The sequence below is a fragment of the Trichoplax adhaerens genome, genomic scaffold (genome assembly GCF_000150275.1).
Source record: "Trichoplax adhaerens TRIADscaffold_32 genomic scaffold, whole genome shotgun sequence".
NCBI classification, from domain to species: Eukaryota; Metazoa; Placozoa; class Uniplacotomia; order Trichoplacea; family Trichoplacidae; genus Trichoplax; species Trichoplax adhaerens.
The window spans coordinates 115,065-183,186 of NW_002060972.1; the positions used below are offsets into that span (position 1 = coordinate 115,065).

The following is a 68,122-nucleotide window of genomic DNA, read 5'->3' on the forward strand; positions in this document are numbered from 1 at the left end:
TAAGATCTGTGATATTGCAGACTATAAATCAAGAGTAATCACTTAGGATTACTTTCTATTAGAACAAAGAAGCAAAGAGAGGAGTGTCACATATTACAAGTCTAAATAACATTCAAATAGGAATAGAGATAATATATCGTAGGTTAAACCGGCTTCAGATTCAAGTCATGAAATGAGATTATGTAACTTTTAGAGTCTCTAGGGTAAGTTATTGTAATAAGTACTACTTCCAACCCAACAGGATCTAGTCACACAAGGAAATCTAGTCCTCCACGTAGCGGTTAAAAATAATTTATTATTTAAAATATTATTGTTGAATATTACAGTAGTAGAAATTAAGTTAAAGCAATTACACACACAACTAGCTCAAGGCTGTCGACTCCTCTCCCACTCCAAGGAGTGGGCCTTTTATACATTTCTAGGAAGGATTATTGATAAAAATGTTTACCCAAACCCTATTTAAGTCAATTCAAGTAATATCTTATTTTAACTTCCCTATATTACGCCTTATTCTAATTAATATTTAATATGGCTCTTGCAAATGCAAGATCCCAAGCTACGTACGATTGTCATCCCTTGCTTTGGGCCAATCATACCTTATTTACTGAGACATGCCAGTGCCGCTTATCTAGGCGCCATGCAGTCCCTCTTAACCATGCAACTAACATCCTTAGTACTATCCACTAATAATCCGCTAGGCCTATAACACCTAATAGGGTGCCTCAAATACCGCTAACCTACTATCTTGACTATCTTATTTACCCGGGGCTCAACGTAATCTAGTTTTCCTACGTTTGTATACGGATTGTGATATTGCACAAGCGTCGATTAAAGGATAAGATTGATGCACCCTAGAAATTGCTGTTATGGTGATGCTTATATTATGATTCTGAGATTATCGAAATTTAGTCCATATGTACAATGCATAATTATACAATGTCTATATGCATAAATTAGAATATTGAAGAATTTGTTATGGCAATTTAATTAAACACACAAGCTATTAATATATTCCACGACAGAAAATTTGGCTGTAGTATTGCGAATTCATTGGCAAGAGCAATACCACTAACTCGAAATTCTAGTTATTAAAATGAGCAAATTTCTAATGTGGCACATATAGGACAATACCGCTTTTAACCTTAAAATATATCATTTATCAATAGGCCGTTTATCAAAGTAGGATCCGCTTTTCTTTTCTTCACGACAGCAATTGAAAACGGATAAAAAGAGATTAACTAGATCGTCCACTTAAGACTCTAAAAAAATTCATGTAACTTATATTCAAAACACAATCAAACACTCCTTTCAGTACCTTGGACAGGAGTTGACAATAAGAATCATATTAGTACACATACAACTAAACTTTATGGTACATGGCTATCAGCTAGGCCCTTCTGTCTGCTGTATGTTTACAGTAGGTTGTCAAAAACCATCATATTAGTATATGAAACTTAAGTTTACATGGTTATCAATAACGGCCTTTTATTAATTTATTATTAGTTTTTAATAATAGAGGTTATTAATTAATTATCTTATATGAAATCTTCAATGGCGATATTCATATTAATTCCTATAACTTTAGAAGGATAATTTTACTTTATGTGCACTAGGAGTTTCTGACGAGACTATAAAAGGCTGGCGCCTGAAGACCGCTTTTTAGTTAGTTAGTCGGTTAGTTAGTACACTAGTTTGTCAATTGCTATTAAATTGTGGAGACTATAATCTTGGTTGTCAAGATTTCTTCAGTAATAAATAGTAGTAAATCTCTGACTACCTCGTCTACATTATACTATAGACTATATTATTCGGTTGTTGGAACTGAATTATTTGGTAATATAGCTAATCTGGTCTCTTTAAGTATGTAAGAGGCGTTCTTTATAAGCATTGGCGTATGTATACTACTTTGTCACTAGTGGTGTGTGACAAGCTTTTAGACTGAAAGATTGCAATTTTACTTAGTAATTTACTGACTAAAAAATTTTATGTACGCTTTCGAAACATAATGTTTATCATGTATTATTCTTACGCCTTATATCTATCACAGATCTAATCTTCAGTACATGTCCACCATGGATCTTCGGTCAATACGAGATCTGTATCCATGCATCAGCGATGTTATAGAAAACAATCTCCAAACCCTCTACTTAAAGATTTGCTTATCAGATATTATTAAACAATTATAATCTAACTATGCTATATGAAGAGATGAAGCGGAATGGATCACAAAGAATTATCATCGTAATAGTGAGGAGATATTCGAGTTTATTCGAATACTGCGAACGATAAACGATGTTGAGTTTCTCCAAGTTATGTTTCGTACTTAAAGATTGCAAAGTTGAAGGTATCAGCAATATTGGCCAAATGTTAGAAAATCAAGCGAACACTACCTTAGACCTCTAGAATATATGTAACTAATTTTAAAGATCATTGACATCGAATGACCCTTTTAACTTAAAAGTAATGATATAAGCTGATTATTTTAAAATTTTTTATCAAAATTAAGTACATAAAATAGTCCAGCTATGTGTTACAGCTACGAAACTCTTCTTACAAATAAAAACGATAAAAAAATGATTTCTTAGTTTGTTATGTTACCGTAAGTATAGCCGTGGACTAGTAAAAGAAGCCTTTGAAGCAGCAAACGAATATATTGTGTTAGTGTTCTTGTTATTGCTATGATTAATTAATCTATCGATTCATAGATAAAAACTAAGGTAATAATATTATAAAATTAATCTACGTTAAAAGCATTGATATTTCTTATTATACAAAATTTGAAGGAAAGTGAAAAAGATTTTACCTCCATAAAAATTAGGTCTATGGGAAAAGTTATCAATTAGCGATACTTATATACTTCTAGCGCAATTTTACTAGGAATTAATCCTTTAATTATGGCCATTACAAATTTTAGAAATATTACAAGTATAATTAAATCTTCTCGAGACGAGAGTAGAATTGTCTTTACAGGAGTAATCGTTAAAATATGGTGCTGAAGGTAGCAACCACTCGGCAAAGTTAAGAAGCCGGCCGTTTGGCTAGAATTAATGATGAATTAGAAAGGGGTTAACACATGCGCTATGAAGATGAGGTTCCAGTAGCTTATTGGCTGGATTGAGTCATTGTATTAAGTCCAGTTCTAAGTCAATTATTTCAATGCACGGATCGTATTGGTAAATATAGCGGCGGATTTCCTTAAAACCGCATGATTTATAAATGGACATTGCTGCTTTTAACATTTCTAGAGTGCCCAGTCTCATCCGTGAGTAACCAATGCTCTGTGCTTCTTGAATAATTGTTTCAACTAGTTTTCTTCCCAGTTTTTTCCCTTGAAATTTCGGTCTTACATATAGATGCTTCATTTCACACACGCCAGGTTTCAATTCTGCCAGTCCAACACATCCTGCAGCGTTCCCATCATGTAAAACCAACAGCAGTCGTCCTTTAGGAAGTGCATATCCCTGGTAGAGTTTCAATTTCCTCTGCCAATTCCGAGCGGCATTCCTTAAAATTAGCTAAGTCCCTAAATTCTTGGAATAAACAAACGATCTCACTAAAGTCTTTGGGTGTTGTAGCGTGAATAATTTCCATTCTTATCCAAATTTGATAAAAAAAAAACTTAAGAAGCTTAAAAAGATGCACTTGCAAATATCTCAGCCATGATAATTCTGAGCGTTTTCTATAGTACTGTACTGCAGTGTTTACATATTTTTTCATTGTACTGTACAGTGTGTACCGTACTGTATCAAGGAATACTGTACTAGAAACGAAGCAGTATGGAAATCTACAGTATATACGCAAAAGTGGGTGATTTTGATGTTCAAGTACTGTAGAAAACAGACGGATAGACATTTTTGGACACCTTCAAGCTGAATACTGTACGTTTCCTTTCAATCATGATTTCCCAAATGAATGAAGTAAATAATTTTGAATCAACATTATAATTGCATCGTACTGTATAAGTTATAGTTGCATGGGGGTAATGCTAATGATGGGAGACATGATAGATATATTCAGCGATATGATGTTTCGTAATCATTTCACTACGTTTTATCTTCAAGCTAACAAATGGAAACCAGAACTCAACAACCATGCTAAATGGATGATAGCACGAAAACTTCATTTTCACAACGATAAATGCTGGATAGAAGTCAATGATATCATGATAGACTAGTGAATAGAAAGTAATTAACTCTAAACTTACTATTTCTGCTTGCCACTTTATCAAGAAATATTCGTAAGTTAGTCATCTTGTCATCAGTCTCCAAAGTTAATCGAAGATCGATAATATAGAAAATTGGTTTAGAGATCATCGCAAATGCTGCTATGTCCTATTTAGAGATTACAATTCTTTATTACTTCTTTCTATTTACATACTGTTGGATAAGTACTGTAAGAAAACTATGGACTAACAAAAACTAGTACAATAAAGAATGGATAATTAAGCTGAAGAAATAGCCATCGATATTAAACTGATTGGAAACTAATGACTAAAAACCACTTTTTAGTTAGTTAGTTAGTCAACTAGTTCCCGTCAATTGCTATTGAATTGTCAAGGCTATAATCTTGATTGTCAAGATTTCTTCAGTAATAAATAGTAGCAATTCTCTGACTACCTCGTCCATACTGTACTATCAGTGACGCTATAACTATAACTATAGTGTAGTATTCGTTTGTTGGAACTGATCTATTTGGTGATATAGCTAATCTCGTCACTTCAAGTCAGTAAAAGGCGTTTTTCATTAGCGTTGGCGTGTGTAGACTTACTTTGTCACTAGTGGTGCGTGACATATCTATAGTAGAATTTCAATCTCCTTGTATTTCATATTAAGTTGTAGACAATATTTAATGTAACGTTTAATGCAAATTCATTTCACCTCTCAAATATCACTAAAGAAGCGTTCACCAATTCTGTAGCATATCTTTGCATTACTAGGTAAACCTCTCATTTGAAGATCAGCAATAGTAACACATTGGCAATTGGTCTACCCCAGATGTTACAGCAACGTTTGCCAATTCAGCTGCATATCTTTAGCAGAAATAATAGCATAATGACAATTGGTCTAATGGAAGTTACAACAGCGTTCGCCAATTCTAGTAAATATTCTTGTATTACTAGGTAAATCTACTATTTGAAGACCAGGAATAGTAGCATATCGGCAATTGGCTTACCTTGGAATTTAAAGCAGCGTTTGCCAATTCTGTTACATACCCTTGTATCTCTAGGTAAATTTACTATTTGAGCCAGCAACAGTAGCATATCGGCAATTGGTCTACCGTAAGAGATATAGCCGGCGGTTTTCGATAGGCAATTGTCATAGAATTCATGACGAATTAGAAAGGCGTTAACACATGCGCTATAATGATGAGATTTCGGTAACGAATCAGCTCTTTCTAACTCTGCAATAATTCTAATCGCAGATAATTCGGTTTAAAACATTTTATTACGGAATTCTCGTTACAACAGTCTTCAACTGCAGGCTATAATCTCAAGTACGAAAGACAATCTCTATAACATTACCTTAACTACTTACTAGACTCAGTAGAAGAACGAAATTCTACTATTACTGTGGCTCCCTACGAAACTTAACCAGGAACATCCTTTGTTCTACCAACATGACCATATTTGTACATGTTCTTATTAGCTCGTTAAATGACCATATTTGTACATGTTATTATTAGCTCGATAATATGGACAACAGTATTACAACCTACACAATAACACAACATCATTACAATTCTAGTATCTGATTGGCTGGATTGAATCATTGCGTTAAGTCCAGTTCTAAGTCAACGAATTCAATAACAGGATCGTGCTGGTAAATATAGCGGCGGGTTTGCTTAAAACCTAGCGATTTGTAAAGGGATATGGCTGCTTTCAACATTTCTCGAGTACTCAGTCTCATCTGTGTGTAACCAATACTTCGTGCTTCCTGAATAGCTGTTTCAACTAATTTTCTTCCTAGTTTTTTCCCTTGAAATTTCGATCGTACATATAGATGCTTCAATTCACAAATACCAGGTTCCAATTCTGCCAGTCCAACACATCCCGCAGCGTTCCCATCATCGGAAACCAAGAACAGTCTTCCTTTAGGAGGTGCATATATCCCTGGTAGAGATTCAACTTTAATTTCCTCTGCCATTTCCAAGCGGCATCCATCAATATTGGCGAAATCCCTGAATTCTTGGAATAAACAGACGATCTCACTGAAGTCATTGAGTGTTGTAGCGTGAATAATATTCATCCTAATCCAAATTTAATAGAGGAGCTATATCGCACAGTTGCCACTATCTCAGTGTTTTCTTCTACTGATTCACAGAGTATTTGATTGTATAGTATTGAACGAAAGAGTTCACTCATCTATCTGAAATATTCAATACTAACAATGCCTTAAGTCAGAGACATGCAACAGAATAGTTCTTCTCTCTTTCTTTTCAGAGTCTTTACTATATCAAGCAATACTAGAAAGTAAGCACTAAGTACCATACTAAGCTTACTTGACCTCTAAGCATACACCTTTACTGAGCAGTGTACACAGACTATACTGTACAAAACTATTGTATAGCATTTTATAGTACAATACATTGTAAACATGGCTATTATTTTTTCTTCATACATGCGTTATAATGATGAAATTCCTGCAATTTATAACCTCAATGTTGTAGCTAGAGCATGAAGTAAACAAATATTAACTCAACATGTGGTTCCTAACCATAGGCTATTCGGTATGTAAGCTCTCTGATAGGTAGAGACAGTCTAGACAATAACACAGAGACAAAACACGATCAACATGTTGCCGTAGTAATGCCTTCAAGCAACGCCTCGTTGAGGACTTAGCTAGGAGTTTTTGATAAAAGTAAGAGAGAAGCACTTTTCTGTTACATGCAACTGACTTGAGGCGTTGTTAGCATGGAATACGTCAGATAGATGAGTCAGCTGGTGCTATTTTGTTCAAGGACAGTCGGTCAGAGTATGAGTGTTAGCCATATACCCATTTGAGCAAGTCAATATGGCCATTAGAACTAATTCCTGTGCTGTATAAAGGACATAGCATTAAATAGAAAAGAGTGAGCTAATAGGCGATTGTATTAGGGCGAAAAGAAATGGCAATTCTGTACTTATCTTTGAACCTGAATTTAAAAATTTACTCGCAAGTCAATAATCGAGCCTTGATAAGGTCTAGAACAAGGGGAGATAGTAGCTAGGGTATACAGTAGGATGAAATTATCTTGGTATTTTCTGCTAATATTGGTATACATCAGTCTGAACGTACATACGAAGCAGAAACAAAAGTGATCTAGAATTCTTATCCAATACAGGATGCTTTTTGAGGTCTTATTATAATAGTGATTTCTCAGAGATGAATCTCCTATGCTATTCTAAAATTAATATTAAAGCAAGTAGCTGCTACTGAATAAAAACCGGTAATTTCGTACGCCTATAATACAAACAATAAGTGAAGGCCTATTTGTTTAACATCGCAAACGGCGTTTGGCTTCTTTAGATTAAATAGGAACTCCATAAAGCGTAGAATTCCAAGTTTCTTAATATACAAATAGATAGGTAATTACGTATAAGCTATAGTTAGTTAATGTCACTCCTAATTTGTTAAGAAATGAAGTAATGTACGTTATTTGCTACGAAATATTACTACTGACCAACAAAATTCGAGGTGAAGTCCATAATTTCGATAGGATTGGTCTTCATTAATAAGTTGATCTGTGTATCTCATTTATATCACATAATTATACTACTAAGGTTTCTCGGTATTGACTAATTCAACTAGTAGCTTAAATAGCTGTATTCAGTAGAGTTCACTCTATAAAGTTGTTCAATAGATTATGGCACAGTGTGACTAAAGCAATTGTTAGCCGTTTAATTGGTGGAAACCAATGAAAGTATTGCGCTTTACATTTGCATAGTAAACTCGAGAGAAATAATCCAAGGCTGAGCTGTAAGAAAAAATTGAATAATCCAAGCATATTCCTATCAATGCTCTCGTATCATTAAAACACAGGATGCAGGAAATGATTTATTCTATTTTTTTTTGTAGCATAGTATAAACAGCGTATGAAACCAATTACTCAAAATTCGAGTACTAAATTCCATGGCTCAGTATTAAGGTAATTTAAATTTATTCAGTTTGATATTCAGCTCCTGCTTTCTACATGACGCGATGATCGACTATCGTCAACAATCAATTTACTCGCACTCATCGAATCATGATCATCTTAAAGTGCTAAATTACCGTTTGACTTTATACTTCCATGCTGGCTCTAGTGGCCTAACTGGTCTAGCAGAACCAATTCTGCACTAATATAGTTGCCATAACACCGGCATGAATTAATTCTGATTGCAGTGAAGTAATTGTCTTTCATTTTTATCCCATCGCGACGCGATAGCAATATGCCATAAGTCGACATTTAGTACCATAGCGGATTAAGGATGACCACAAGTTATGAAAACAAGACATTTTTTTGAGTTAATGTTTTAGGTCGTCGAAGCATGTTCTCAACAGATATGAATTCAGTTTAGTCTGAATCGAGAACCTCTTTTGATTCTCAACATTTAAAGGAAATTTTATCACTATTACATCATAATAAAGTTTCCAATCAAGCTCTTTTACCTTACATTTAAACCTTTGTCGTTAATAGTTGGATACTACTAGATAGAAGCGGAAAACTTCATTATAGTATTATGTGCTGGAACAAAGCCTTTGCGACAATCCAAATTTATTTCAAAAATTATTTTATTTCAAATTGACTTCAAAATCTTTTACTAAGTCTAAGTAGTCATTATATTGTAAGAAAGAAAAAATGATGCCAAACTACTAGTAATCTATTATAGACCATCAACGGATCATACAGTGCACTCGTATATATTAGCAGTAAACATGCGATAAAGCAGTTAGGGTTTGCAGATCTGTAATGTAGACTGCAAAGCGAGCCTGTATAATATTTCATGACTGTTTCTAATTAATTGAAGGCTGATACCGTATATTTCACGAATTATGTTGAATTACGTAATGTTCCAGATCAATGACTTTAGCAATTAAAAATTATACAGTATGCACCTTAATAATTGTCGGATATTTTATGAAATACCGACTTTGAGTATAATTAAAATATGTAAAGAATAAAATAGTCTGCAAGAATATGCAATACTTTCAACAAAGACCAGCGAGCAACCTCCATTCAAATAGTTGTGTTTATATGGAAACTTTACACATTTACAAATTTTAAATAATTAATTTGGAGACATATTCCATTTATATCAGTAGTACCTTACTTTCGTCTAGTTGGCCAATTTCCTGCTGTAGTACAATAAAAATGTAACTTGGCTTGATAGCTATACAAAAATGCCAGTTTTACTAATAGATATTGGGAATAAATATAGAATACGAGTATTCGTAGAGACCGACTAAGCATTTTAAAGTAGTGTATTGCCTGAAGTATGCCTTGCAAAATAACTTTTTTGCCTCAACATTTTCCTTTCCTGGCTAACATGCGATTATAGAACACAAGTCCGTTGTCAATCTAAGCCTGTAATAAAGAATAGCTCTACAGTCGTTATTTTGACAGGAGGTCGAAATAGTTTTATTTTCGATCAATCTCTCTCTCCTAGCCATTAACTTTAGAATGATGGAACTGCATTTTTATACTTAACAAGGATATATGGGAAATAGAATAGGCTATGACACGGAGCCCGATCATAAACACGACAAATAATATCCTATACTGTACAATAACGCGAACAAAGTTATTCAAATACTGAGTCTACCGTATAGTAGTAATGAACTAAACATGTATCCAAAATGTTCAGCGACAAAGATTACCTTAAAAAGACGATTGGACATACAGTCCATAGGTTGCATTTTAAAGGCTGTTGTATGCTTCTAAAGCAATCTTATTTGAACATGTTGTAGTCTGTTCATCGCAGTATTTTTAGCTATGTAATATTGCTAATAAAAAGTGACCTTGTAATCAGTTTAGGTGTTCCACTTTTCAAAAGAATTTGTTTATGCTATCTCCATTTAGCCAAGTTCAATTCGAAATATACAGTACAATAAGCGACTAGATAGCAATAAAACTGTATATCACACCATATGTTAAGCGATGATAACAATCAACGTTATTAATGTACTTGATCGTGGTTTACAACGTGCAGAATTTAAAATCCACAGCCTTCTGGACTATAGCTGTAGTTGCAAATTCACTCAATTGGCAGTGATAAGGTTCCAGTCTCTTATTCGTTTGAGATATGTTATTATGCTAAGTCAAGCTCTAAGCAAACCGCTTTGGAAAGCGAGTTGTCCTCGTTGATGTCAGGGTGGACTTGCTTAAAATCTAATGATTTATAAAGAGATAGGGCTGCTTTCAACTCTTTCAGAGTGTCTAATCTCATCCGTGTGTAACCAATATTCCGAGCTTCTTGAATAACTGTTTCAGCTAAAGCTCTACCAAATTTTTTCCCCTGAAATTTTGGTCTGACATAGAGATGTTTCATTTCACAAATGCCAGGTTCCACTTCTCTGAGTCCCACACATCCAGCAACGTTTCCTTGGTCCAATGCCAGCAGAAGCCTTCCTTGAGGAGGTGCGTATTTCCCTGGTAGATTTCTAAGTACCTGTTGAAATCCCTTGCAGCATGTATCAACATCAACAAACTTTCGATATTCTCGGAATAAACAACGAATTTCATCTAAATCATCAGGTATAGTGGCATTGACAATTTCCATCCTTATCCAATTTCATATAGGCAATCAACATAAGAAAGCTTTCGTACTCGCAGTTGCCAACGATTTGATAAGTGTGATAGTCTGGACTACAGTGGCGGCAAATTAGCCTTTACACTACTAAATTCAGTATAGTACTATACTCTGTGTAGAGTACTTTTGGGGTCCCAGATACCGCTCTATATGCAGACAGACAGACGCCCTAGTGTGCTTTCTGCAGTGGGCAACTACCAGGGAGGTAAGGACTAACTTCTGTTTTCATAGTTTTCACGCTAAATTGAATTTTAAGTTTATGGTACTATATATTTCTGCCTAAAACAGACAGATGCCCTACTGTACACTAACTACCAGGGAGGTAAGGACTAACTTCTTTTTTCATAGTTTTCACGCTAAATCATTGAATTGTAATTTATAGTCACCTCCTCTGATTTCTTTCTTAAAATTTATTTTTACTTATGGTATACATACTGTACAGTATAACACATATAGTATATTACAGCTTATTATAATTATATAAGAATATAGTGTGCTTTCAAACAGCCAACCAATTAGATGCGAGAGATAGCCGATACACAAGTACACAAACAAATAACGGACATAATAATTTTCATATATAGTACTGTATATAGATATAGATATACAGTTGATATATATAATATATATGTAATCTCTCTCTCTATATAAATAGATAGATAATTAAAAAACGAATTTTGATGAAAAATCAGAAGAGACGGAAGGAAAGACAGGATTGCTAATTATAAAGCGTAACTAATGTTTCTATAGAGTAAGGGACTAGTTTTGGGCAGAAATATACTATGAAATTTATAGTATAGTATGAATTACAATTAAAGTATTTAGTGTGAAAACTAGGAAAAAGAAGTAAAGTAGTCTCTGTAATATTATTGCTCACTTATCTACTAATCAGTATAGCGGTACGTATATCTCTCTCTCTAGTACCTGACGGACTTAGACTAATAAAATTCTCTTCTCTGAAGCAGCTCTCTCGTCTCAGTCTATAAGTAGAAAGACATATTGCAGTCTCTGTGACTACACTGTACCCTGAGAGTATATAACAAAATATATATACTTAAGTCTTGCTGTCACACACCACTAGTGACAAAGTAGTCTACACACACCAATGATTATGAAGAGCGCCTTTTTAAGATTTAAAGAGACAAGATTAGCTATATCACCATATAACTCAATTCCAACGACTGAATACTATAGTATGATGTAGACGAGATAGTCAGAGATTTACTACTATTTATTACTGAAGAAATCTTAATAAACAAGATTATAGTCTTGGCAATTTAATAGCAATTGACAAACTAGTTGACTAACTAACCGACTAATTAACTAAAAGGTGGTCTTCAGGTACCAGTCTTTTTATAGTCTCGTCAGGATTCCTGGTGCACATAAAATAAAATTATCCTTCTGAAGTTATAAACAGTCATTTTGGACCACCGTGCACTGAAGAGGGAGACGTTTCAGTATACAGCACATTACTGCATATTAGAAGTAAATGTACACTCACTATACTGTACAGTATATGTAGATAGAACGTACACTAGATATACTGCACTATACAGTATTGCATGTAATGATGAGACTCGGCTTCTTGTTGCTGTTGGAACTCTATCGCATCACACGCCAAGTTGACAACTTGGCCAGAGACTTTTGATACTTTAATAAAAGAGAAAAGGACTTTCTTTCTTACATGCCCTAGACTTGAAGTGGTGGTAATAATCAGCATTTCAGAAAGATCAGTAAACTGATGCGATTTTGTTGAAGTGCTGCCAGTCAGTGCTCTTTAGTATGCATAGACAGCCTCATATCCATTTTTTTTAAGAATTGAATTAATAGATTGCGCTCAACTTCATTTATATCGCGGAACTGACTAATGATCATAATATCAATGTATCCATTTATTGCGATGAATAGATCATCTAATTCTACTCAGATTCGATTTAGTATAGGCAAAACTAATATTTAGAAGTGATTTAAGACTTTACTAGAATAAAAATTTCTCGTATGGTTAAGCATTGTAAAATAATACTAACGGACGTTATGTTAGAAGTCTTTTTTGCAACCTTCGATATTGTTTTCTCAGGAATAGATATATTAATTTACCTATCAAGATCGAATTGAAGCATTTCATCTAAGTTATTATTACAGTGCTTCTTCTTAAAAGCAAAGTAAGATTTCAATGAAATTTCTTATTCTTTCAATAACGATGAGCCCAGAAAGATACCATAAAGTATTTGCGTTAAAAATTATTATTTAAGCTGTGATAAGTATTGATAATATCCATCTATTAGAAAACTTTGCTATTGTAATCGAATAATAAAATTATCTCATAAATTCATTAATAAAAGCCAGTCCTATTTATTCACATAATATAATTAAAGCAAGACAATGATATTAAAAATTAGGCAAATGGTGAGGAAATAGATTAAGGCTTCTATCTTAACGATTACTATTTACAGGCTACTTCGCTAGCTCAGATCGTTTACTACTTAGAGTCTGACTAATTTTAGCATTAAATCATTTTAACTAGAGATTTCAAGACTGTCATCACATGTTCATATTGGATGATTTCAATCATAGATAATTTTTCAGATGATAACTGCTAAAGATATTTCATCTTGCCGTTAAATAATGATACTGGCTACTTGCAGCATGTGAAAAATTAAATAATGGCCAAGTTTATAGTACTTTCAAGGGAAATTTTCTCGGCTGTTTTGTCATCTGAAATTACCTTCATTATCGACCCCCAACTGATCTTATACTACGTTGAGTCGATCATAATTAATTGTAGCTCTAGCATTCACGCAGCGTTATTGCTTGACATGCTTATAGTAGCTTCCATTGATCCCTTAGTAAATTGACCTCTTCAGTTTCATTGAACTTATGATTGCTTTGTGTTATTACTGCATATAAGTGGACGTGATGTTACGAGTGCACCAACGCTAATCATATAGGAACCGAAAATTATTTTTCCTTTTTTGGGGGGATTTTTATTCCACCTATGCGAGATATTTTACAAGGTAAGTAAAGAAATTGCATTCTTTGATAGGTACACCACAAGTGTCTGATGCCAGGATCGGCCAAGTACACTGGATATATTCTTATAGCCAATCAATTAATTAGCTAGAATCCATAGGTACTAATTACGCAGAATTTTCTTAGAAACAAACCTTTTAGAGCGCTTTATTAGCCAAAACATTTGTTGTAATACTTTTAGAGTTTATATTCATACCCAACAAGATTGTGCTAGATTTTAAGATATTTCTTTCAATGATTCATCCACATTTTTAAAATGAAGTTATAGTTTCATTTGTTCCTTTGTCTATTGAGTCACGGTTATAAAAGAAGAAAATATTGAACATTTTACTGCTGCATGTAAAATTTTTGGCATTTAAAACTTGAATTTCGATTAGAAGACGAAATTTTCTTATGCACGTAGAGATTATACTGCACTCCTACAAGGCGTATTCAATGAGATATATCTTTAATGTACTAAATACGAGTACATTATATAATGGGAGTATTATGCTAAAAATTCTCATTTTAATCCTATTTACATTAACATACTATTTAGATTTAACGTAATATTATTGCTGCTCAATGATTGCATCAGCTATTTGATACTAGGTTATTCCATATTAAAATAAGTTAATTGTTACTAATTTATTTGATGATGTAGTAAAGATATAATAGAAGAAATAAGTATAATAATTGCAGGATTTTAACTGTATCTAATTACAATATCTAGACTGCGTTAAAAAGTAACTATGGCCTACTAATATCAAAAGTGAGAGATTTAAATGTTTATACTAGATTGCTTCCATCTTTATACCAAGGCTGGATACCATATTGATTTGATATTCGAAAGAAAGCAAGATCTATTTTCCAGATTAAGAGGCACTGAGTCAGAAATAGTTTTATGACTTAGTTTCTATATTTCATGTGTAATAGCTAAACTTAATCAGTAACGGCAATCAAATCCATTTATAATTACCAAGCTTATACTTGTCTGTTTCATCATTGATAGAATTACGCCTGATATAATTATTAATTTGGATGACATCTGAAATCAGATCAGTAGAAAAAGATATTTCTGTGAGTGTATTTTCCGAATTGAACAATAATAGCTAAGTCCTATTGCAATCTCCGAGTACAATAGAATAAATTCGTGCAACCTAACACCCGGCTCTTGCTTACACTTACGAATTTTATAGACTTGCTCTGAAGCAGAGCTGATGGAACTTAAGCAACTAGCTAAAGATTACACAAAGCAATATAATACTTTGGAAAATAAAATTTGTCAGCTGCAGGAAGAAAGGTATCGGGAACCGGTAATAGACATAGAAAGACCCAATCTTTATCGTTATGAATAATCAGATTTTAACAAACGTATTCTAATATTCACTTTTAGGGATTTCTTATCATCTTATTTGGAAAAAGTACTAGCCAAAGTAGATTCCCTGCAATCAGTGTCATCCTCAATTAGAAAACAGCATGCAAGCGCAGAGAAAGAAAAATCTTTGCTAGAATTAGAAATTGAAGAAATTAAATCAAAGCATATTGAAGAATTATCAATAAAAGTAACTGTAATAGAAGCGGTGGGAAATATTATGTTTGCAATGATCATTGATGGTATTGTAAGTTAAACTACTTGTAACAACAAATTTCATTATTGTACTTTGCATAGGTGGAAGAAAAGTTAAACAAGGCTCACTTGACTATCAATCAATTAAAGAACGATAAGTATGAAATGGCGTTACGAATAACACAGCTGAAAGCAGGTAAAAATACAAGCTACATGCCATATAGCAATTCCCAACTCTTGCGAATTCGAGTAATGATGTTTTATTAATACAGAGGTAAGATTCGTAGAGGATAGCGAAGAGAATGCTATTTTGTCGAAACAGATAGAAAAATTACGCGAATCACTTTCAGCAGAACAATTATTAAAAACCCAAGTGAGTCTTGGATAAATCATATTCTCCTCTGTTGTAATTTTTTCAACAACCAGTATTAAATTTTAGGCTGTTAACAAGTTAGTTGAAACATTAAATTGTAAGTTACCAAATGGATCAAAGGATAAAGAGAAGCAGCATTCTAAACAAGGAGATAAAGTACGTAGAAAACTGAAAATGAGTCAAGAAAGGGTTAAATTTTTTGTAGACTTTTGCGCTATTCTATCGCACTTAAATCGAATGAAAAGTAATGACCGCAAATATAATATATATCAGGAAATCAAAAATTATAGTAAGATGGTAGCAAAGCTTCAAGCAGAGGTATCCAAATTGAAGAAAGTAAGTCATCAATATCTAATTTAGCAAATAGTTTCTCATAATGTATCGGCAATTTCTAGGTAATAAAACTAACTTTTTTGGTCCACAGCAACTAAATAAAGAAATGGAGGAGAAAGCACAATTAAAGGTTTTACAGGCGATTAGACGTACTTACTAGTTTACGAACCAAATAAATCCAAAGCAATGTTAGTTTTTGCGATACTGTTAATAGATGGATGTCAGCATTAAAGGCGGTGAAATTGAAAGATTGCAAGCTCAGTTAAAATCGCTTTCAGAAGTTTATACAGATAGATCTGCGGGTAATTTGACTTTTCCGTCGCAAGATAAGAATTTGCTTGAATCTTTGAAATTATCATCGATAAAGATGTATATAAATTTCTTCTGTTCAGTGGAAAGAGTTGAAGATTGGCTGTCAGTATCCAATGAAAAGGATACTAAGAAATATGACTGGAAAAAGCAGGTTAATTACTTACGTTTCCAGGTTCTTAATTAATTTTGTTCATCCTGCAAGTAGAAATTGTTCTAAATCGTGCTTCTCATCTTCGTGAGTAGTAAGTTGCAATTAGTAGTGAGCAAATCTTCTTTTACGCTAGCTTCATGCCAACGATAATTTTTGGTATTAAGGAAATGCCTTTAAATTGAATAGTTTCTTTACTCACTATAGGAGTTGAATGAAATAAAATTAATTTTAGATATGAATTTTCAGTAAACTTTTACAAGTTCGACCTGTAAGCCTAAGCGATATTAGTAATAAGGACAGCGTAGGCAAATCTTGTATTTTTTAAATATTATATATTGGCAAAAGGCGATCACTATAGAGCTGATGCAGTAAATAATTCACCCACGGTTAATGTAAGATCTGATTCCTTATAAGATGCTACTGAGCCTATTTTCTACAACGGTAGCATTGGAATGACGAAGTAAAATTATTTTAATATTTTCAATTATCAGCCAAAAATTTATTTCCTTCGCTCGATTAGCATAGCAGATTTTGCACTTTCCTAATCTATTGTACCGTACAGTATAAAAATAAACTAAGGCTATGTGACATTAGCCTGCGTGAGATGCATGATTAAGATTATTTAGCGTTTTCGATAAAGTCTTGCAATGAAATTTAATATCAACAATTACTTAATCGTTAGATTTGATCAAAGTGTAATACTCTGTGGAATACTGTATGACAGCCCATTAATTTTGAAGTGATAGTTTGTCTTCTAATATGTAGACGTTATTGATTAATATGTTTGAAAGTTGGAGCTTACCATACTGCTTTCAAAAACAGAATGCCATGCTAAAAGACATAAGAAACACGTAGATAAGCAAAAGCAAGTTATAGAAATGTGTCGTGGTGAGTTGAAAGAGTTGATCAAATTTTCTTCTTGAATATGTTAGGAATTTATGATCTAATTATTTTGAATAGTAACAAATGATACAGAGGTTGTAAGAAAACTATTAATTTTGGCTGAGTCTGCAGAAGAACAAAACAACAGGTTTTTCTCTATTTCTAAAAGAATGATTCAATGGCTCAGAAGCCTCTTTGATTGAAAATTCTTGCATACTTAATATTTTCTTGCACAGCCTCAGATTAAAGCTAATAAAAGCGTCCAGTATATATAATATGGCTCGTAATGTAGCCGATCATGATTACTTTTAATGAATACTTTACATGTACGCAAGATATTCTGGTTTAATATTCCTAACTGCCTGGAAGAGAATATCTTATATTATAATTTATCATAGATTAAGCATCAAATGACAAGTTTATTGAAGCAAATGAAATTGCTAAATACATATTTTAAAAAGCCTTTCTTACTTTTATTATTGCCAGGCCTTTAAATATTCTAGTAAAAAATCGATATACACTACTAAGGAAATCTTTAAAATGTGTATTTCGATGTCTCTAATAGTTCAGTTATAAATCACGATATCCTAAAGTAAGCAGAATTATTAATGCTACAACCATTGTAACTAACGAGGCATGAGATAGAAAAATCTGTCTTACTTCTAACTTTAAAGATCGAACACACAAGAATTTACTTAGTATTTATAGGTGACTTAGAATGCCAATACTTACGGTAAGAATTAGCTAGAAAAATAAATTCAATGTCTATTCTCAATATGCTAAAATTTGGGTTATAAAGCTTTCGTTGTTTTACAGCTTATACGCGCATCTAGCCTACTGATGTTATAGTTTCCTGATTATAGTTTGTTAACGTTGACATAGCTCAAAATTTTAAAGGATTCAAGTGAGTAACGTCTTAAAGTATATGGCACATCACACTTCGAAAACGGCATAAATAAATAAAGAATCCTCATAACTTTTAGTTCTATTTCGGTACGGAAGTATCCTAGAGGAAGTATGTTACATGTGATCATAATAACTAATGTAGTCTTCAACAGCACTGTTAATACGAGAATCTAAAATCGATATCATGCAAAACTCAAACAACGAAATGGACAAGATGTAGCTCAAGTTCTTCCAATATTAATTAGTAAAATACATTAAATGCTTATACGCCTAGCGTAACAAGTATAACCAGCTTCCGTAATCATTGGTCGCAGTATATACTCTTGCTTTTCTCATGCTAACCAGTAATGTATATTAAACATTCGTGTACCTACTGTACGAAGCTTGACCAGCTTCCGTTATCACTGCTGACGGTAGATACTGTATAGTTTACAGCTTGCATGATAGCAGCTTCAACTACTTTCCGTCCGTCTCCTTTTGATGAAAGAATATGCAGTATTTGGAGTTTTCAGAAGCGAATAAAGTTTGTTTCATCGATACTGGTTATATTTGTGCTTGAACATTACCTGCATCCATTAGCATGCCTTATCAAGAACATTATTACAACATTATACTGTTATGTCTGCAATGGTATTGTTGTAAATCATATATTATAGCTTCTATATTCGGATAGTGTTTCAATTTGGTTAAAAAAATGAAGATAAGAAGATCGAAGAAAACAATATAGCATGGATTTTGATTTCTGTTAAACCCCTACTTAATAGCATAAATAACTCATTTACTAAAATTACTAGGTGCTATCTAGTTATCTTCAGTCTAGTAAACTGTCTTGCATAATTATTATTACAATAGCACCTGTTGTACTATTGCTTTTTGGATAAGTAAATTTATATTATAATTAATTATTGGTGTGGCAGACTACTTCCTAACAATTTTGTAGATCAATTTGAAGCATCTATAATTTTATTGCCTTCACAGATTATTAACAAATCAGCTCTAAGATCTAGATAGAATATTAACTATCATAGCTAAATTCCTTAAGAACTACCCTTCTAAAAGGTACACAGTTAGTTATTGTACGGTAGTGAAACCTCGTTTGCTACTGCACCTTAAAACTGACCATAAACGAAGAATTTACACTATTAATATTTGCTCCGTAATACTAAATTATCATGATTGATCTCGTACACTAAATTATGATACTGTAAATTTTACAAGTAGTCATTTTGTAATAAAATAGTGCTCTATTTCGCTATTTGTAAAATAAAGATTTTAAAATTGTAAGTTATTACACTCATATAAACTAGTCAGGTAAGAATTGGAGGTGCTAATAATAGTGCAAATATCATGCTTATACCTACAATGTCGAAGTAGAATTATTAACATTGGTATTATTAGTACATCATTACTAGGCTTTGATTAAACATTCACCATTTCAAAAGTACATAAGCCAGTAAATTAAAATGCGGGAAGAGAATGATGCCAATACAGCTATCGATGTCAATGCAAGTGGCGATAACATTTGTTGCTCGACATCTATAAAATAAAACTACGGCTTTAGTGGTAAGGAGGATGATTATCATAATGATTGACAATGTTAAGAGCTCCATTTTCGCCATTAATTTTTTCCGTATTGAATTAAATTTACTTTAGAAAATGCTAGACAGATGGCATAAAGCGATATTCCTACTCTAAATATATCATTTGGCTACAAATAATGATAAATTAACATAAACATCTTTAATAGGACTAATCGTACCTATTTCTGATTCATTCTTATAAATTGAAGAACAACTGTTATGTATTTAAATTGTTACTATTCCATTGTAAGCTTAACTATTAATAAATCGTAACTGTAAAAGTGCAGTAATTACATTGCTTCGATCTAAAGTTTAGTAATGGCCTCGACAAGAATAAACAAAACCGTATTGCTTAATCTCAAGCAAAAAAAGTTTTAGTACTACATTTGCTGGCTATACCATGGCTAAGCCATCACATGCTTGCTACAATGACATGATAATTAAAAAATAGTTTTAATCTTTTGATACTATCTACATCATCCCCTCCCAAGCTTGAATATCAAAGATTATAAGGTATCCAGTCAAAAATCGAAATTAATAACTCTGAGAGGGAAGACTGAAAGTATAAAATACAACGGAAATCTCTCGCAATCATTTATAAAACGATTTCCTAATATCTCCAGTGCCGTATTGTAATCACGGTTTTCTTTTCCAATTAGAAAAAACATAAATACAGAGTTTCTTTTAGGATAAGCTACGATTTATCACGTTGAAAAAAATGATAAACCTTGCGACTCTCTTTCTAAGTAGTCTCTAATTTTCCTTATTCAATAACATACTTGCGAATTGTTGCCATAAAATAAAAAGAACGTGACCCGCTGCTAATCCTATATTAATAACAAATGAATGTTCGCTTAAACAGCTACGTAGTAAGCATATATACTGTAATAAGAAATAATCTAGCTGTGAATTTCCTTTTAACGACTTTCTTTGAGTAGAATAAATACGTGTTTATTTGAAACGGGAACTTTACTAGTACAAAGAATGAAGGATCTGCCAGGAAACATAATAAGTACTACAAAGAAAGAGAAGTCTCTTTTACTATTAAGTTCAAGAGCCCCTAGGGAATGATCCTCAAGGGGAATGGTAAAGAAAAAGAGAGGGAACCCCTATTGTATAATGTACAATTCCTAACGCGCTGTATAAAATTAAAATGACCAGAAAAATAATTGGCCGTCATATTTTTGTAGCGGAAAAGTCGTTTCCTGTCCTTGCGGAATTGTAGCGAGTAATTTCTGACAATTACCTGACTTATTACTTCAACTGATACCATCGTACTTTATAGGTTGTCATCAGAGACGTTGGCTCAAATTTCATGAATACAGAATCGTGAAGAGCTCTAATCCTAAGAAACTGCTGGTAAACATATTCTGCGACTATGGCGTTGAAAAGAATCACTAAAGTAAGTAAATTATCGCACTATTGGGCTAATTTCATTAATAACTTACATGGTACATCGATGCCAACATTAATCTATATAATATTATATTAAGAGTTTGTGTATAGTGCTGTATAGTGGTTGCATTATACGATACCTGAGTTCCCGTATTTCTAGGCTATGGGTATGCCACTGACTTGGCTAGCCAAAATCCAAGACTAAACAGTATAACGATATTATTGTGAGTTAAAAGTTGCATTAATATAGGTTATCAGCCTTAATTAACTCCCTTTACAGAAGATAGGCTTAAAATAGGGATCATCCCAGATATTGCGATGGCCTATTGAAATATATTTTGGTTCGCGTATGTCATACTGTAATAACTCTACCCTCCTCCCTTTAATTTTAGTTTGGCCAGAATTGAACGAAAATGGGTTATAAAATATCAACTTCTAGTTCAATTGTGGGCGATAGCATTATGCTGTAATCTAAAAATTAAATAATGTAATGGTATCGCGTAAGAATAGATATAATTCTATTATTTTCCAATGATACTTTGATATTGAGAAATGCGTAAAAGAGATCAGGATGTTTTTTGGCAATTTTATGATATTATACCCGATTCACTTCCTTCAGTATACAATATTGACTAGATATTTTCTATTTGAAAATTTCTGTATATTTGTTACGAAATATAAAGTAACAGCAATCCTAATAGCATGGTTGTGATTTACTTCGCTAGGAACTGCAAGATTTGGGTCGTGAACCACCAGCTCAGTGCTCTGCCGGGCCAGTTGATACTAAAGATAGTAAGTTACTACTAGGATTCATAAAATGCAAAATTGAACTAATCATAGTATAAAGTTTATTTTAAAGGCTTTATTCAATTTTGATATAAATAGTGTTTAAGTGGCAAAGCACTATAATGGGACCTGTAAGTTAAAAAATCTGTTTTATTCTTCTTAAAATTATTTCTTAACTCAATGTATTCTAAAACTCTAAACCCCTTAGACAGACACCCCGTACCAAGGGGGCGTTTTCTTTTTAACTATCCAGTTTCCACCGGATTATCCGTTTAAGCCTCTCAAAGTATGCCTTTTATGTTGACAATGTAAATTACTCGGTTGTGAAATGCATCGTAGCTAACTGATTCCATATATACCGTAGGTTACCTTCGTCACGAGAATATATCACCCAAATATAAACAGCAATGGAAGTATATGCTTAGATATCCTTCGTTCACAGTGGAATCCAGAATTAAATGTATCTATTGGTAAGAGTACTTATATTCAAAGATCTACTCGTTGATAAGGCCCGTTTAGGACTAACCTTTATTATACGTGGTCTAGTACTTTCGAGCATCTGTTCTTTGCTTTCTACGCCAAATCCTGACGATCCGTTAGTACCAGAGATCGCTCGTATCTTCAAAACTGATCGTCCAAAGTTCAATGAGTTAGCCAAAGAATGGACTAAAAAATATGCTATGTAAGACCAATTAGGCTATACACGTAGTATGCGATAATTTAATCTACGAGACAAGTTGGATTAATGTGTTTAGATTCCTGTTGTCCGTGTTGTAATGCAGATTAATGTTAGAATTCTCCTTCAAGTTTTGCATCATAATATTGTAGCTTAAAAAGATAACTCAGTTGGTTTAATTGCAGTAAGTCTTGCCTTTACTGAAGTTATAGTTTAAATGCCATGTTAAATCAATGGATATTTTATTTAGATCTAAAAGGAAAGATATCTATTATATCAGTATAGATAAAAGCTTCTAAAAGGTATCGCATTATTCGTATGAAGGAGTATTACGGAGTAACTTTTAAGTAGCTGTCGTAGTAACATAGATTCCGTAAGATAATCATTATAGGAGTGTATTTATGTACCGCTATCCATGACGTTTTACAAATTCTTAATAGATAACTGCATAATTTTATGACATTATCTATAAACTAATAAATAACATTGATATCGATTCACTATAAATTGACTGACTTTTCAATAAAGCTTGGGTTTAGTTATGTCTAAGAGAGAGTAGCGCTGTTACTGGTCCTCCTGATGATAGGAGATCGTCAGTATTTAGAGTCGTACTGTAGGTTAATGTCAGGGAGGACAAACCTGACAGTAGACTTGCGTTGCAATTTCTATAATAGTTTTAACGTTTCCTCATGACAAATTCCGATATTCAACAAGTATGTACTAATTTTACTTGCTTAGGAAAAGAGGGTGATTGTCTAATTTCGTTCTATAACGAGCTAAAGATACTAGTACTTAAGTTAATACAGTAAAGGTTGTCTATCTTCTTGGAGTAATAATGTACGGCCGTAAAAATTTTATTAACACGATCCGTAATAAGCCCTGCTTCATTCCGAATAATTGGAAAGAAATAGTTGTAGAGAATCTAAGAAAAAAATTGATCGTACCGTCTGTCTATTAAATTAATTTAATCAATGGAGGTCATAATGGATGGGTTAATATCACTTATTTCCAATCTTGAAAGCCTTGACTTCACATCGAGTTGGAGCGGGTCGATTTAATTAATATAATGCTCGTAATTATCACTAGATTATTTGTTCAGTATCATGTACAAATTGTCAGTAGTACAGTACAAAAATAACAGCATGATTGCAAGTTAATTGAAATGATAGTACTCTATATCGCAGTAGCAATATTTCATTAGTTGAATGCCTATCGCAATGCAAAGTTAAGATAAGGCGATGAAAGACGAAAGCTGTCTTATTTTTTTTAAGTTAAATCAGGTAGATAAAGAATGAAAAGTGATCTTACTTTCCTTATGTTTCTTTGAATTTTCCAACCGATAGATCTTGGCTTATTACCAGCATTTTCTCGATGTCAGTGAAAGACGCACAAGATAAAATTCTTTAAATTCTCATTCTAGTTTCTGCCTCCTTTAATTTCAAATGTTGTCGTAGTTATTAACCAAATATTGATCCTGAAATAATTTTACTTAATTGTCATATATTCACATCTATGTAATAGCGTAGACATCTTCATTATTCTTGGAAATGATTGAAGCTATCTACAATAATTCTAGCAAATAGTAACATGCCAACAATATATCAGCAGTATGTCTACTACCCGTACAACATAAAGCAAATTCAATTTGAAGGGAGCCAAGTTATCTAGCATTCCCTACGATATTTCTTGAATATTTCATATTAGCAGAGATATGCATTCGAAATGAATAGTCACTATACTCAGCCGGTTTACTTATATATTGTTGATGTTTTACTAACACTGACCGACAGCGATTAACCTCTCACATTCTTTATAATTAATATGCGAATAGCAGGTTACTTCTTTTTTCCAAGACGCCCGTGTATAGTTTTAAATTTTTATAATACTTGCGATTAAAATTAACTTGTACGAATATTGCGAATAAAGCAAGATTAGCTAAAGCTTCGTTTCATAATAAATTTTAGGATATGTATATGATGTGCATCACATCTTTAAGAGATCTGATTATATATTCTATATTCCGTTTCTTTTTTCACTCCATATTTATTTCAAATTTTAATATGACTAGACTGCCGGTAGTTATTACAATAATTATCAAGATAGAGTTAAAACTTGATGATCTTAGTCAGTAAATGATGATTTACTTTTAAACAAAATATGAGCCCTGTATGTTCCATTCAGAGTAGTAATACTGTCATCTGGCAATACAAAATGCCCGATGGTAATCTGGTTATATGAAGGCGACTATGTATTAATCCCCTAGTTATGTTACCTGCTATAGATTGGAAGGGAAGTTCAAAACAGAACGTAACCTAATTTGCGGATAGCTGGCTTAGGCCTTGAGTATTCATCGATTTTTCACGCTGCATTACCAATAGAGATTTTATCAACGCAGATTTCAGTAAGGAAAATTGAAAAACGAATTCAGCATATTTAAGCAACAGTTTTTATAAGAAAGGAAGGTAAGGGAAAGGATAGAATTGACGATGAACACAGCGACTATTTCAAGGTGTTTACTAGCACTACTTGGTAGTAGATCATTTACGTTCTTTCCGTCATTTTCGCTTTCCATCCTGGCAAATTTTTGATCACTTTTTATTGCATTGCTATAGAACTGGATTAGAGCTCAAAGATGAATGACAATTTATTCGTTAATTAGCTTTCTAGATCTCAAATCTAGACTCTAAATAAATGATCTTCATGCTACTCTATGCAAAAACTGAAACAGATCATCGTCTTGCAACTTTACAATATCCAAAAACTGATTGAATGATTTGCTATTGGTTAGATATCATTGATTTAGTAATTAATTATTATAATTATCGAATACAGCAAATATTTTAGGCCCTTTATTTAGGCTTCTTGGTAGCGAATTGTTTTCTTGCTTCATAACTTATTATATTTCTGGGCTGGCAAGTTCAAGATCGATCTTCTAAAATTTCTTTAGAATTGAATTGAAGCTCAGTCACAAACTAGCTTCGTAACAAAGATAACGTAAAACAAATCTCTAAATTACTATAGTCTCCGGGATTCAGTATCCCTTAACTATCTCACAAGAATTTAGACGCCTTTGATTCTACGTTAAACTCAACTAGACAATTGAGAACTACTTTATTCGACTATCTGACGGGCTTATATACCCTTCTACAGCAGCTAACATTCATGAGTCATCTTATAAAAATACTTAGGTGAGAACATCTACTAACTAATTTTTCACCGTCGGATTTCAATACGCCCATTCACAGAATCATTTCAGTGCACATTACAGCACAGCATTAAATTTACTGTAATACATTTATGATTAGAGTAATTCCTATTGTATGTAACTAGTTGTAATATATTATCACTATATTATATTCACCAAATTTAGATAGCTATTTCTTCACGGTAGTTCGTACCGTGACAAGCTCAAATATGATGATAAATATTTGTTGATGAGCATTCTAGATCTTTAATCTTAACAATCAATAAATCATCGTTATGCTACTGTATGCAGATAATAATTGCATGATCTGTTTTAATTATATATTAATATCATCAAAAGTTATCATAGACTAGTTTAATCATGATAAAAGCATTAGCAGAATTTTCAAAACTGAACAGATCCATCATAATATCTGCAATTGAATTGAAGATGATATGTTGGAATATCCTAGCATATGCGATTATATATACTAGTAATATGGTAAAAGTATGGACCGTCGGTTTAGTATTTTAATTGAAGATATTGAGATATTTTCTCGTATTTATTTCAGCTAATTTGTCATCTTTTACCAAAATTTTGATTTGTACAACACATTACTCGTACAGTAGGGCAGATTCCTTCATGGCTTACAGCTATGCAGACTTAAGTTCAATTCAGTTCTCATTAAGGACCGGCTTCCAAGTACTTCTTCATCTATAATGGTTGCGATTACATTTTCTAAACTAAGATCTGATAGATAAGTACTAAATTGCCTCCAATTTTATTACAATTTACTGGAAAGACTTCAAGAATACCCGCTAATTTTTATAGGTTAGAATACGATTTAAGCTGCAGTCAGGTTATAATAGTACATTAGCGTACATGCTAGTATTCGATAATTTATAGTGGATATGAGAAATATCGGTATAGAATGCATCATAGACGGTCTAGAGGAAATGAAGGATAAATTTCGAATAATTAATGGAAGATTAACTTAAGATGGTTCAGCAGTAGCCGCTACGAAATCATGACTTTTTCGTATCGCTACAACTAATGTGATCTTTACTGCAAAAGTTCTCCTAATAATCACTAGAAATGATTCTAACTGCGTTAAGTTGAGTTACAACTAAAATATAACTTTTACCTCTGTTATGAGTGTGTTTACTACTATGCCTGACTCAAGGAATATGTTAGGTATCTCAATTACTAGCTTGATTCGTGACGACTATAAGGTTTCAGACTTTAAATAGAATATTACTTTGAATTAAAACAAAATCATATCAAACTTCCGGTTCTGCAAATGGACCAATTAATATGTTAAATTTTTTTCTTTACTGTATTAAATTGGCATTAAATCAAAAGTCCATTTTCTTTGTAAATAAATTAGCATTAAATGAGTGCCGTACATAGCTAAAAATTGTATTGACTGATAAAAAGCAGTGCCAAGTAATGACTCTTTCCTTATATCCTACTTTATATCTATAGAGATAACTATCCGAATTAATCTTTCATTATTCATCAAGAAAGTTCCATCGCAAAATGAAGTACTAATGATAAAAATAGAAGTTTACCATTACATTAATTCGTCTGTCTATTGGTTAGAAACAGGAAGAGCCAACAAACTGGGAGTTATCGTACCGTAAATACGATAAAGTTTCACACAAATAAAGCTTTGGCAGACTTGGTTGCAGAAATTCAGAAAGCTCTTGAAGAAAGCTAATTTCCTTTAGTTAAAATAATTTTGGTCCACTTACCGTAGCATAAGATGCTGTAAGGATAGATATACGGGTAATTACTTATGTTATATGATCATAGATAAGACAAATAAGTAAAAGCAAGGATATCTATGGTAAACAAATAGAAAATAGACGAATGCTCTATCAGTAGAATAAATTAGCTTCCCTTCTCTACTCTGCTATAACTATTAACTAAATTACGAGTATAATACAAGATTAAAATCCATTCCGCGAATTATAGCAGGTGCTGCAAAAAGAGGGCGTACGAAATCAATGATGTATTATACGATGTCAAAATTAGTTGTTGCATGGCATAGATTACTAGTATCTTCATTTTTAAGATAGATGAGGTTACGCAAAGAGAATGTTGTGATGAGATTTACTGTCAGCAGTTAGCTACTAGCAGAGCTGATACACTAAGAATAGCGATTTCTGATATAGGAAATATCTCATCAATTATATTTAAGTTTATATGAATTAAAATTTATCATTTAAAGGCGAAATATTATAAGCAATCATTGTAGCCTAAAATCATTATTCATCGGATACTAGTAATAGATAATTATAAAATTTATTTGATATTTACTTTCCTTAGCTTTTTAATACCCGGTGTATTGTATATATATTTACTCGTATATACTTTTTGAAAGTCTTGCATTAAATTTTTCTTAGACATTATTTCCTGAATCGAAATTGAATAGCATTCCATAAAATGGTTTTAAGCAACCATATTATAAAGGTCATCGAGGCAGAATATTCGCTAATAATTAGTGATATTCAATTGGTAAACTTCATTTACGATCTCAGAAGTATAAGATTATTGTGTGATGAAGAAGTCGAAACACTCAAAGATCACTGCCTCAATAACAAAGAAAGAGTTTTCCAATTCATCAAAATATTAAAGACAAGAAGCGATGATGACTTTTTTCGATTTTGCAGCGTACTAAAAGACAATCAAGTTAGAAATGTTCAAAATCTTGGTAGAAAATTGGAGAAAGAAGCAAGTACTTCGAAACCACATGGTAAGACCATCTATTTACAAAATAGTTTGCGAATCAACGCATCATCTACTTATTTAGAATATTTAGCAAATATAAATAAATTTGACAATGTAGCTAATCCAATCTTGTTGACAACGAGCAATCAGGAACAATTAATTATTATCAATATCACTATGTTATCCTAATACATAGCTACTGTAATTAGCTGAAATCATTACACTATACTGTAGATGAATTAGATCTCGTATATTACTTTTATCGTTGAAATTTAGAATAATTTTATGCTGGATTGGAAAATTCTTCAGGAGATTTATTTAATAACAATAAATCTTCAATTTTGCTATTTTACTTATCTAATTCTGAAAATATCAGTATAGCGTATCAATGTTCAGTAATAAATATTTGGGTTAATGTGCAATAAGGCAGTAGTTTAATTTAAGCATGATTAAAGTAACTTAGAGCCGTGTTTTAAATTCTATTCTCCGTAACACAATTTAGGACATGCTACAAGCACAAATCAAGCAACTGAAGCTAATAGCGAAAACCTATCTGAACTAGGTAGTAAGATTTACTCGAAATATATAGAGCTGATAAAAGTTTGCTACTCTACTTGTAACTTATATCATGAATAAAGAAATTTTCTTTTTGTATTACAACAAGAAAATGTGATATTTCATCCCTTCAGTATAATAAGGTCTATATTATTTGGCGAAACCGAGACTTCCGGTAAGCTCTTTTCAGAAACTTTGTATAATATCGTATTATCAGTAAGACTTACTTCCATACTAAATGTTACTTTACATATTAGACTTAATTTATAATAATTCATTTGACTGTGCAAAATATATATTCCAAGATGACATAGCCTCTTTAGTTATTAACAAAAAATATGTAGTATTTGCTATAAACGATATCGTTCACCATTATTTAATGCAAAAGAGTTAAAGTTAGTCAATGCAGTCCTATGACTTTTAAAATACAGTAAGGACATTGATATTTATATTTCTGATAGCGGTCAGAAAACTTAAATGATTTACTATGTTTAAAACGGTACAAACATGCCAAATTTCAATATTTTGCCTGTTATGCAACAAAATTACTCTGCTAACGTTGTATTTCTTTGCTCATCAGAAATTCCACTCCGCAATCTCCCTTCAACCCCAAGCTGTCACTTTATTATAAGAAAGAACTTAGTAAATAGTATTTGCGATCAATTAAAGATCATCCACGAATCATCTGGTCATATTTTAATATATGGCATGGCAGGCAGTGGCAAAACTGTTACTGTTTGCCAGTCCGTAACACGAGCAGCTGATATGGGGTATTTTAATACAAACGGTTGTTATTGGATGAAGATCGGTAGGTTGCAAAAAATTGAAACTTAATGATCTTATTTGCACTTTAATTTGGTATAAAAGTATTCATATTCTATCCCGCTCGCTTATACGTGTATTAATTTCATCATATTCATGTTATCTTCTCTGGAAAAATAAATTTTTCTGATAAAATTGAAATTAAATGTGCAGCTTTTGCTATACATATAAATATCGAAAGATTGCATTGCAGCAAGAATATCTTATAATTAATGATAAATTTTAATTTTATGCCTGACCTTCACCAAGTTTTGCATTAATTGTATTCATTTCTGCCTAGGAAATGTATCAAATGTTGCATTATTCGATCAACTTAAGATATTAAGTCATGATCTTGGTATAGAGTGGAATAAGTCTGTTCAGTCAGTTGCAGATTTATGTGCCTATCTCAGAAACTACCTACAAGGTCGTTGTTTTACCGGTTTTAACTGGCAAATATATTTATATAGAGTTAGACTGCAACATTAATCATTTTATGATTGGCTTTTAGGAAATAGCAAATTGTCGGATACACTCTTTATTTTCGATGATATTTGGAAGAAGGATCATTATAAATATTTATCCTTCGCTAAAAAGTCTATTGCTACTTCAAGATTTTTATTTTATGAAAATGAACTTAGCCATCGCTGCATCCGTTTGCTGGTATGTCTTTGACTTTAATGCTTCCATTTGATTTTTGCTACAGAATGTTTAGTATGCGAATATAAGAACAAATGGCTGACTAGTACTGGGTATTAATACTTGGAATAGAAGCAGTTGTATCCATATTTATGTACTCGAATTGTAAAATTGCCAAATCGTTTCCAGGACTCGTAATTGCATTATTTACATTATTTACTTCAATGATGCTCTAGCCTTCTAACTTGATAAACATAATTTAATTTTAAATGCGTTACTTAAAATGATCCTATGTGTAATAAAAATAATTTAGGTTACAAGAAAACCCCATTGTTACTTCACTGCAGGATTTCACTATCTAATACGTGTTTGCAGATATTTTCGAGAAAGTAATATTAAATGTAATTTCTCTTTTGTATAAAAAGGAACGGCTAACATACGATGAAGCAATAAACTTAATAGCATTACTTCGCCACGATCAGGATGATCAAATATTGCGCCGTAATCCACTTGTCAAGAAAGTTATAGATAGTTGTGCAGGTCTACCATTAGCGATCAGCTTAATTGGCGGCTGTCGTTTGCAAACTGACAAGGAATGGAGCGAGGCAAAGGCTATCATTTCCAGGAAATCAGGAAAGATTAAATTAGCTAATTACGATTTCAATTTATATGGTACATTCAAATTAAGTTTTGATGTTTTGGATGAAAAAGAAAGAAAACTCCTCGAATCTCTATCTGTTTTTAAGCGAGTGCGTATTCCTATTCAATCGATTGCGTCATTGTGGAATTGCGATGAACAAGACGCTGACGATATCTTAATGGAACTGAATAACAAATCTTTATTGAAATACGTGAAAGAAAGCAAGTAAGTTCGAAATAGCAGACTGTTGATGAATAGACTTTGTTCGGGAATAGGAATAGTATTAATTGTTGTACGGTTATCAGGGATTGTGATATTCACACATAATTTATTTTCTTAATGAGTGTAATAAGTTAAATAAGTTATAATAGGTCTTGAAGTATTTAGTATTTCGATAAGTAAATGTATATCTATTACATAGCTCGTCGTCATCTAGAAGTTGTATAAATGTTAAGGTATTTACCAATACTTAGATCCGTTTTTATATCATTAAAATCGTTGTCTTCACTTGATCTTGCACATTACTATTATACAGTATAGCCAAATACCCTTATCCAAATTTCTCCATTACATAAATTATTAAATATCTACTTCAATAATAGTAATATTTAAATCAATAAATATTTTGCGGCGGATTACATCGAATATCGAATATTCTCACTAGCGTCATTCAACTTACTTTATTTTGGAATACTGTGTATTGAAAGCGTTTCTACGGATTGTAAGCAGAGCAACAATCCGTATACTGTACTTACATTTTAAATATTAATCGAATTGAATTTTTAATTCATCTAGAGGTTACTGTGTCGTACATGACTTAATAGTCGACTTTCTTCAGCAACAAATCTACTTACAGACATTGAAACAAGACTATCACAAAATACTCAATAACAAACTGATGGATGGCTACAGTAACCGATGTGAAGGAAGGTGGAATACCTTGGCTGATGACGGCTATTTCTATCAAAATCTAATTTATCATGCTATCCTAGCCGAAAATAATGAACATCTTCAAAATATCTTGACTGATTTCAATTGGATGACATGCAAAATAAAATCAGACCAGACAATCTATAACCTAATTTGCGATTTAACAGATTATGTCAACTATCTAAAAGCGAGAAAAGAGGTACAGAGTGTCACGTTATGGTATCTATTACTGATTAATTCCATTACATTACTAATAATATGCCCACATTATTCTTGCTGATTCGACAGCTTGTAAAAGTATCAGTAATCAAATTATGAAACTATAGATATTCAAATTTCGTTATTGTAGAGCATGAGTGTTAGTCCCTACTTAATTAGGATACACAGTTCTCACTACGTACTATCACTGTATTCCCCAACATATAACTGGTGTAATTAGCTGAAATCAATGTACTAATATACTATTAACTATTGCCTTCATTTAGCATAAGAAATACACGCATTATTTACTCCAGATTACTGTATATAAGGCGTATGTAGAAAATGATAAATGGCCTAAAGGTTTTAGGAAATGTATGCCAGTTAACGAAATACGTAGCCAAATAGTATTATGTTTATTTTTGCAATTTTTAAGCTACTTTCCGTACAGTCACAAATTACCATAGTATTTAAGCTTAGCGCACATTTGTTTAAAATAATTAAACCAAATGGTATGTTTGCGGATCCCGTGAAAAACTTTAGGAAGTATTTTTAAAATGATCTTTTTGCCATCAGATTGCAGTAGAAGATTTGTTTGCATATGTCTTAGCTGTCATCTTTAACACCAGTTGAGCTTCCTATTGACTACTACTGTATGTACCTTAATTTATGGCGAATTCTTCAGTACTGCTGCTCATTAATTAATTATTTATTGACGATAAAATGTATAAAACGGTACTTTCTGATATTTAGTCAATATTAAAAATAATATGAAACGCTATTTTAGTCAAGTGATTAATACTTTCAATTGGACAGGCTAGTAATATTTAATTGACAGTCGTACGGAGATTTTCTTAAACACTCCATTCATTATAATGTAGTTTTACGAACAATTAATTGTATCTTTAACTCACAATTTTGATTGATTCAGAGCTGGAAAGAATTCAATCAACTACTGTTGCTACTCAAAAAGCATCAAGCTTGGCTGGATATAAGCAAAATAGACGTAACGCAATGGATCTTGTGCACTGATTTAACAGATAGTTGGATGAGAGAGCGAGCTTTGCAATTAGCTAAAGATAACACGGAAAATGAATTTAGTAATTTACCGTATTGGAACTTATCAACGTGAGTTTATAGCCCAAATTCTAACATGAATTGTATTACTATCTCATTCATTTGTATAATTATGTACTGGATTATGACATAGATTTCGACGAATAGAACAATCCAATCTACTTATTATGAAGCATGTAAAGGATTCGGCAAGAATAATAATGATGAATACATATCAGTTTCCAATCACAACGTTGGACATTTACGAATAATTGGCACTGAAAACAACATAAGAGAGGACTGCAAAATTATGGTATACTATTCTTCCCACTGTAGTAATGTTCTCTTAACTAACAACTTTTTACTTTTAATGCCAGTACAGCGAATAATATGTTTAAATCATTTAGATTGCTTATATTGAATTATCAGATCCGATGTGTTTTTTACTGTAATGGGGGGGGGGGTTCGAAGAGTCTGCAGAACTCCTTAGGCATTTCTCAATAATAATACGAGGGGTAATCAAAATAATGAGATATTTATTGTAGATAATAACTACGTACAGTGTGGTAGTTATTGATACATCTGCGTATAAGCTGCCGTGAAGTAACGTGTGCAGATACTAACACTAACAAGTGCAACTGAACAAATCTGAGGCAGAAATCATCAATATTTATAGTTTTAGAGAGACAACACCTTCAGAGAACAGGATTGTAGAATTAGATACATCATATACCATAAACAGACTATATGATAGTAAATGATTATAGAAAATAGAGAAGACTGTAGATACTATAAATAACTAAACATGACAAGCTATATTTGAGCATAGTTGAAATAGACTGTAAAGGTATCTATATTTGGAACATAACAAAATGTCCATATTTAAAAACATGTCTAAAGACTATCGTGAAAACTAAATACACTACATTTATGTAATGATTGAATTAAATCAATTCATCCCATGATTAAATAACCTATAGCTTGATAACTAGATGCTCCTAAACTGTATTATTTTATGAGTAATACATTAACGAATCATGTAAAATTTAATTAACAGATGAGAAAAGATATCTTGTAATGACAGCATTCTATTTTGTAAATTAGTTAAATTGCTTATCATACCACTGATAAATTAAAGCCTTTCTAATATTTACTCCAGAAGTGCTACATTGATGAATATAGAACTGTTCAATGACTTTGCTATTTGGCTTGGATGTAGATGTTATAAAATAAAAGCAATGAAATGCCTTAATAACAGTACATATTGCTTAAAAAGATTAAGGACTATGAAACATCGCAAGTTCTACTTCAAATATCGACACCAAATAAGTGGATTCGAAATGTCGAAATCTCAGCGGATGGTCATACTGCAGCCTACTATTATAGACATCAGGTGGCCTATTGATATTTTAGTATAATTTGGTAAAATTATAAAAAAAGCCGTTGTTAATAACGGATAAAAGATAAATATTCGTCCGCTAAGGTATAAATGAATTCAGTTCATTATTTCTATCATCTTGTAATACCTAACTTAAAATTGATTAGTCATTAACTGCGATCATTTACTTAATGCCAGTAATAATCCACTTTAAAGATTGGAAGGATAGATCTGCTGTTGCATTAACTAATTAAGTTGCTCTAATGAAATCAAAGTATTGCAATGTATTACTTGTATAAATACAGAAAATAATGCAAATTCAATCATCATCTATCTCATTCCATTCATGGATTTTATTTTAGCGCAAATGGATCGTTTATGATGTTGATAAAAATGAACAAATGGTATTTACCACTCACAATCAAGAAATCCATGTTAAAACTGACTTCAATTCCTTACAATTTTGCCCTTCCATACACTTAACTTCATTCATTATGACACTCTCTCGCAATCGTCATGAATTTAGGGTACGTAGTTAAAGTGCATTAGGTTCCAAATTGATACAGATGACAATGTATATGAAATTGAATGCCATTGATTATTCCACTGATCTATGGCGATAGATTTGGGAGATTAAAGGCCACCAAATACTGCCGACCAACAAACGGATATCGTGTGAATACAAGATAGAATATTGCCGATGGATACTGGTGCAAGGTAGTTTTCAAATCTTGTTGTGGTGGAGAAAATATCATTATGAAGACAAGAACCATAAACCTAAAGTTGAGAACAACTGGACAAATGAATGTCAAATTGAAGTAAACAACCATTAATTCATAGCAATATACTACGATATATGGCCAGACGGAATAATAAAATTTATGTCCAATGCTTGCTTTGATTGAATGTATAACATCTAGATGTGGAATTTGCAAACATGGTCTCGAATGCTTTCTTATCAAGTTCCTGCTTTTATCTGTAGCAGTACTGATCATTATATTGCTACCACTGATGTTGAACATGGCTTGCCATTGAAAAATATCAACTATATCAACAATACTAGTGCGTACATAATTTTGGCTTATTGTAGTAGACAATATCCAGGCCCAATTGGTTTGTTGAAAATAGGAAAAGATGATAGCCATTCTAACCATTCCTTAATTGAATTTCCACATCAATTCAAGCCAATACTTCCTAATATTCAATTTGTTCGGGATATTTTGGTATCAGATCATCAATTTATCTGTATTGACTATTATCGAGAGGTTAGTTCAATATCCCTTTACGTATATATAACTTATTTTATCCTTCATAATGTTCATCAACATCTTTTGACTCCGTTATCACCTATTTGGTAACATTAGTTCTTCATAATTCCATTTTGACATAGGTACACGTACTTAAGATAATAGGTGATCAAGTTCAATCTTATGAAAAAGTAAACCCATCATTCTTTAACAAGGCAACATTAATTCCTGGTAGTTCTCGATTGCTCGTCTACGATTATGAAGAGAAACACTGCATCTATGAATATAATTTACAAGGTAAGTATCATAATATTATCTTGATTCTCAATGAAAGATAGCCTCAGTCATTGATACTCTATCTTTTTTATGTACGATATTACCAATGCAATCTATCGCCATAACCTTGATGGATAACAAAACCTCGATTCAAAAGCACTTCAACATGGTGCACTTACTTATCATCCCAAAGCAAGCGTAGAAATTTTAGATGTAGGCTTGGCTTACATTAACAATATTCCAATCATAGCTCTGCTGACTAACGATGCTGATAATGTGTGCAAACTACAGGTAAATTATAAGCATCTACTGCAAAACAGTTCATTTATTTTTACGAAAAGGAAAGTTAATTGCATTATTTTATTTCTTACTTAAGAATATCTGATGCGATCTCTTTCTTCATACGCGTACGAGTAGGTATCTGATTATAAATCAGAGACTTCTCCAAGATTGTTTTATCATTCGCTACAAAATCATAATGAGCGCTGTTTCTTATATAACGATTTAAAATCGGCCATCGTTGTATGTATTAAGAAAGAGGAACACAGAATCACGGTGACAAAGGTAAATAAGAAGGGTAATACACAGTAGCAAAAAAATTATTAATAGAAGATACGCTGATTTGCGACATTAAGTATAATCCTATCGCTTATAAAAGTTACATAGTAGACAGCATATGTGATTAATCTACTATGTTATATTAATACCTAGCTAAATGATTCATTGTCATTGATATTTTCTGTATTGATCGATTACAGATAGATCGTATTTTAGGAAGAGACGATGGTAGCCTACATAAGGAATTGCTCGATTATGCTCTTCCAGAAGAATATCCTAACTATTATTTTGTACAAACAAGATTCAGAAAGGTGGATAAGACACTCATTTGCATTATAAAATCTTGGGTACGTAATACAGTTCAAGAATATGATATTACTTTGCTTGTATATTGGCTAGAATACAAAGTTATTGAGATAAATTAAAGTACAGCTAAGGTGACTAAAGAAATTTTTGAATCATCATTAGGATGAAAACTATGGTTGGGGCATGTTGATAATAACTATAAGCGTTGAGACTAGAGAGAAGATGGCTTATCAACAGGATCACCGATATCAGGATCTAAATCAGATTTATGCTGATGATTTTTATTTGTATACTTGGCAAAAAGAAAAGGACGGTTATGAAAGTAATCATGCATACTCCGTTCAGGTAATTGATATTATCTTATATGCTTATTCTATTAAAATACAATTTTATTTCCATTAAAATCAATTTCTTGCTTGAATTGTGTTTTAAATCTTGATGGAAAACATCAATAACTAATTTACTTTTAAATATTTAAATTAAAACTGAAATTGACAGATGTAAATTGATACAATTAATAACTAAATGTCTTCAACTTCGAATTGTTATAGTGTTACAAATTTGGGGATAGTAAACATCAAACACAGCTAGTGCAAGTCATACCATGCGATCACTGGGAAGGAATAGTCTGTAAAATAAATTTGAGTTCTAGTGGAATGACTTACGATTCTCAGATTAAACACTCAACGCTAAATATGCCGAGAGAGCAGCTAAATGAATGTTGGAGAGAGGAGGATGCTAATGTGATTGTAAGTGCAGTTTAAGTATACGTTTATTACCTGAGATAAACAAAATAAAATGATGAATTAGATTAGAAGGAGTACTTGTATTATTAAAAACAAAAATTGAGGGCTATGTTCTTGTCAATAAGTTATCTTTACTTTACATTCAATTAATTTCAGAAAATGTTTGAGCGGCAAGAGAAAGAAATCTTTCTTTTAGAAAATGGAAATCATAGGGCTGTAAGAGAATTATAAATTTGCAATCATCTTAAATGCAATTCCTCTATCTATGCTGTACTAAAATAAAATCTTAAAATTGTACACTCATAGGTACTAAATAGGGATGGTGAGATATTAGCAAAGCTGTATAAAGAAAATAGCGTAACGTTTAATTTATGTGTCTCATTTTTCAACAATGAAAATTTATGGTCCAACAAGTATTTCCTTGTATATAATTGGAGGCTTTCCATCCTGTTCATTTACGATGCTGAAACGCTGCAGCAACAAATCAATCTACCATTCCCTCACTTTCAAATAGTAAATATACAATGGAATGTACAACAATCTTCATTTATTGCTAGGGGTAAAAAGGATTGCTGTTTAATAGAAAGAATTTGAAAATGCATCATGGAAAAGAACAATGTTCTAACAATTCATTTTTCAAGCATATACATTAGCAAAGAAACATTGGGAGAAATTTTACTTGAATGAAAATGGCAAAATTCATCTATTGATCAAGCTGAATTCTTGTCTGTGAGGAAAGGGCAAAGAGTTATTTGCTCCATTTTATCTTTTTGTTACGCGTTTCATTTTTATAACGTCATTATAATCGTTTACCTGTTCTTATAATATTACCTCATCAAATACAAATATTATCAATCGTGAAAATCACTTGTTTGAACGGTATTTCATTTATTAGTTGTTAAGCTAGAAATCTAACAAGTACTGCTTGAAATGGTAATTCATCATAACCAACTTAAGAAGGGGCTGCTAGCACTAATAAAGCCTCTTTACTCAGAGGTCTACTAAATGCTTTCCGCCATTTTAATTTTCTGTGCCAATAAGTTTGTCACCGGATTCTTCAACAACTGTATCTGCAAATATTGCTAAAAAGAGAATACAATTTCATGTTTGTTCTGCCATGAATTTGTATTATTTCGCGAGCTTTACCATATTAAATCATGCTGTGATTAAAAATGATAACTTAAATTAAACCTGATTTATAAAAAATGTTAAGAGAAAAAATGAAATTGAAAGTTAATTTTATAACTGAGTAACTTGCATGCTAAGTATCTGCTAGATAGATAGCATCGTTCGATTACATAAACTTATCTTACATACTTTCGTATTATAGTTTCTCTGTATTCCAGTAAACCACTAGTCCTACGCATCAGCTGTTAACAAGGAGCACTAATTAAGGATTGATTTGGATATTGCATTTTCTTTCTAGCTAAATAAATACTAAATATCTCAATATCAATGTACCAAACTAATAGAACATACGGGTACTATCAACATTATCATTTCTACATTATAATACATCGATGCAAACCCCACTTGGAACTCACTTAGAATAGAAACCTCCGTAATAAAGTTAAAATAGCCTAACAATATTCTCAACTTGCCAAGAGTTATTAGGTTCTTAAATAAATTGAAATATTTTAAATTTACTAGGACGATTGAATAAACTATCGATTAATTATTCGTTTATATTTTTCGATAGTATTGCAGCTTTACCTTATATTACCGATTAAATGAATTCTTCTTGTAAAATACTGAGTAAAATTAGTTATGCTTAATGAAGTCTTTCTGCAGCTATGATACTAACATAAGTTTGTAAATTCTCATAGATTGAAATGAAATAGCCAGCGATTGATGAAATACAAGTAGTTATCACAACGGGCTTCTATTAGAAGTGTACTGTATAATTGATCGACAGATTTAAGTTGAAGGTCAAGGAATGATTGATAGTCATTGATTACGATAGATTAGCGAGCCTATTGTACAGCTATAGCTGAAAGTGTTCACGGACTTTTGGTAAGTGTTATGAGTAGACATAGCTACCTTCGATCTTAATAAAAGTATTAGCGAAAATTCCAAAACAGCTCATCAATTGAATAGTGTAATGTACAGTGTCCGAAAGGAAGACGATGCATTCGTGCTGAAGACATTGAATACTTTATGAGAATAGTTGATCAGTTTTGGCGATTAAGAACCATGATTGAGGATACTCCGACATATTCATTTGTGTTACTTGGCCGTCATTTGTCCATACTTTACTTTATTCAACACATTACTCGTATCAATGGGCTGATTCTTCTGTTGATTGCATCTACAAAGAATTGAAGTCTACCTTATTTTCTCCTCGATTGCATGTGAAATTAACATTGCAAATAATAACCTATAAATTGCTACGAGTAAAAATGAGTGCATAGATCGATCGATTGAGGCAATGCCTATTTGAAATTATTTCCGAATATGCTTGCATATGCATTAAATGGCGGTATGAAATGGTATACTATGCTACAAGTGGTGCCGATGGGGTTATTGTAAAAAATTTTCGCCATGCGTTCAAACTTGGTAATGTGACTGAGAATGATAGTAATCAGCATCCAAGATTCCATCCCAGTTTTCACATTCACATTACTATTTTGCACTCGTACAATCGGATAAAAGTATGCGTTTCCTAAGAATGAAGCAACTAAAAAGATAGAATCATTTTCTGTGAATTCAATTTACTAATTGTAAATGGTGATAATTGCAGACATCGATCATTATTTATCAATGTTTTCAAAGTGTCCGAGCAGATCGACGATACACCAACAGAACAACGTTTTGGCAAATGGACGGAAGTGATAATTGATAGCTCATCGGTACAATTTGTACTACAGTAGGTGCTTAGTCGTATTTACAGTATTTGGTCATGCCATAACCAAAGCCTATTCACAGATTAATAAATTACATGGACAGGAAACTTACCTTGGTTAGTCGGATATTTCGGCATCATGCGGTAAAATATAGTTCCAAACACTTGTGTTTGTTATAATGTCCTTAGGCGTTTCCTCGATTCTGCAATTCGCTTATTATTTTAATGAAGTAACATCAGATTGAAATCTGATCTATTTTACTAAGTTCTGCTTCAAAACAGTTCTATATAGTCATGAATGTTCTCAAATTAGTACAAGTGATTAAGAAAAATAGGTACAGAAGATTATACAAAGTAAGTAATTTTTCGTTATTTGGCTTCTTTGGACAGAAAAAGTCTGTCTGTTCAGGTGCCATCGAGTAGTCTATGGCCTATTAAAAGACTACTAAATTACATCTAGTAGTCCATGCAGTGGTCCATAGTTTATTACTTCTCTCTAATGACGTGAACTATCAGACCATTTTAACCTAATTTTCAATTCGATGCAAAACTCTTTGAAATAAGATAATTCCTCTGTAGGTTTTAAGTGAATAATTTCACATCATGAACTTTACTGAAAAAATATGATATCAAAATTACCCGAGAGGATTACCACTTATGCTTATTTTCATCTAAAAATTCAATCAATAATAAAAATAAAAATGATCGACGTATCGATATCATTCTTTTCAAATTAGAACGGAACAAAGCTAGATATTAATTAATACCGTTGGCACTATTATGTCTAATTATACAATAATAAAATTGATCCTAAGTCCATTTAGTGATTAATACTACCATACCACAGTAGTCTCATGACAGGTTGATTGTTGAATTGGCTCACCTGGACAGTAATCGATTTTCAATCTTGTAATCCATATACAAAATATACAAAATGCAAGGTAGAATGTATAAATTATATAATGCTCGACAGTTGTTATAACAGCGGGGTATGAAGTTCTTCCACTGTAATTACATGAACATCACAATAAAGCGGAATCCAAGGAAACTTGACAAATCTTTTAGACGTCGTGTAGCCAAACCTACAACCATAATTCCCCCAGTGATGCACATTATACGTAGAAATATGCCTATCTTAAAACCTTCCATCTAGAATATCCAAATTAAAATTGCAACAGTGTTATACTTAGAATATGTTTTTCAATGACAATAATCTACATACGAATTCCTTGAAAGCAAATCGCACATTGCACTATTAAACTAGAAAATCAGCTCTATCAGTAGAAGGTTAATGCAATGTCAAGATAGGTTTCAACGGGGGCCGTAATATACGAATGTTAAAATTGTAAATGGACCTCATCATGCTGGACTTACAGTACTCATAAATACTGACGAGACTATAAAAGGCTGGTGCCTGAAGACCACTTTTTTTAGTTAGTTAGTCGGTTAGTTAGTCGGTTAGTTAGTCCACTAGTTTGTCAATTGCTATTAAATTGTCGAGACTATAATCTTGGTTGTCAAGATTTCTTCAGTAATAAATAGTAGTAAATCTCTGACTGCCTCGTCTACATTATACTATAGACTATAGTATTCGGTTGTTGGAACTGAATTATTTGGTAATATAGCTAATCTCGTCTCTTTAAGTCAGTAAGAGGCGTTCTTCATAAGCATTGGCGTTTGTAAACTACTTTGTCACTAGTGGTGTGACACCATTACAGCAAGACATGATTATGCTGCTGAAAACGAATCTACAACCAGGTGATGTATAAATCGCAGAATCTACCGCCACAAGCTATTAGACTGGAAGATCGTAAATTTACTTAGTAATTTACTGACTAAAAAATTTTATGTACGCTTTCGAAACATAATGTTTATCATGTATTATTCTTACGCCTTATGTCTATCACAGATCTAATCTTCAGTACATGTCCACCATGGATCTTCGGTCAGTACGAGATCTGAATCCTTACATCAGCGATATTATAGAAAACAATTTCCAAACCCTCTACTTAAAGATTTGCTTATCAGATATTATTGAACAATTATAATCTAACCATGCTATATGAAGAGATGAAGCGGAATGGATCACAAAGAATTATTACCGTAATAGTGAGGAGATATTCGAGTTTATTCGAATATTGCGAACGACAAACGATGTTGAGTTTCTCCAAGTTATGTTTCGTACTTAAAGATTGCAAAGTTGAAGGTATCTGCAATATTGGCCAAATGGTAGAAAATCAAGCGAACACTACCTTAGACCTCTAAAATATATGTAACTAATTTTAAAGATCATTGACATCGAATGACTCTTTTAACTTTAAAGTAATGATATAAGCTGATTATTTTAAAATTTTTTATCAAAATTATGTACATAAAATAGTCCAGCTATGTGTTACAGCTACGAAACACTTCTTACAAATGAAAACGAAAAAATGACGATTTCTTAGTTTGTTATGTTACCGTAAGTATAGCCGTGGACTAGCAAAAGAAGCCTATTATGCAGCATGCTAATATAGTGCATATTATATACTACGCTATATTTGTAAAATTGTACGATGTAATACTGTATATATAGTGTCAGTCAGTAATAGTACGGTTAAGATTGCTTTTGTGTTTACGCTAATTCGATAATACCTAAAGTTATTACGTTGCAACTTGCTATTGTCACAGGTTAAATAAATAATTATACTTGTCATTGAATAATTATAGTATTCTACAAATGTAACATACTACACTTGTTAATTCTACGTGTTAATGGTGGATTATACTGCGTACACTAGCGAATTCACTGTTACACAAACTTGTGATTATAATGCGTTGTAAGTGTCAACGGCGTACGTATATAAGCCGCCACTTTTCAATACAATAAAGAGAGAGCAGAGTTAGTAGCTAGTTTTACAATAACTTCAACTACGTGTTCAATTTCTTGTCTCTATGCTAAGTGAGAGTAGTACAAGCTTTCAATACAGTTATTAGTATTCGCTCTAGATGGTAATATACAACAGTGCATATGTATTCTTGTTATTGCGATGATTAAAGTAATCAATTCATAGGTAAAAACTAAGGTAATAATATAATAAAATTAATCTACGGTAAAAGCATTGATAATTTTTATTATACAAATTTTGAAGGAAAGTTAAAAAGATTTTACCTCCATAAAAATTAGGTATAAGGGAAAAGTTATTAATTAGCGATACTTAAATACTTCTAACGCGGCTTTACTAGGAATTAATCCTTTAATTATGGTCATTACAAATCTTAGAAATATTACAAGTATAATTAAATCTTCTCGAGACCTGAGTAGAATCATGATAGACTAGTGAATAGAAAGTAATTAACTCTAAACTTACTATTTCTGCTTGCCTCTTTATCAAGAAATATTCATAAGTTAGTCATCTTGTCATCAATCTCCAAAGTTTATCGAAGATCGATAATATAGAAAATTGGTTTAGAGATCATCGCAAATGCTGTTATGTCCTATTTAGAGATTACAATTCTTTATTACTTCTTTCCATTTACATACTGTTGGATAAGCACAGTAAGAGAACTATGGACCAACAAAAATTAGTACAATAAAGAATAGAGAATTAAGCTGAAGAAATAGCCATCAATATTAAACTGATTGGAAACTAGTGACTAAAAACCACTTTTTAGTTAGTTAGTCAGTCAACTAGTTTGTCAATTGCTATTGAATTGTCAAGGCTATAATCTTGATTGTCAAGATTTCTTAAGTAGTAAATAGTAGCAATTCTCTGACTACCTCGTCTATACTATCAGTGACGCTATAACTATAGTATAGTATTCGTTTGTTGGAACTGATCTATTTGGTGATATAGCTAATCTCGTCTCTTCAAGTCAGTAGAAGGCGTTTTTCATTAGCGGTGGCGTGTGTAGACTTACTTTGTTACTAGTGGTGCGTGACATATCTATAGTAGAATTTCAATCTCCTTGTATTTCATATTAAGTTGTAGACAATATTTAATGTAACGTTTAATGCAAATTCATTTCACCACTCAAATATCACTAAAGAAGCGTTCGCCAATTCTGTAGCATATCTTTGCATTACTAGGTAAACCTCTTATTTGAAGACCAGCTATAGTAACACATTGGCAACTGGTCTACCCCAGATGTTACAGCAACGTTGCCTATTCAGCTGCATATCTTTAGCAGAAATAATAGCATAATGACAATTGGTCTAATGAAAGGTACAACAGCGTTCGCCAATTCTAGTAAATATTCTTGTATTACTAGGTAAATCTACTATTTGAAGACCAGGAATAGTAGCATATCGGCAATTGGCTTACCTTGGAATTTAAAGTAGCGTTCGCCAATTCTGTTACATACCCTTGTATCTCTAGGTAAATTTACTATTTGAGCCAGCAACAGTAGTATATCGGCAATTGGTCTACCGTAAGATATATAGCCGGCAGCTTTCGATAGGCAATTGTCATAGAATTCATGACGAATTAGAAAGGCGTTAACACATGCGCTATAATGATGAGATTGCGGTAACGAATCAGCTCTTTCTAACTCTGCAATAATTCTAATCGCAGACAATTCGGTTTAAAACATTTTATTACGGAGTTCTCGTTACAGCAGTCTTCAACTGCAGGCTATAATCTCAAGCACGAAAGACAACCTCTATAACATTACCTTAACTACTTACTAGACTCAGTAGAAGAACGAAATTCTGCTATTACTGTGGCTCCCTACGAAACATAAACAGGAACATCCTTTGTTCTACCAACATGACCATATTTGTACATGTTATTATTAGCTCGTTAACATTGACAACAGTATTACAACCTACATAATAACACAACATCATTACAATTCTAGTATCTGATTGACTGGATTGAATCATCGCGTTAAGTCCAGTTCTAAGTCAACAAATTCAATAGCAGGATCGTACTTGTAAATATAGCGGCGGGTTTGCTTAAAACCTAACGATCTGTAAAGGGATGTGGCTGCTTTCAACATTTCTCGAGTACTCAGTCTCATCTGTGTGTAACCAATACTTCGTGCTTCCTGAATAGCTGTTTCAACTAATTTTCTTCCTAATTTTTTCCCTCGAAATTTCGATCGTACATATGGATGCTTTAATTCACAAATACCAGGTTCCAATTCTGCCAGTCCAACACATCCTGCAGCATTCCCATCATCGGAAACCAAGAACAGTCTTCCTTTAGGAGGTGCATATATCCCTGGTAGAGATTTAATTTTAATTTCCTATGCCATTTCCAAGCGCCATCCGCTGATACTGGCGAAATCCCTTAATTCTTAGAATAAACAGACGATCTCACTAAAGTCATCGAGTGTTGTAGCGTGAATAATATTCATCCTAATCCAAATTTAATAGAGGAGCTATATCGCATAGTTGCCTCTATCTCAGTGTTTTCTTCTACTGATTCACAGAGTATTTGATTGTATAGTATTGAATGAAAGAGTTCACTCATCTATCTGAAATATTCAATACTAACAATGCTTCAAGTCAGAGACATGCAACAGAAAAGTTCTTCTCTCTTTCTTTCAAAGTCTTTACTAATCAAGCAATACTAGAAAGTAAGCACTAAGCACCATACTAAGCATATACCATATTGAGCAGTGTACACAGACTATACTGTACAAACTATTGTAAAGTACAGCATTTTATAATACACTACATTGTAAACATGGCTATTATTTTATTAATACATGCGTTATAATAATGAAATTCCTGTAACTTATTGCCTCAATGTTGTCGCCGATTTTGTAATAGCTAGAGCATGAAGTAAACGAATATTGACTCAACATGTGGTTCCATCCTAACCATAGGCTATTCGGTGCGTAATATAATAGATAGAGACAGTCTACTGTAGACAATAACACAGAAACAATATACGATCATCAAGTTGCCATAGTAAGGCCTTCAAGCAACGCCTCGTTGAGGCCTTCTCTCTTACTTTTTGATAAAAGTAAGAGAGAAGCACTTTTTTGTTACATGTAACTGACTTGAGGCGTTGTTAGCATGGAATACGTCAGATAGATGAGTCAGCTGGTGCTATTTTGTTCAATGACAGTCGGTCAGAGTATGGGTGTTAGCCATATACCCAATTAGTTCTAATGGTCATACTGACTTGCTCAAACGGGTATTACGTATAAGCTATAGCTAGTTAATGTCACTCCTAATTAGTTCAGAAATGAAATTAATGTACTGTACGTTATTTGCTACGAAATATTACTACTGACCAACAAAATTTGAGGTGAAGTCCATAATATCGATAGGATTGGTCTTCATTAATAAGTTGATCTGTGTTTCTCATTTACATCGCTTAATTATACTACTAAGGTTTCCCGGTATTGACTAATTCAACTAGCAGCTTAAATAGCTGTATTTAGTAGGGTTTACTCTATAAAGTTGTTCGATAGATTATGGCACAGTGTGACTAAAGCAATTGTTAGCCGTTTAATTGGTGGAAACCAATGAAAGTATTAGCGCTTTACATTTGCATAGTAAACTCGAGAGAAATAATCCAAGGCTGAGCTGTAAGAAAAAATTGAATAATCCAAGCATATTCCTATCAATGCTCTCGTATCAGTAAAACACAGGATGCAGGAAATGATTTATTCTATTTTTTAGCATAGTATAAACAACGTATGAAACCAATTACTCAAAATTCGAGTACTAAACTCCATGACTCAGTATTAAGGTAATTTAATTTTATTCAGCTTGATATTCAGCTCCTGCTTTCTACATGACGCGATGATCGACTATCTTTAAGAGTCAACTTACTCGCACGCATCGAATCTCTAAATTTAGAAATATTTTGAATCTTTTGGCACTATCTACATCATTTCCTCCCAAGCTTGAATATCAAAGATTATAAGGTGTCCAGTCAAAAATCGAAATTAATAACTCTGAGAGGGAAGACTGAAAGTACAAAATACAGCGGTGATCTCTTACGCGCATTTATAAAACGATTTCCTAATATCTCCAGTGCCTTATTGTAATCACGACTTTCTTGTCCAATTAGAAAAAAAAACACAACTACTGAGTTTTCTTTTAGGATAAGCTACGATTTATCACGTTGAAAAAAATCGATATACCATGCGACTCTCTTTCCAAGTAGTCTCTAATTTCCCTCATTCAAAAACATACGTGCGAATTGTTACCCTTAAAATAAAAAGAACGGGACCGGGGGCTAATCCTATATTAATAACAAATGAATGTTCGCTTTAACAGCTACGTAGTAAGCATATATACTGTAATAAGAAATAATCTAGCAGTGAATTTCCTTTTAACGACTTTCTTTGTGTAGAATAAATACGCGTTCTTTTGAAGCAGGAACTTTACTAGTACAAAGAATGGGGATCTGCTAGGAAACATAAAAAGTACTACAAAGAAAGAGAAGTCTCTGTTTCTATTAAGTTCAAAAGCTCCTAAGGAATGATCCTCAAGGGGAATGGTAAAGAAAAAGAGAGAGACCCCCTATTGTATCATGTACAATTCCTAACGCGCTGTATAAAATTAAAATGACCGGAAAAATAATTGGCCGTCATATTTTTGTAGCGGAAAAGTCGTTTCCTGTCCTTGCGGAATTGTAGCGAGTAATTTCTGATAATTACCTGACTTATTACTTTAACTGATACCATCGTACTTTATAGGTTGTCAGCAGAGACGTTGGCTCAAATTTCATGCATACAGAATCGTGGAGGCTCTAATCCTAAGAAACTGCTGGTAAACATATTCTGCGACTATGGCGTTGAAAAGAATCACTAAAGTAAGTAAATTATCGCACTATTGGGCTAATTTCATTAATAACTTACATGGTACATCGATGCCAACATTAATCTATATAATATTATATTAAGAGTTTGTGTATAGTACTTTACAGTGGTTGTATTATACGATACCTGAGTTCCCGTATTTCTGGACTATGGGTATGCCACTGACTTGGCTAGCCAAAATCCAAGACTAAACAGTATAACGATATTATTTTGGGTTTAAAATTGCATTAATATAGGTTATCAGTCTTATTTAACTCCCTCTACAGAAGATTTGCTTAAAATAGGGATCATCCCAGATACTATGATGGCCTATTGAAATAAATTTTAGTTCGCTTATGTCAAACTGTAATAACTCTACCCTCCTCCCTTTAAATTTAGTTTAGCCGGAATTGAACGAAAATGGGTTATAAAATATCAATTTTCTTGTTCAATTGTGGGTGATAGCATTGTGGTGTAATCTAAAAATTAAATAATGTAATGGCATCGCGTAAGAATAGGTATAATTCTATTATTTTTCGACGATACTTTGATATTGAGAAATGCGTAAAAAAGATCAGAATATTTTTTGACAATTTTATGATATTATACCCGATTCACTTCCTTCAGTATATAATATTGACTAGATATTTTCTATTTGAACATTTCTGCATATTTGCTATACTATAAGTAGAAAAATTCGATCTATTCTTTCGCAATACAATTGAAGTAGTTAATTTACGATCTATAGTACTATCGCCAACAATTTAACAACAAAGTTAATGCGTTGCAATTCATTTATTGCAATTCTGGTCGGTGGCAAGCAATATTAAGAAAACCTTAATAGAAATCTAGAAAAAAACTTTCTACTGTACTAATCTTCTAGTAGAAGTCCATGAAATTGCTAAAGGGTAAGCTGAATAGTGACAGAATTACGTTATATATATCTCAAGACCTAGTACTGTTTTTAGAGAAATTTCTCTTAAAAGTTCATTTCATAGTACTGTCAAGATACGAATTTATTCTTGTCGATATCGTAAATTTCTCTCACTGCGATTGTTAATCGTCTGCTATTTGGAGTTCAATTCAATTTTTAGTGCTGAATTTAGTCCAATCTTAGCGAATAACAAATGTAGTATTGAGTATATGAGCGTGTACTCTACAATGAAATTTCATTTATCAATATCGAATTTTGCAGTCTGCAACATCCTTTACCGAAAATATGCTGCCATCGTCGAAATCCTTCATTCCAATGCACGTTCACCAGCTAGCCTTGAATAGAAATGCGTTGTACTATTTGTAAATGTTGTGCAGCCCTAAATCAGCTTAAGACTAATATTGTAGCCTTAAATATAGCTCAATGTTGGATTTTCAAATTTGGCTTGAAATCTAAGAATACGAGTAAAACAATAATAAATAAAGGGCAGAGCTAGATCTTTTCAGTTCTGTTATCCTATCATTGTTTGCTTTGTGATATACGTGTATCTTTGCACTACAGTATCTATCTATTGCAAAAGATTTGCAATTTTCTATATTCTTAATTTATCATATGGCACATTAAAGGATCCGCCGACTTATACAATACTTTTTGAAATATTCTTTATGGAAGACAATTTTACAATTGCTTTACTTTTATTCACTGGCGAAGGGATCATTATATGAAACTTACGCGAAATGCTAACTTACTGAGCTTTTCCTGCTCGATTTTATTCCGCTAAATACATGATAAATATTACTTAATCGAGTAATATAGATGGCGTATAGAAATGTTTCTGATACTATATAACCCAAAGTAGCCAATCGTGGGAGGTTTTTTGTAGTAATTGAGCAATAGATTGAAGCGTTTCTGTAATTATTTCTCAAAGTTTAACAGTAATGTTGTTGTTAAGGTGATACCCAATTTAAGGTAATATTTGATTTTGAAATATAGAGTAACAGCAATCCTAATAGCATGATTGTGATTTACTTCGCTAGGAACTCAAGATTTGGGTCGTGAACAACCAGCTCAGTGCTCTGCCGGGCCAGTTGATACTAATGATATTAAGTTACTAATAGGGTTCATAAAATGCAAAATTGAACTAATCATAGTATAAAGTTTATTTTAAAGGCTTTATTCAATTTTGATATAAATAGTGTTTAAGTGGCAAAGCACTATAATGGGATCAGTAAGTTAAAAAATCTTTTTTATTCTTCTTAAAATTATTTCTTAACTCAATGTATTCTAAAACTCTAAACCCCTTAGACAGACACCCCGTACCAAGGGGGCGCTTTCTTTTTAACTATCCAGTTTCCACCGGATTATCCGTTTAAGCCTCCCAAAGTATGCCTTTTATGTTGACAATGTAAATTACTCGGTTGTGAAATGCATCGTAGCTAACTGATTCCATATATACTGTAGGTTACCTTCGTCACGAGAATATATCACCCAAATATAAACAGCAATGGAAGTATATGCTTAGATATCCTTCGTTCACTGTGAAGTCCAGAATTAAATATATCTATTGGAAGAGTACTTATATTCAAAGATCTACTCGTTGATAAGGCCTGTTTATTACTAACCTTTATTAAATGTGGTCTAGTACTTTCGAGCATCTGTTCTTTGCTTTCTACGCCAAATCCTGGCAATCCGTTAGCACCAGAGATCGCTAATATCTTCAAAACTGGTCGTCCAAAGTTCAATGAGTTAGCCAAAGAATGGACTAAGACTGTAGATGCTATAAATAACTAAACATGACAAGCTATATTTGAGCATAGTTGAAATAGACTGTAAAGGTATCTATATTCGGAACAGAAGAAAATATCCATATTTAAGAACATATCTAAAGACTATAGTGAAAACTAAATACACTACATTTATGTAATGATTGAATTAAATCAATTCATCCTACTATTAAATAACCTATAACATGATAACTCGATGCTCCTAAACTGTATTATTTTATGAGTAATACATTAACGAATCATGTAAAATTTAATTAACAGATGAGAAAAGATATCTTGTAAATTAGTTAAATTGCTTATCATACCACTGATAAATTAAAGCCTTTCTAATATTTACTCCAGAAGTGCTATATTGATGAATATAGAAATGTTCAATGACTTTGTTATTTGGCTTGGATGTAGATGTTATAAAATAAAAGCAATGAAATGCCTTAATAACAGTACATATTGCTTTAAAAGATTAAGGACTATGAAACATCGCAAGTTCTACTTCAAATATCGACACCAAATAAGTGGATTGGAAATGTCGAAATCTCAGCGGATGGTCATACTGCATATATTTTCCAATGACAATAATCTACATATCAATTCCTTGAAAATAAATTGCACATTGCACCATTAAGCTAGAAAATCAGCTCTATCAGTAGAAGGTTAATTCAATGCCAAGATAGGTTTCAACGGGGGCCGTAATACATGAATGTTAAAATTGTAAATGGACTTGGTCTTGCTTGACTTACAGTACTAATACATAATTTGCATATATGGTTGTAAGACTTAAAAACTCACGGCTAAAGTAATATTATGTAGTATAGCTTTAATTAATACATTGCTGTAGTAAGGTCAATTCTTAAGGGTCTTCAATAAATCAGACTATTTGAATTTAAAACCCGAATTAAGCTTCATTACAATAAAACTAACCGTAACTATTTTCACAACAAACTATGAATAAGAAGACTTCCAGATCTACTCGTTGCATACGCTTATAAATCCTAGCCTATCACCTATTTAGTAACATTATCACGCTTCTATGCGCTCAGCACGGGCATTGAATTATCATATTTTACCGGGTCATGAGCAATTAATCGCATTGAACTACGCAAGTATTATAGCCTGTGGTGAAGCATATAAGTAATTCCATACTTAACTAAGAATTTAATCCAAGTACTAAACTCACTGCACTACAGTTACCTATGGCTTACATAGGTGTAAAGAAGCACCTATAATCTAATGAGAAATAATTAAAAAATTCCACATTTACTATATCTCAATTTTTTATTCATTAACTGATCAATGCAATATTTCAATAATGACTTCAGAATCATAGTCTTAGTCTCAAGTTATGAGGTACGCGGCTGAAGACTAGGCTGTTTTATCGCTGTAAGATCATTGTTCACTCCAAACTGCAGCGAAAGCATATTCTGAGAAATAGCTTTGACCAGCACCATACTATTGGTATTTCTTGTTCGAATACACATATTAAATTAATAGCATTCGATGATGGTGTACATAATTCTTTGAAAAGCCGCTATAATTGTCTTGATCAAATTGAAGTTGCAGTAACAGCATAATTGTCTTTTGTAGAAATAACTGGTAGAATGAACCTACGGTGCTTGCGACTCAGATCTCATTATTTATGTTGATTGATATTGCCTAGAGAATCACGGTACGAGGATAAAATAAATAAATACAAATAGTAAAAGGTAGCTGTGTCCACTTGTAGTGTATGGGTTGTTAGCCCTAACAAAACTACTGTAATTAGCTGAAATCGCTACACTGCTATGGTGAAATTACTTCGTAAACGGTAGTAGAAAAACTGTATGAATGATGTGATAGCACTCCCCTATATATAATTGTGGGTATATGTGGTATACACGTATTGTGGAGGGAAATATAAACATAATCAATTTACATAGATTGAATGTTACGCCTTTTTGACGATATTTATTATATTCAGAGGACTTTATCGAGGTTTCTCATTCCCCATTAACTGAGATTACTGTAATTGTGTTCATTTCCATTATCCATTAGACAAATTTATAAATCAGATATTTAAAGTATCGATTTCACAACGTTACACAATGCAGTCTTTGTTATGTTGCTTATTAGATTGCATATTTACAATATTCTTCCATTTATTTATAGTATTAGCAAATGACCAAGTTTCTGTAGCGCTGCTTCATCAAACCATTCAGTAGAAGTTCGATTACGCGACAGTTAGCCTATGCGAAGAGTATCGTAGCATGAAGTGTTTAAGATTGTTATTTCATATATATTGAAGATATAGAATGAGCTTACGAGCACGTTGAGATCGTAGATGTCGCTTGAATAATAGTTGTCACTTTAAATCATTAATGAGAGCAAAAATCAATGATAAATTGAAGACGGATTTAGATTACTTGTAAATTTTACTGTCTTTCTACTTGCAGAGAGTATTGTAAGCCTTAAAAACGGTAAATAACTGTAGATAGTTGATACACAAAATCCTAAGAATAAAGACTCTAACTATACTTCTATAGTCGTATACTCGTATGCTAATCCCTTAAATTTTTCGCCCGTGGTAGAAATATTTTCATCAATATTAATCATAATCAAATACATTAACAATTTGATTATAGATCTTCTGGTAACGTATAACTTAGTGCAACCTACAATATTCAAAACATATCCTGTCGTGTAGTACCCCTATCAAGTTTACGGGAATAGTTATTTTTATATACGTATGACTTTATAATTATTTGTATTAATGATCTTATAGAAATAAACAGTACACTAGGATAGAATCATCTCATGTGGTAAAGTGACCATACTTTTATTATACCATTGACTAAAAAATAATTCGTAGTATGCGATATGAAATCAGTCAAAATACTCTAAATTTACGGATTGTAGGGTTTGTACCGTAAATACTAAATAATGGGTAACTTGATGATTAATAAGCATGCCAGGCCAAAAGGTTATTGCTGGTAATTTTGAATATAGAAAAATAAAGTTGACTGTGCTGCAGTAATGTAAATTTTACTTTCACCGATTTAGATTTAATTTCAAACTATTACATGATGAAATCCATTGGAGACGATGTTTCAGTTCAAGAATGTGGCAGCTATTACAGTTACTAGTATAGTACCTGTACAAATGAACGGGAACGTATACTGCACAACACATTACATCGAATAAAATTGACGGCAATATTATTAAACTATATATAAATTCCTTCTTATAGCAGGTATTTATACATTTCAATTATTTGTCATTAAATAGGCAATGTAATCCTCTTTAGCACTTTATCATGTACGAATACATGAAACGTAGAGTTAATTGTAGCAAAATTTCTACATTAAAAATTATCTTACTGCTCTAAAGACGTAAGCTGCAGTCTTTGCCATAGCAAGCGTCTAAAAATTGCATTTTGAGCTCATGAGCCCAACAATCTTCTATTTTCTTAATGGTAATATTCTAATTTTCTTTCATTTTAGTAATCTTGCGATTCATTCAACATTTTAATAGTATTGATAAAGCGATTACTTAGCCTAATGTTGCTTAAGACAATTTATTTACTCTTGAATATCGGATAATACCTAAGACTTGAACTTACAGATAGCTCTTTTGATATTGAAAGTATTATTTGCAGAATAATTTATTCAATAGTGCTAGAGAAAATAGAATTAATAATTAATTTTATTACAATTACAGTAATAAGATAGAATGAAATTGGCAGCCGAGAATAGTCAATACTCAAATGACATTACGCACACAATGAATAAAGATCAGTCGACATAGCAATTAATAGCATTCATCTGCCTATTTTTATTAGATAGTTGATCAAATAATTAGGAGAATAATATCATTAGAATTGACAATTTTGTCTTCAACACTAGCTCTAGGGCTTATAAAGGAAAAATTGAGTTGCAGTTTCTCTCTACAGATATCAAAAACACATAAAAGAGATTTATTCTTATCTGGTATTACTAGTGTAGTCTTTGACAATATTATAGTCGTCTTTGAGTCAAATTCAAAGTTAAAACCGATATCTTTATTATGTCATAGGCTATATTGATTACGTTACTCACCGATATTTAATAGTTTATACGCTGAGCCGTTAAAGTAAAGTTTAAAATAGAAGATTTATTTTCCATTTATATTGACAGCTGTGATTTTGAAATGAGATCACTTCTTCATAAGCAAAGGTCATAATACGCGTATCGATACATTTATTCTTACTTATCATGGTTGATATCGAATCTTGATTCATGATCTTTGGAATAACTCTTCTATTCGAATTGGTTTTATTTTTGAAAGATTGGACACAGGTAAAGCGTAGTATAATATATATCTAATAAGAGACAAGGAAGCAAGTCGATGTGTTTAACTGCAGTAATTTGAGTAATCTAAAATATGGTCGCCAGCTGTATACTAGGAGTTGATCGAGAATTGTTTTTGAAATCATATTTCTCATCTTATGTCATGGTACTAACAGCAGCCTAGAATCAGATTTACATCACTTTTACATCGCTATGTACTGAGTTAAAGAGATGGCCTTTATATTTACTACATTGGAGAGCGATATCCAGTCGTGTTTTCCTCATAGAAGTCCCTGACTGTATGTACTTGTAGGCTTTACTTTACATTATCACTGTCACTTCGCTCTGAGTTTACAATATGATATGCACATGAATTAATCCTATTATTAGCAATTTGTAGAATGCACTCCTGTTGCTGTACTTAAAGTGTTCTGATTAGTAGAACATATAGGTAAATTTAATTTTTGATTTTGCATACGTGTAATCTTAACAAATACAATAAATTCTCATTATTGCGGTTAATTATGCTATTTCCGTTTGTATATGTAATTATATTGCAACACTGAAATGTGTATATTAGTATAAACGGGCAATACATACCGTTCTCTCTCTTTTATTACTCACGTAGTCAAAGAAGTACGTGAAATTTTGCACTTGTAAATCATGCCATACTGTATTAGTAAACTATATCTTAGATACTCCGAGACTCACATATAAATCGGTACTATATGCATTTTTGTGTTGCAGCTGTGCTTTAAATGCTCTAAAATTGTTCAGAACGGTAGACAGTTCTAGAACTATAGTTTACAATATACTGAATTTCACGCTGCTAATACTCTATACGTGTAAGGGGATAACTTATTTTTATATCTACATGTCTATGAATTTATAGTCATTTGCATTATGACCTCATGAAAATAAACAGTATTTTATAATAAATCGCTCCATGTGGTGAAATGACCATGTATTTATTATACGGATAACTAAAATTAATCGCAGTATGAGGTTCGATATGAGTCAAATTACTCTAGATTTATGGATTATGGAGTTCGTATAGTGAAGGCTATATAATTTGGTAAATTGATGATTTATAAACAGGTCAGACCACAAGATTGTTGTTACTGGTAATTATAATTATAGAACAAGAAGTCAAAAAGATTGAAACAATATAAATTTTACTGTAACAAATCAGATTTAATTTCAAATTAACCTATGCTGAAATCTATTCAAGTTAATGTTTCACTTGTAGAAATACGATAATTAATTATAGTAACACTTTAATAAAAAATTACATCCTACCGTATATTAGGCCTTCATCGTTAATTAAACTCTGGCATAACAAGATAAATATACGAGCGTAGGAAACTTCATTACGTCAGTATAGAACATTATTTTGCCGAGAACATCATAATATTCGTCAATATGTGATGGCAGGTATTTTGTGGAGGGAAATTCAAATAAATTCACACTAAAATTACAGTAGCCATGCCGCTCTATCAAAATTTTTACATCAACAAGAAGATCATCACGACTCCCTATTGAGCCAGCTAGGATCTTTATTTCCCCTTCACTGTAAGGGTATTAAATTCCTTCATCTTCTAGACGGCCCCATACTAGTAACTCTTATATCTAGCGTATTAATTTTGTAAAGTTACACAATGAACTATTCTTATTGATAGTTTACAATACTCTGTCATTCGCGAGTAACACAAATAAACAATTGCCCATTGCACTGTTTCATGAGCTGTAAGGTCTGAGATTATAAAAGGATGAAGTGTTCTACAGTTACCAACAGACTTACATTAAGAGCTCATCGTTGATCGTCATTTTATATAAATTCAATATAGGTGTAGCTTATTCTATTATACCAACACTGTGCCTTTGGATTTATGCCGCAGATCATGTCAATGCTACTATTTGTGGTAAGCTATAATTTTGTAACAATAAAATAATCAACTATATAACATTCTTCAAGCACTATTACAGTAAGAATGAAATAAATAAGTTATCATAGAAATGCTGCAATAGTACGTCTATCTCTTGAAAATATGGGATAAAACTAGCGTAGTCGTTACCTAATCTATAAGTATTTTAAAACTTCCTTATCATTTTTCAATTGCCTCTGTAGATTTTAAGTATTCTTTTTACATCATCGCAAGCAATAGGTAAGTTATAATTAAGTAATATTCTTGTATTTATTCTAAACTTAAGTAATAAAAGGCAAAGATGCTATCGCAGCCTGCACTAATTAATTATTAAAAGCTTATTGTATCTATATTGTAACCTCTCACAAGAATCATGCAAAAGATACTGATCATTTTATACACCTTTTGTTCATTTCTTGTCTACTGCTAGACGCTTGCAAGAATCATCGAGTTGTGAGCAGTATGGAATCTTATATTCCTTCACCGCGATGCAATAGGGGGTCAGAAAAGGATTGGTACCGGTTTGTAGTTCAGAATACAAGCTCCATGATTGCAACATGTTCTGATTTCAGAAGAAGGTATAAACGTTTCTTATTAGCTCCAACAATTGCGATGAAAGGCCACCTTCCAAAGGGTATGATATCAGCTCAAATGCCAGTATACAACCTTTCTACACAATGCGACCTATAAGAAAACTAGTAATCCAATGTGTATTGTAGTTCATTAAATTTATCATTGATTATTTCGCCTATTAGATCGTTTACGTAGTACTGTATATTAAACTTATCAATTTGATCCAATGTACGCTACTGGTATCATCTGGCAGACTTTGCTGATAGAGTAGGAAAAAAATTGATTAGATGTACAATAAATTATTTTAAGAAGGATTTTTTAGCCATTGGATCATTTATAGAATATTTAAAATTACTAACTACTAGCATTGGCATGTTACCACCAGTACTTCACAACACAAAAGATTAATCAAAATTGTAGCTAGAATTTTTAGGATTGATTGCTTTCCCTTTAGATTGTTTATAAAGTTCTTTAAAGTTATTCAAAATTAGCCACCTAGTATACACTGATTTATACGTTATTATTACTAATGAAAGTAAAAATCAGATTTAAAAACTAGAAATTAGTATCATTACAGATGGTCATACTATCAGATCTTTACTTCAATGTTTTTGAATGATTGCCTATGCTTCATAATAGTTAACTTTTTCTCTCTCTCTATTGCACGACGTAATTCCACCCTAAAAATTCTCGATATTACTAGCATCGGACGGTATTGTCAACAGAACCACTTGTTCAGGCCAATTTGACTGTCTATGCTATGAGACTACAAATATACAAGTTAAGCGTTGTAACAACTTCTTTGTTTATCGTCTACCTACTTCTTCTTCTAAACCTTGTGGTATCGGGGCCTATTTACTGAAGCAAGCAGGTATCGCTATGACTTGTATATAGATTGATAAACCAAATTTAAGAACGACGATTAATACATTTGTATTAGGATCTAATTATTAAATTATTTTAATCATGCTAAACCATTAGTTAATTAAATTTTTCCAATTTAAAATCGTACAGTACTTAAAATTTGAACGTCAAATGATCTGTTTTCTTTAATAAAATGCTAACAATCAATCCATAGACAAATGTTCATCCAATCCTTGCCGAAATGGCAAATGTATTTCTGGTCCCACTGGATACGCCTGTCAATGTAAAGCAGGATACTATGGAAGAAATTGTGAATCAAGTAAATAATCTAGCATCTTATCGCTAATCGATTCATAAGCATCTCTCCTTCACTGTTAACAAGGATCGCTATAAGAATCGGTACTTGTGATACTCATGGTTCTTAAACTTTAGTTCAATATGCAACTGCACTACCTATTCTGCAGTATTACGCTTAAACTTAAGTGATTGCATTGATAGAATACAGTTGGCAAGGAACAAGAAAATTTCAATTTAAATAGTACTATTACCTGCCGCTTAAATTTCAATAAGATACAACTCTCGTATTATAATGCGCGCACATTGTATGTACGCGTAAAATAAGAATATTTCTACATAGAATTTTTAATTAAAATAAGTTCTGAACATTACTTCTAAATCGGTAACTGATACAATTTACAATTTTGTAATCAAAGTTCGATGTACCGATTTCGCTATAAATTAGAACATTTTCTACTTTAAGATCACGACAGCGTGAATCTAGCATAAACAATATTTTACGTCTTATGATTACTGAATTCATTTCTCTTTTTCCAGCTAAATGTCCTCGTAACTTTTGTTTCAATGGTGGCAAGTGTGTAACTTCAAGATCTGGCTACCACTGTCGGTGTTCTACAGGATATATAGGAAAAAACTGTGAAATCGAGTAAGTACTTACATGATTTTAAAGGATTTAATTTATACTACCTTTACTTTTAAGTTCCTGGCAGCATAACTTCTTGAACTTTTACAGTATCTTCATTCTTTTGGTCGTGCAATTTGTATGATACATAACTCAGTCTTATATGATTATTTTATACAATGAAATTCAGTCGTTACTCTTTAACCAATACATGTATTTTTTCCTCTGATATATATCAAATCTACCTTTACTAATGTATCCGACTCTCTGTCACTCCAGCCTTATTTCATTTTTCCTTTATTAGAGTAAAGCTATTGCAAATAAGGTAATATGAAATTAAGATAGGATTGGATTAATTATATGAAATTTGTTATGTATATCGTATACGATTATAGTGAATTTATTTATGTGTAGATAAATTAATATGTCGATAATCGCTTGCTTAACTACTAGACTTTGTTCGTAGAATGTTAGTAATTAGTAGATAGTTTAGGATTCTCTCGGTTATTGTAATAAAGAATTTAAAAGACATCATGCCAATAGGACAATTAGAATAGCTTTTCATTTATGTCAATCACCTTTATCACACTAAGTAAACCTTTTACACTATCATGCAATTCATCGAGTGAGGCATAGTACATAACAAAATTTTCAATTATTAATTCACTTATCATAAGTTGTTTCCTTTTTCATTATTGTAATTATAGTGTATCAAACTGGAAATTTTATCTACGGAAATGCCTAGATATAAGAACAAGAACAGCAAGTGTAATTGTTTTATCTAGGATTATAATTACAGTATACCCTATTTATTGTGTTCTTAATATGTAAATGTTTATCTTATTTTGATGTTTTGATATTTGTTGAGAATGCCGATCGTCTAAGACGCTATGCGACACATAGTGTTACAATACTATTTAAGTAAGGAAAGCTAATACTTATGTAAATTTACTAAACATTGAATGGATTCTTAATAAAGTTCGTGTTCAATTTTGTCTTGAAGATACTACTTCTATTGCTGTTCTTGTTAACCATAGGAAATCGTTAGTATTTAGAATCGCACCGTACCGTGGGTAAATATCGGATAGGACAAAACCTGACCATAGATTCGTAGTGCTACGTATCGTTGTCTGTGATAGTTAAATTTTTGCAAGCTACAATTCAGATTTGTAACACGTTGCAATCCTCTGTAGTACTTTATCCTGCATACATGAAATATTGAGCTAATTGCAGTCAAATTTCTCTATTAAAGATTTCCTGCTGCCCAGAAGATATAAGCAGCAGTCTTTGGTTTAGTGTCTAAAAATTACATATTGTATTCATTAGTGCAATAATTGTTTAGTTTTTTCAGTGATAATAATATTCTAATGACATTTTCATTCTAGTAATTTTATGATTGTTTCAATATTTTTAAAAGTATTACTCAACGAATATTTAGCCTAATGTGGCTTAAAACTTTTGATCTACGGAATGAATTATCGGATATCACATGAGACTTGTTTGAGCATGTAGTGAATATTTATCCTAGTAGTATTTAAAATAATTCATATACAGATTAAATTATTGCCAGAATTTTACATACATCGACTACTTAGCCTGATATTGTTTAAGATAGTTCATTTGTAGCTTGAATTAACAAACATTATCTAAGGCATACAAGTATTTCCTTTGGCATTAAGAGATTTATTTACAGATTAATTTATGAAATCCTGCTGGCAAAAAAAAGAATTACAATTCATCTGATCGCAATTACGATTATAGGACAGTATATAATTGACAGCTGAAAGAAGATTTAATATTCAAATGATATTATGCGTAAAATCAATGAAAATCAATCATGTGGCAATTAATAACATTTATCTGATTAGTTTTATAAATTAGATGATTGATCAAATAGTTAAAAAAACGATATCCTAAGAATTGACAATATGTGGTCTATGATACAGGCCTAGCATTGATAGAGAATAAAATGAATGATTGCATTAGTTTTCTACACCTGTACCAAAGACACGTAAATAAGATTTATTCTTACCCTGGTCGACTGTAGCCGTCTATACCAAATAATGCGCGTATGTGGTAAATTAATCGAAAGTCATCGTTAAACCGAACTTATTATTATAAACTGACTGCATAAAGATTATATCCTGAGATACTGTGTATTTACGGTAATCCATGCTGCATTGTAGCTATCATGAACACCCCTAGACGGTATGATTCGTATGTACCCCTATATAAAATCCAATACGCAAATTACTGGCACATATAGACGTCCTGTATGCGTGATTCAATCATATTTTCCTCGTCAGGCCTCATTAAAGTATCTACAGTCGTTATAGAAGAAATAAAAGTTTCCAAAGAGATAATCATTATAACGATAATAGATTAGACGAAATGTTACTGATATTTTTCAGTTACAAAAGTACATAACTTTACAAAAAAACTACGCTACAGCATACTTTAAAAATTCAAAATAAAAACAAAACATACAACAAATAGCTGTATTAAGTAAGCACTAATTACCTCATAGTGTTATAAAAGCTACAATGGATCGATCATATGCTAACTTTATATGCTTTAATTGTATTATTGATAATATACAAAGGATAATGATAACTATTAGATGCATAATCGATAGGTAAGGAGTATAAATGGAAATAATAGAACTTATTAAAACCGCATGCGGAAGAGATTTTTATACTGAAAATTGTTCTGTTCTCTCGATTATCCCTATATGAATGAATAGTACGCCTTTCTCGCCTAAAATATTGATCGATAAATTGCTATTAGCTAGAGCTCAAACTTGTTTGCTCAATAATTGTCTAGTCATTACAAGCAAAGTCGCATCAATTTTCTTTGCAATGCTATAGATCGTATATGTCGAGACTATAACATAATTACAATGTAACATTTACAATCATCATCAAGCAATTCTTCAGTAGTACGGTAGCATATAGTGCATTTTGTACCACTTCTTTGTGTAAATAATGTTTTTACTCATTTAAACGATTACTTTGCAATTAACTATAATAAGTTTCTATGCTAGCATTTATCCAACTATGCAAATACTATGAAAAGTGTCGCTCTATCCAATCAGTATACGTAGTTTACTTCATTTTTATCCACACAGTGCATTAGTAAAGCCATAGTACTGCTGCAGATGGAATGAGCCAGGACGAATGCCGAGCAGCTGCGTATTCCAATATTCTTCGAGCAATGCAAATAATATGAACGGTGCCGCTCCTTTCAACCAGTATACGCACTTTAAATCATTTTTATTCCTAATACAGTATGCGTTAGTAAAAATTAAGTACTACTATAGATAGAATGAGCCAGGATAAATGATAAACATCTATGGCAATATTTTTCCAGCTATGCAAATACCAATGAGCAAGCATTAATGTGCTGAACTTCTGCTGTAGAATCTCCATAAAATGCTCTGCCAAACGAACTGGCTCAATCAGGATTGAAATGATTATGATTTCTCCTACTGTTACTGCTCACCCTACCTACAACCTTTCCCAAGTAGAAGCTTTTGTAATACGGTAAATGACTAATACAACATTTACATTTCATCGCGTGCTATGCAATGAGCCAGTAGACACCTGCATAAACGTTAAACGTGATTTAAATTTCGTCACAGGAAGTAGACAAGAATTGTTATAGTAAGTTGTTCTCAATCGAGATTTGATCTATAGAATTCTCGCTCCACCTCTTCCATCAAGGTGGAGTTTTGTAGTAGCAGCAAACAAAGTTATGACTCACCACCTTGCAATCCTTGCCTGTTCTTTCATTCCATGCTATGTTAAAGTTACACGATATTCTATTTAGTTTTATAAGGAATGCACCAATCAATCAATATTAAGCCATGCTTTGAAATTCTCTCATGTTCATTAGTCATCCACTGCTACATCAAAGATCAACAAAACGTTGTTTATTTCTATACAGATCCCTGCCGGATCATATACGGGCATACAAAAAATCTGGAGATGAAAAAATGCTTCCTTAACACCATAATTAATTAAAGATCAGCTTAAAATAGTGTTCCTACCTCACGTTTATACTATATTGCATTTTGGATATTCTGGACACAAGCAGATGTCTTTATTTGCATTTTTTATGGCCTACAACGCTACGGTTTAATAAGCACTAAATCATGCTATAAATACTAAATGGAATTAATTTCATACATTCTTGCATAAATAGAAAATTAAATGCTAGTCTTACAATAGTTAAATTAAACTAGAAATTATAACTGGTCCTTAAACTACTGTATATGAAATAACGACCCATACATTTTACCCTCAAAGTTTGATCTCAGAGATTTAATCGTGAAATTATTTTTTGCCATGATATCTAGATCGTTGTGATCCCAATCCATGCTTTAATAGTGGAACATGCAATAGACAGAAAGAAGATTACTCATGTAATTGCCATACAAATTTCACTGGTAAAAATTGTGAGAAAGGTACGTAGTTCTATTTAAAATGAGTAACAAACAAGAAATATCAATACCTACGATATGGACATTTAATCATTTCAGCCAAGTAATGCTTATTTTTTAATATTTGAACAGATTTCGATCCATGTAGTCGCCTGCCTTGCCTAAATGGAACATGCTTAAAGAATAATGATAGCTATCAATGCTTATGTCCTCGTGGATATACAGGGCGGAATTGTGAACAAAGTTAGAAAGGAGTAACTTGAATAAAAGGCTACAAACTCCCTTAATTTTTGCCCGTATAACTAAGTTATATCAAAATCTTTTGTATATGGATACCAATCGTATTTGTAAAGTTATACACATTTATTAATATTTGAACAGATTTCGATTCATGTAGTCGCCAGCCTTGCATAAATGGAATATGCCTAAGGAACAATGATAGCTATCAATGCTTATGCAATCGTGGATACACAGGGCGGAATTGTGAACGAGGTTAGAGTCGAGTATTATGATGTATGTATTAATCATATACGTAAAAGCTAAATATTCTCGTCGTTTTATCATTTAAATGGAAAACAGATGCGTTATATTCAGATCCTGCTGAACCTCCATTAAGATTTTTATTGATTTATTAGCTTCGTAAATTCATTTTTGGAATTTAATATATAATTCTAGATATTGACGAATGTAAAAACGGAACGAATGCATGCCACGAAATTTGCATCAATACACTTGGGAGCTATAAATGCAGTTGCAGATTAGGCAATATCCTTCTCAATGACTATGTATCCTGTCACGGTATTTTAATTAGAAATTGGACTCATTTTAATTTATCAAAAGTTATGCAATGTTTGTTTTTTGAATATCGGTGTGTTATTATTTACCGCATAGATCCCTGTTTAAATTATACACAAATTACTGATAAAACAAGATCAATTTATTATATGGATAAAAGTCAAATTCTAAGTGACCAAGCCATGATAAATAATACCTGGTATCGATTTAATGGAGGCAATAACAGTCAGATGATGGCAAATCGCCCAGTTTCAATGCTTCAATGTGCAGCTATCTCACCAGGATGGTTAGCAACCAATCATCCTCAAAGTATACAAGATATTTCTATTTCATATAAATTAAATTTAGGCACAGAGACTATGTTAATACGCAAAACGATCTATTAACTTATCTACTATTATACCTATTTTGATAACCACGAAATTCATTCGATTAATAATATGTTACATAATATTAAAATTGCTAGCTTCGCAAGGCATTACGATAGACAGAGTGTGCTTTACATGGGTTGAAAGAAACTGCCGCTGGGCTCGAACTATTCGTATTAGAAATTGTAATCAATATTTTGTTTATCAGTTACCACCGCCATTAGCACAATATCAGAGATATTGTACAACTAAACAAGGTGAATGAAAGGTTTTTAGGTTAATTTAACTTATATATAAAAATAAGTCCAGTGAATATGAGCATTGATATGAAACATACATGTGTCCACTAATACATAAGTATAAAAGATTATTTGTTTTCAAGCAATGAGACGGACTGAAAATTTACCTTAACGTTATTATTTCTTGATAGACTTTTGCGATCCAAACCCTTGCTTCAATGGCACTTGCCTCTCTCAATCTGACGGATTTTATTGCAGCTGCAATTCTGGATTTACTGGAAAATTATGCCAGCATGGTAGCATAAATTTTAAGTGTAACGTAGTCAATTAAGCTCAGGATATCAATGTTCTTAATATCACTAATAATCAATAAACCCATGATATTACCTATCTATATGCATTAATTAAAAAGCTGGCATTGTCATTTTTATATTTCTATCATTTCCTGTTTGGGTAACAAGACGTAAATCAATGTCTTTCCAATCCTTGCAAATACGGCCGATGTATCGATCTTGATAGCGGCTACCGATGTATATGCCAGCAAGGCTTTACTGGATACGATTGCCAACATGGTAAGGCTGTTGTTGACTTTAAATTGTTTTCCGTTTATTCTAGCATTACAATTTAATATTTTACTACATGCTGTAAGGCTACTAATTTTTGATAGCGCAATATGCTTGTAATCTTAATGTAAAATATATCCGATTGGTAACTGTAGACCATTATGATGAGTAATTTATGGTCATATTATGTTTTTAGTGGATAACTGTTGTTTGATAATATATATTTTAGATATTAATGAATGCCAAAATGAAACAAATCTGTGTAAAGAAGTTTGTGTCAATACTCTTGGTAGCTATAAGTGCGCTTGTAAACTAGGCAACATCCTTCTCAATGATAATATATCCTGTTTTGGTAATGCAAGGGCTGTTCTTTCTAATCTTTCGTAAATGATTGCTTATTGCAAATAAAGAAATTCAGTATCACTGATGTAATACTAATTTCCTTTTCATCAATTCAGATCCTTGTTCGAAATATACCCAAATTGATGATGAATCACGAGCAGTTAATTGGAATGTCAAAAATCTAACTTCAAATGAGCAATCGTTGATGAATAATACTTGGTATCGATTTAATGGGGGGAAAATTAGTCAAATGATGGTTACATATCCTATTCCTATGCTCAAATGTGGAGCATTATCGCCGGGATGGCTTACAGGGAACCATTCGGAAGGTTAATAAAATATTTCTACGAAATATTAATATAATCGTACATTAGTTTACGATTGATACTATATCGGTCTAACTCTCATGTTTAAGCATCATTTTTTAGCAATTTGATTTGATGTGACAGTATTAAATTTCTTATTAAGCAAATGCTCATCTTTACTGCAATATCAAACATTCAATGATCATTTAGTAATTATATTGATCTTTACATCAACGTGAATAGTCTCACAAGGAATAATATCGGGCAAAGTTTGCTTTGTTTGGCTGAACAATAATTGCCAATGGACTCGCACCATTCGTATTAGAAATTGTCATCAATTTTTCGTCTATCAATTACCACCACCACCTGTTTATAACCAGAGATATTGTACAGCGAAATATGGTAAAGAATCTTTAGGATTATAATTAATTATACCTGCACATGCATATTATCGGAACTTCAGCCAAAGTAGCATGCTTAATCGTCATTTCATATCATAATCCCTGTAATGCACTTTATAAGTATCATTTGTAAGTAGATGTGATCCCTTAAAAATTACGGGCGTAAGTATAACTGAAGTCAGTATTAAATTATGATTGTCGTCAGACTTTTGTGATCCAAATCCTTGCATTTATGGAGCTTGTCTTTCTCAAAATGATGGATATTACTGCCGATGCAATGCTGGCTTTACTGGAAAATTATGCAATCAGGGTAAGTAAATAACGCTTATTAAAAGAAATACAATCGAACTCGTCGAGGAGACCAGTATCTTTTAAGCCATCGATATGGCAATAAAAATATATTATAATCTCATGAAAACATCTATTTATCAGCAGTGGATAATTATATTGACAATGTCTTATTTTTACATTGATAACTTGCAGACGCTAATGAATGCCTCTCGAATCCTTGCATACATGGCAAATGTAAAAATCTTCGTGCCGGCTATCAATGTAACTGCAGTCAAGGTTTTACTGGAATAAACTGTGAAAATGGTAACGTTATCAGTAATTTAAAAAAATCAAAAATTTGTCGTGTGTATAAGTCGATATACCGCGATGATTCGTTTTATTTTCAAATTTTAATGCACTTTTAAAAATTTATCACAAATTTTCATGGACAAGGATTTCAATTCGCATTGCAAATTAAATATAGCCTACGTATAACAAGCCTATACCTATTCTTACGCTAACGTA

General features: G+C 32.3%; 10 protein-coding genes across 10 annotated transcripts in view; 7 read left to right on the forward strand and 3 right to left on the reverse strand.

Annotated features, from left to right (window-relative positions):
• Positions 1 to 3,119: 3,119 nt before the first annotated feature.
• Positions 3,120 to 6,245, reverse strand: TRIADDRAFT_61944 (uncharacterized protein; the record flags this gene model as incomplete). The annotated part of the gene is made up of 4 exons (XM_002117902.1): positions 3,120 to 3,442; positions 4,205 to 4,331; positions 5,213 to 5,400; positions 5,849 to 6,245. 4 exons carry the CDS (start codon positions 6,243 to 6,245, stop codon positions 3,120 to 3,122), a joined length of 1,035 nt encoding a protein of 344 aa, XP_002117938.1.
• A 4,082-nt stretch (positions 6,246 to 10,327) lies between these two features.
• On the reverse strand, positions 10,328 to 10,717 carry TRIADDRAFT_7695 (uncharacterized protein; the record flags this gene model as incomplete). The annotated part of the gene is made up of 1 exon (XM_002117903.1): positions 10,328 to 10,717. A coding segment is annotated over one exon (390 nt), but the record flags the coding sequence as incomplete, so codon positions are not given.
• Positions 10,718 to 13,763: 3,046 nt separating this feature from the next.
• On the forward strand, positions 13,764 to 16,549 carry TRIADDRAFT_61946 (uncharacterized protein; the record flags this gene model as incomplete). Its single annotated transcript, XM_002117875.1, has 10 exons — positions 13,764 to 13,782; positions 13,812 to 13,846; positions 14,977 to 15,080; positions 15,174 to 15,399; positions 15,450 to 15,543; positions 15,620 to 15,720; positions 15,787 to 15,876; positions 15,994 to 16,056; positions 16,268 to 16,355; positions 16,446 to 16,549. 10 exons carry the CDS (start codon positions 13,764 to 13,766, stop codon positions 16,547 to 16,549), a joined length of 924 nt encoding a protein of 307 aa, XP_002117911.1.
• Positions 16,550 to 21,262: 4,713 nt separating this feature from the next.
• On the forward strand, positions 21,263 to 22,751 carry TRIADDRAFT_33233 (uncharacterized protein; the record flags this gene model as incomplete). The annotated part of the gene is made up of 6 exons (XM_002117876.1): positions 21,263 to 21,286; positions 22,005 to 22,071; positions 22,165 to 22,196; positions 22,274 to 22,351; positions 22,430 to 22,535; positions 22,612 to 22,751. The coding sequence occupies 6 exons, from the start codon at positions 21,263 to 21,265 to the stop codon at positions 22,749 to 22,751; spliced, it is 447 nt and encodes a 148-aa protein (XP_002117912.1).
• Positions 22,752 to 28,373: 5,622 nt separating this feature from the next.
• TRIADDRAFT_61948 (uncharacterized protein) lies at positions 28,374 to 33,054 on the forward strand (the record flags this gene model as incomplete). Its single annotated transcript, XM_002117877.1, has 7 exons — positions 28,374 to 28,683; positions 29,161 to 29,223; positions 29,794 to 30,021; positions 30,526 to 30,677; positions 31,079 to 31,518; positions 32,089 to 32,422; positions 32,998 to 33,054. The coding sequence occupies 7 exons, from the start codon at positions 28,374 to 28,376 to the stop codon at positions 33,052 to 33,054; spliced, it is 1,584 nt and encodes a 527-aa protein (XP_002117913.1).
• Positions 33,055 to 35,256: 2,202 nt separating this feature from the next.
• On the forward strand, positions 35,257 to 38,219 carry TRIADDRAFT_61949 (uncharacterized protein; the record flags this gene model as incomplete). The annotated part of the gene is made up of 9 exons (XM_002117878.1): positions 35,257 to 35,382; positions 36,040 to 36,120; positions 36,246 to 36,399; positions 36,572 to 36,669; positions 36,796 to 36,942; positions 37,137 to 37,283; positions 37,405 to 37,587; positions 37,794 to 37,991; positions 38,145 to 38,219. The coding sequence occupies 9 exons, from the start codon at positions 35,257 to 35,259 to the stop codon at positions 38,217 to 38,219; spliced, it is 1,209 nt and encodes a 402-aa protein (XP_002117914.1).
• A 7,471-nt stretch (positions 38,220 to 45,690) lies between these two features.
• Positions 45,691 to 46,029, reverse strand: TRIADDRAFT_33238 (uncharacterized protein; the record flags this gene model as incomplete). The annotated part of the gene is made up of 1 exon (XM_002117904.1): positions 45,691 to 46,029. A coding segment is annotated over one exon (339 nt), but the record flags the coding sequence as incomplete, so codon positions are not given.
• Positions 46,030 to 50,552: 4,523 nt separating this feature from the next.
• TRIADDRAFT_33263 (uncharacterized protein) lies at positions 50,553 to 51,301 on the forward strand (the record flags this gene model as incomplete). Its single annotated transcript, XM_002117879.1, has 5 exons — positions 50,553 to 50,629; positions 50,723 to 50,738; positions 50,816 to 50,893; positions 50,972 to 51,041; positions 51,099 to 51,301. Coding segments are annotated over 5 exons (444 nt in total), but the record flags the coding sequence as incomplete, so codon positions are not given.
• Positions 51,302 to 57,493: 6,192 nt separating this feature from the next.
• On the forward strand, positions 57,494 to 60,202 carry TRIADDRAFT_61951 (uncharacterized protein; the record flags this gene model as incomplete). The annotated part of the gene is made up of 7 exons (XM_002117880.1): positions 57,494 to 57,514; positions 57,721 to 57,757; positions 57,948 to 58,151; positions 58,794 to 58,961; positions 59,169 to 59,273; positions 59,789 to 59,897; positions 60,178 to 60,202. The coding sequence occupies 7 exons, from the start codon at positions 57,494 to 57,496 to the stop codon at positions 60,200 to 60,202; spliced, it is 669 nt and encodes a 222-aa protein (XP_002117916.1).
• Positions 60,203 to 64,235: 4,033 nt separating this feature from the next.
• The window catches only part of TRIADDRAFT_1758 (uncharacterized protein), a gene marked incomplete at both ends in the record, with an annotated part of 7,037 nt that continues 3,150 nt past the window's right edge, over positions 64,236 to 68,122 (forward strand). The window contains 8 exons of the mRNA XM_002117881.1: positions 64,236 to 64,338; positions 64,447 to 64,557; positions 64,696 to 64,806; positions 65,908 to 66,012; positions 66,178 to 66,288; positions 66,509 to 66,625; positions 67,533 to 67,637; positions 67,811 to 67,921. Coding sequence (XP_002117917.1) covers positions 64,236 to 64,338; positions 64,447 to 64,557; positions 64,696 to 64,806; positions 65,908 to 66,012; positions 66,178 to 66,288; positions 66,509 to 66,625; positions 67,533 to 67,637; positions 67,811 to 67,921 — 874 coding nt within the window. The remainder of the gene's footprint in view (positions 64,339 to 64,446; positions 64,558 to 64,695; positions 64,807 to 65,907; positions 66,013 to 66,177; positions 66,289 to 66,508; positions 66,626 to 67,532; positions 67,638 to 67,810; positions 67,922 to 68,122) is intronic.